Source organism: Physcomitrium patens, chromosome 13, assembly GCF_059467195.1.
Source record: "Physcomitrium patens ecotype Gransden chromosome 13, ASM5946719v1, whole genome shotgun sequence".
Classification (NCBI taxonomy): Eukaryota; Viridiplantae; Streptophyta; class Bryopsida; order Funariales; family Funariaceae; genus Physcomitrium; species Physcomitrium patens.
This window is the reverse complement of record NC_143422.1, coordinates 13,024,747-13,096,835: the sequence shown is the minus strand read 5'-3', so window position 1 is coordinate 13,096,835 and position 72,089 is coordinate 13,024,747. Positions and strand designations below refer to the sequence as shown.

General features: G+C 33.8%; 4 protein-coding genes across 7 annotated transcripts; 2 read left to right on the top strand and 2 right to left on the bottom strand.

Annotated features, from left to right (window-relative positions):
• Positions 1-39,769: 39,769 nt before the first annotated feature.
• Positions 39,770-42,633, top strand: LOC112290102 (uncharacterized). Of its 3 annotated transcripts, none has more exons than XM_024536044.3 (7): positions 39,770-39,985; positions 40,162-40,193; positions 40,574-40,671; positions 40,867-40,949; positions 41,104-41,181; positions 41,483-41,665; positions 42,035-42,633. In XM_024536044.3, exons 1-7 carry the CDS (start codon positions 39,917-39,919, stop codon positions 42,365-42,367), a joined length of 876 nt encoding a protein of 291 aa, XP_024391812.1. In that variant the 5' UTR covers positions 39,770-39,916; the 3' UTR covers positions 42,368-42,633. The 3 variants fall into 3 exon arrangements, with proteins under 3 accessions (XP_024391812.1, XP_024391813.1, XP_090111513.1); XM_024536045.3 differs by having other exon boundaries at positions 39,819-39,985; positions 40,574-40,768; XM_090255387.1 differs by lacking the exons at positions 39,770-39,985; positions 40,162-40,193 and having other exon boundaries at positions 40,300-40,768.
• Positions 42,634-46,438: 3,805 nt separating this feature from the next.
• LOC112290126 (uncharacterized) lies at positions 46,439-50,406 on the bottom strand. Of its 2 annotated transcripts, none has more exons than XM_024536113.3 (8): positions 50,128-50,406; positions 49,608-49,966; positions 49,255-49,314; positions 48,875-49,042; positions 48,572-48,671; positions 47,676-48,334; positions 47,160-47,219; positions 46,439-47,035 (listed from the first exon to the last, which is right to left on the bottom strand). In XM_024536113.3, exons 2-8 carry the CDS (start codon positions 49,809-49,811, stop codon positions 46,979-46,981), a joined length of 1,308 nt encoding a protein of 435 aa, XP_024391881.1. In that variant the 5' UTR covers positions 49,812-49,966; positions 50,128-50,406; the 3' UTR covers positions 46,439-46,978. The 2 variants fall into 2 exon arrangements, with proteins under 2 accessions (XP_024391881.1, XP_090111514.1); XM_090255388.1 differs by having other exon boundaries at positions 50,203-50,360.
• A 1,612-nt stretch (positions 50,407-52,018) lies between these two features.
• Positions 52,019-57,347, bottom strand: LOC112290754 (protein transport protein Sec61 subunit gamma-1). Its single transcript, XM_024537405.3, has 3 exons — positions 52,979-57,347; positions 52,426-52,556; positions 52,019-52,187 (listed from the first exon to the last, which is right to left on the bottom strand). The coding sequence occupies exons 1-2, from the start codon at positions 53,070-53,072 to the stop codon at positions 52,441-52,443; spliced, it is 210 nt and encodes a 69-aa protein (XP_024393173.1). The 5' UTR covers positions 53,073-57,347; the 3' UTR covers positions 52,019-52,187; positions 52,426-52,440.
• Positions 54,884-55,884, top strand: LOC112290753 (uncharacterized). The gene is made up of 2 exons (XM_024537404.3): positions 54,884-55,017; positions 55,233-55,884. The coding sequence occupies exons 1-2, from the start codon at positions 54,972-54,974 to the stop codon at positions 55,592-55,594; spliced, it is 408 nt and encodes a 135-aa protein (XP_024393172.1). The 5' UTR covers positions 54,884-54,971; the 3' UTR covers positions 55,595-55,884.
• Positions 57,348-72,089: the final 14,742 nt, after the last annotated feature.

The window sequence follows — 72,089 nt, the reverse complement described above, 5'->3', positions numbered from 1 at the left end:
GCCATGATAATCCTAAAATAATTGGATTAGATGGAGATTTTATTACATTAAATATTACTATGCTGTTATGATCTTTAATTGCTATATCTAAGGAAATAGTTTCATGGATAATATTTCCAAAAGACAACAAATGACCATCTATGACTTCTACATGTACGGATTTAACTTTCTTCACTAAAGATATTTTTTGATTTTTGGCAAAATCTTCGTCTATAAAATATGTTGAGGCTCCTGAATCTAACAAAGCAAAGACTTTGTGATTATTAGGTCCTAAATATACTTCTATTATAAAACAAGGTGAGGGATCTGAGGAGAGAATAGGACCTTTACTAGGTGTTACACATGATTCCAGTCGCATGGTCCCTATTCTAGCTGAAAAACTCGTTTTTCGATATACTATCTTCTTTGGTAATTATGCTCTTCATTTTGTAATTGTGTTGTTTTTTTGGATAATATTGAGCAATGTGCTTAGCTTCTTTACAATATAAACACAATCCTTCTTTGCAACGTTGAGTCTTTTCTTGCTTTGTGAGAGGTTTAAAACGTATCATATCAATTTGCATTGGTTCTAGCTTTGACAAATACATTTTAGAAAACTTGGGAGTTGCTACCATTACTTGACTTGTTCATTTCCAATTAAATCTTTATTCTTGATGCCTTTCAAATAAATGATTGTCGCATGCAATGGCTTGAGTAATAAATTATTTCAAAGATTCTACTTTTGACATTGTTAATAACAAATCTTTGACACTATCCTTCAATCCATATCAAAATTGGTTGATAAGTGCTTTGTCGTTTCAGTCCACATCCCAAGCAAGATTTTGGAATTCGGCAGCATATATAGTGGCTAATCGTGATCCTTACCATAAGGATAGAAATTTGGTCTCTACTACTTATTCTCGATCACTTTCTTCGAATGTGGTCGTAAATACTTCTAGAAATAAATTCAAATCATAAAAGAGTCGTGAATCTATTTCCATTAAAGGTGTAAACCAAAAGAGAGCACTTCCTGATACTAGTGCGCTTATAAATCCGACTTGGCTAAATCCATGAGGATATTGGAAAAGATGCAACCTTAGATAGAGCCTGACTTGTAGTAAAAATCCTCGAAATTTTGATCTTGTTCCATCAAACTTCTCAGGCATACTAATCCTTGTCCTTGTCATACTTGTAGAAGCAAAACTCCCTGGATTTGATTGTGACGTTGATCTACTTGCTTCTTTCAATTATACAACTTCTTCTCGCAGAATTTGAACTTCTTCCATAGGTGTAGGCATAGTACTTCCATGATTCACATTGAAAATATGAGAGATTTCCACTCTTAGAGTGTTGACAATCTCATGAAGATCTGCTTTAGTTGCAAATCTATTCTCACTTCCATTGAAAGTAGCATCCATAATCTTTCCTTCCATAGACAACTCAAAAAAATTCAAAAGTTAAATTGGAGGAGGATAATCCGCAACCTCTAAAAACAAATCCCACAAAGAGAAGTAATCCACTCTCTTTAAAGAAAAGATCAATATTAGAAAACAAGATTTTTTGTTTAAAGGTGGATAGTCCACAACTTTCAAAATATAATAATAAAAGTGGAGTAATCTACTCACTTCTAAAACAAGGCAAAAATAATATGTTAGCACTCTTGTCAAACTTTCAAGGACACGAATCTCGAAGAAAGAGAATTTTTAATACACTCTTCTATCACTGAAGAGAACTAGAAAGTCACTCAAAAGGTGATGTAATATTAATTAGAATAGCTATTGCCAAAAACAAGAAGACTATATTCCAATACTTAATGAATGACATATTTTGCAAGTATCTCCATGATTTTGTTGTAATCTATTTAGATGATATTTTGATCTTTTCAAAGAATCCAAAAGACTACAAAAAACATGTCTATCTTGTGTTGTAAAAGCTATGAAGTATTGGACTATATACAAAACTGGAGAAGTTTGTATTTCATGCACCTCAAATTGAATTTGCTGGATATATTATTTCTAAGAAAGGTCTTTTTATGGATCCAAAAAAAATACAAAGAATCATCGATTGATCAAAGTCAAAAATTGTACTTGATGTCCAATGTTTTCTTATATTTATAAACTTCTAAAGGATTTTTGTTAAGAATTACTCCAAGATTGCTGTTCCACTTATATGATTGACATGCAAGGAAAAACTATATTTGGACTCTGAAGTAGAGGAAGCTTTTCAAAGCTTAAGAGATGCTTTTATAATAGCTCTAACTTTTATACATCTAGATTTTATCAAGCCCTATTTTATAGAGAATGATGCCTTAGACTTTGCATTGAGAGCAATTTTATCACAATATGGAGAAGATTGCAAACTTCATCTAATTACATTCCATTCTAAAAAATTCTCAATGGTAAAAATTAATTATAAAATCTATGATAAAGAACTATTTTCTATTATAGATTCTTTCTAAGAATAGTACCATTTTTTTGAAGGCTCTTCTCACCAGGTGATTATATATATAGATCACAAGAATCTTGAATATTTCATGTCAATGCAAGTATTGAACTATCACCAAATACATTGAAGTATATCTTTATTACGATTTGATATTTACATCACATATCAATCCAAGAGCCAACAAGGATTATTAGATGTATTATCAAGATATTTCTACCTTGAATCAAAAGAAGGTGATGCAGCATATGATCAATAATAGACAACCTTCTTAAAATCTAAGTAATTTTATCTTCGAGGAATCAATGTATCAATGCTTGTGGATTTATCATTTCTTGATCAGATTTGTAAAGCCTCAAATATGGATCTTCTTGTTCTTAATATCAAGCATCTTGCCAACAACCTTCTTGAAGAGTCTTCTAAATTCAAGTATGAAGACAACCTCTTATTCTTTGAAGGACGTTTGTTTATTTTTAAAGGACCAATTTGCCTATGTATTCTTCAAATATGCCATGACTTCCCTACAACTAGACATTTTGGATTCAAGAAGACCTTGGAACTTTTGTCTACAGACTTTTGGTGGCTTAAAATATGAAAGGATGTTAAAGAATTCGTATTATCATGTAATACTTGTTCAAGGTCAAAGAACCCTTGACATTGACCATATGGACTTCTTCAATATCTTCCTATTCTAAGACAACCATGGTCATCTATCTCCATAGATTTCATTATAGATCTTCTACCATCAAGCTCATTTGACACTATCTTTATAGTTAATGAATTGATCAAGATGGCACATTTTATATTTTGCAAAAAGTCAATTACTAGTGAAGAAATGGCAAGACTCTTTATTAACAATGTCTATCATTACCATCGATTGCCAAACGACATTGTATTGGATTATGGACCACAATTTGTATCAAGGTTTTGGAAGACACTTTTAAAGATTCTTAAGATTAACATCAACCTTTTCTCTACCTTCCACCCTCAAATTGATGGCCAAATAGAGTAAAGCAATCAAATCTTTGAGCAATATTTGAAGTGTACCATCAACAATCAATAAAACAATTGGACTTCTTACTTGTCCTTCGCAGAGTTTGTATATAACAACACAATTCATGCATCTACGTAACAAATACCATTCTATTCAAACTACGGTCATTATCCAAAGTTGGATATGATAGAGCCTTCAAAATTGGCAAATCCAAGAGTAGAAGAGTTTGCTACAAAGATGGCCAAACTTCAAGCAACCATGAAGACTCACCTAGAAAGAACTCAATAATATTATAAGCTACAGACAGATGAATTAAAGAAGGAACATCCTCCATTCCAAGTTGGTGACAAAATATGGCTTCTTTGGCACAATATAAAAACTAACATGCCATGTGATAAGTTGGACTACCAAAGGCTGGGACCATTTGTGATTCAAAAACAAATTAATTATATAACTTATTGCTTGGAGTTACCTTCATCTATAAAGGTTCATCCAATCTTTTATATTTCACTTTTAAAAAGGTATAAAAAATCGAACATACCAAGTCAAAGATAACCACTACCTCTTATGGTTGAAATCAATGATCATATTGAATTTGAGGTAGAAGAGGTATTAGATTCAAAGATAAAACAAGGAAGATTCAAATATCTAGTTCACTGGCATAGATGTGATATCAACGATCACATATGGGAACCAGCTAGCAATCTTATGAATGCACAAACAAAGGTTCAAAGGTTCCATTAATGACATCAATCTAGACCAAAAGTGACAAAATGTAGAACAATAGTTTGGTAAGATGGCTTTATCATGAAGATTCTCAATTCTTGGCCTCATAAAGAAAGGGAGGGAGCAACCTTTGAAAAAGCAGTCTTTGTCAAATGTTTAAAATAGTATAAGTCAGTAGTTTGAGTTCACAATCATAGCTTATTTATATTCTTTTGGTCTTATTTATTTTATATGATATGAATAGTCAAGAGATAGATGCCTTATCGGTTATACTATCTCAACCAAGTAGTTCATAGAAACAATTCTAAGATAAAGAGCTACTTGAACCATGAAGATGTCAGAGGAAATCTAATAATAGGTCACTAATAATTATATTTGAGATAGAACTTACCTATGAAAGATATCTAGAAGGAGTGTTTACAGGATAATTCTATAATAAAGATACCAAAGTTCATGCTTGTTCACAAATAGAAGGCTTAGCATACTATGAATGGCTACCACGGCCTATAAACCATTTACCTTACAAAAAACAATTAGAATATATAGTGGATATCATGCAATAGATCTTCAATTTCTTGCATATATACTAGCTTACTCTAATATTGCTTCTCGGAGACCTCTAAGCTAGAAGAAGAAGTGATGTCACGGACATACAACTAAAGAATGTCCTCGAAGGTTCCAAAAGGTTCTACAAGATTTTAGAAGGTTCTAAAAAGTACCAATAGATTCTAAGAAGGAACTTGAAGATTTTAGGAGATTCCAAAAGGTTTTAAAAGATTCCAATAGATTTTAAGAAAGTTCAAGGAAATCATAGGAGGTTCTAGAAGATTCTAAGAGGCTTTAGATGATTTAGGAAGTTGCAGAAGAAGAATCTTAGGCTTATTTTGTTCTCAAGCCTCATGAAAACTTCTCAAGAAGTTTCTTAGGACCTAGTATATATAGGACTCGAGGCTAAGGGGATCCTTAGTCTCAACAACTCACTTCTTATGGTCTAGTCAAAATCTTCTTGCCTTGTATCTAGTTATTGTTTTAATGTTGAATTAATTCCATTGCTTGGTTTTGAATCCTTGTCTTTTATGTAGTTCCTAATACATCCTCTTTAAGAATTTTATTATAGATTAGAATATCATCAATAAAGATAATTACATACTTATCCAAAAAGTTTTAAAATAATATGTTCATATGATCCATGAAAGAGGTTGGAGTATTAATAAAGCAAAAAGATAAAAATAAGTCATTCAAAATATCCATAGCACATATAAAATGCCATCTTTTATATATCTTTATTTGCAATGTATATTTATAAATAGCGACTACAAAGGTCTAATTTACTAAAGATGGTTGCACCTTAAAATTGGTCAAAAAGAACATCCATATGTGAAAGTGGGTATATATTCTTGAAAATTTACTTAATAAAGCCTTAATAATTCATACAAAATTAAAGTCTACCATCTTTTTTGGATGTAAAAATTATAGATGCTCCCTATAGTAATGTGCTTTTTTGAATAAGACTATTTTCTAATAGTTCTTCTAATATCTTTTGTAGCTCTTAAAACTTATTTGATACTAGGTAATAAATTGGTCAAGTTGTGAGTTTGACTTTAGACAATAATTCTATTTGAAAGAAGGTACCACGATCAAGTGACACACTACTAGATAAGTGAGTTGGAAAAATATTCTAATATTCACGTATAAATAGCTCTCCTCATTTTATTCCTTTGGTTGTCTTTCTCACTATTGAGGCAAGATTTGAAACCACCATATATATTGATTACTAATGTTGTATTTACTTCTTCATAAAGGTCATCTCTACAAATAAGCTTTTGGTAGCAGATCATTTTATTACCTCACTTGATATGGAGGTACAAATAATCACCTTATGTCTATTGTATTTAAAAGAGAGTGTCCTTGCTAACCAATCAATTTGCTTATTTTTCATGTCTAGCGATGGTATACTAAAAATAACATTATATTTGAGCTTTGCTACCTTAAACTTCAATCTTAAGACATAAGTATCATTCATCTTCAAGATTTTTTCTTTATATATTTTACTTAATATATTCTCTCAATCATCACCTAGGTATATACTTCTTCCTTTGATCACCTTGGTTTTAATCTCAAATTAGTCGATAAGTTCAATTAAGATATAATTTTTTATAGAATTATAATTTATAAGTACTTGACATGGTTGTCATCTTAGTTAATCCACTGTCGTGTTGTAGTTTGGCTACTATGTTAAAATAATGTGATTATGTGTTTAATGTACAATTTACTTAGTAACATGGTGAGAGCCATGTTACTAGATTTTAGTTGGTTGTAGAGTAGTTAAATTACTACTTTAAGAAGAGGTTGTTTAAAAGGATTACTATTAGAATTTATATAACTTTATTTTCTTTTGATAGTGACTTTGAAGTTGATCTTATTAGTAGTAATTTTTAAATATTTAGAATCACCTTTATTAGAAATTGGTGACGCTTAAAGTCTTATTTTATTTCTTTTATTTGGTATTTAAGGCATATATTATATATATCTTATAAGAAAAAGGGTTAGAAAAGAGTCTTGATAGCAAAAAAAGATAAGTTAAGACATCTATATGGATGAATAGAGATGGATGATAAAAATTTCCATTCCTATTCATCAAAAATCATGACCAATGGGCTTCATAGAGGCTGCCTAAGGCCATATTAGAAATTAGGATTAATTTTTCGGAAGAATTCAAACATTAGAAGCTAGGGTTTGCAAGTTCAAATTTTTGGCTATGGTTTTGGTAAAATTTTTTAGTTATTTGGAGTTCTTATAAACAAGATATAGGTGCTCAAAGTTGAAGTATCAATTTTGTATTTACTGTCACTCTTTTGGATATAATGCACACGTATAGAAAGCAATTGAGGATCAACACCTGAGATTAGAAAGAGCACTTTTTTGGCTATACTTTATACATGTTGCTTAATGAATTCTAAGTTGAAATGAAGGAGATGCTAGAAGTTGAAGTCAATATTTGGAATCTAAAGAGTTGTAAGAGACCCTAATTGCTAGTAGTTGTATTTTGAGCTATATCTTATGCAATTTGAAAAGATTTTGGCTAAGAATTTCTAAGAATGAGTAATTTTATATTATTAAACTTTATACATAAGTTTTTGGACATTTGGATTTTGGATTTTTGAGATATGAAGAAAATAGTACTTAAGTGCTTATGAATTAGGATTTTCGAGTACCTACTAGGTTTTTTAAGATGCTAGACGATCAGTAGTGAATTTATAGTTGAATTTTTGTACAATAAAGCTTAAGGGTGAATTCTATAATATTTTTGAATTTGAAAAAATCTAAATAGTTGGATCAAGAGATATGAATTTTTAAAGTTCAAAAAGAAGAAATCTTTTGTGGGAATATTATGTTTTGAAGGGACTTTATTATAACTTAAGCATTTTATACAAAATAAAGGAGTATTTTGGGAGCCAAAATTTAATATATATTTTGAAGTTGGATATATAGAACTATGCTTGAATTTTTGTATAAAGATGAGATTTTGAGAAGAAATTGTAGATTTTTTTTGAAATTATTAAAAACCTAATCTACTAGCAAATCGTCAGTTATGATTTGGTATAGCCAAGAATATTAGAAAATTTCTAGATATTTTAAAAAGCCTTATGTAAAAACTTTCTTAAATATAAAAGGATTTATTAGTAAAATATCTTTTTGATATTGTAGTATTTCTTTGTCTTCTACTTTTAAGGTTAAATAACTTATTGGAACTTGGCGAATAAGTTAAAACTAAACTCTCTACAGCTAGGTACCCAATGTATTTCCAAATAGAAAACTACACAATATAAACTTTAGATTAGAAGATCTATGATAAAATCCATAGAAATCAAAGATCATGGTTGTTCTAGAATATATAATAGCTAAAGAAGTCCATAAGATCAATGGCAAGGAGTTTTAGATCTTGTATAAATATCACATGATTATACAAAGACTTTGGCTGCCTTCTACATTTGAGGCCTCCAAAAATTTCTTAATAATAGCTCCAAAGTCTTATTGTATTTAAAATATCTGTTATCATGTTGTAGTTTGTTTATCATGTAAAAATATTGTGTTTATATATTTGATATATAATTTATTAGGTAATATGATAAGAGCCATGTTTGTGGACTTTAATTGATTTTAGAATGTAATTAAATTACTACTATAAAAGGAGGTTTTTTAAAAGAACTACTACTAAAATTTATATAATTTTATTTTCTTTTGATAGTGGTTTTTAAGATTAATTTTGGTTGATAATAACTTTTACATATTAAAAGTCACTGTTAATATGGGATCCTTAAAGTCTTATTTTTTTATTTTTTTTAATATTTAGGATATATATTATGTAAATATTATTATAATAAGGATTAGAAAAGGATCATGGTAGCACAAAAAAGAAGAAGTTAGGGCATCTATAAAGATGAATAGAGATGGATGATAAAAATCTCCATTCCTATTGGTCAAAAATCATGTCCAATGGCTTTCAAGGAGGCTATCTAAGGCCTTATTAGGAATTAGGTATATTTTTTTGAAATTATTTGAGCTTTAAAGGCTAAGATTACCAATTTTTAAGTTTTTGGCTATAGTTTTGGTATAAATTTTATATGATTTGGAGTTTATATGAAAGAGATATGGATGCTCAAATTTAAGGTATTGTTTTTGTATCTATTGTCACTCTTTTAGATATAACACACGCATATAGAAAACAATAAAAGATTAGCAACTAGAATAGAAGAAAACACTCTTTTCACTATAATTTTGGCATATTATTTGATGGATTTCAAGTTAAAATAAAGAAGATATTGGAGGTTGAAGCCAACTCTTACAAATCTAAGAGTAGTAAGTAATCCAATTTACTAGTGGTTATATTTTGAGCTATATCTTGAGCAATTTGATGAAATTTTAACTCAAAATTTTCAAGGATGTATATAATCATATTAGTAAAGTTTATATACAAATTTTGTGGCAATTGAATTTTGAATTTTTAAAATATGAAGAAAATAGTGCTCAAGTGCTTTTAAGTTAGGATTTAGAGTATCTACTAGGATTTCTAAGATATCAAAAGATCAGTAGTGATTTTATAATTTTTTTTTATAATAAAACTTAAAAATAATAGCTATATTATATAAAAAAAATTAGAAAAATTGGATGGTCAAATCAAAAGATATGAATTTTTAAAATTTAGGAAAAAAATCCTTTGTAAGAAAAATATGTTTTGAAGGATTTTTTTTAAATTTGGACATTTTATATAAAGTGAAGAGGTTTTGGGAGCCAAGACTTTCTATATAAGTTAAAGGTTGAACAAATCACTTATTGGAGCTTAATCAATAAATTAAAGCTAAACTATCTACAACTAGATATCCCATGTATTCGTAGATTATAAATCATGCTACATGATACCATCTACTTGAAAGTCATGACAAACTTGAAGAAAATGTAATTGTGTCCTGCCTTTAGAATATATAATTATTTTTTGAAATAGAATAGATTGTTTTTTAACTTAAACTTAGAAGTATCATGAGATTTAGAAGAATTATTTTTGATATCATGGACAAGAAGATCAAAAAATATACTTGATTGAATTTTCTTAATAAAGGTTGAATTAACAATGAATATTGATTTTATTGCTCAAAGATGAAAATACTTCAACTTCATGAGAATTGTTCTTTATTAATCAAAAGATGGATTTTTTTTTTATTGCAAGATAAGAACATCTAAAAAGGACATCTGACAAACCTTATTATTTTTTGAGTTGATAAGTAATCTTGAAATCAAATCTCAATAAAAACATGCTCCAACAAGCTTGGTGATAATTCAAAATATGCGTCAATATGAAAAATTTGAGGTTCTTGTGATCTGTAAATAGAGTAGCTAGACTCAAAGTGCCTTCTAAATAATGACATAATTCTTAAAATGAATCAAAAATTGCAAAAAATTCTTTGTTATAGATCTTATAATTAATCTCGATTCTTAAAAAAAAATTTGGAATTAAAAGCTATTAGATGGAGTTTATTATCTACTCCCATTTGTGACAATACTATACCTAAAGCAAAGTTTGATGCATGTGTTTCTATAAAAAAATATCTTAGAGAAGCCAACATGATATGAAATTGGTGCAAAAATAAATTCTTTTTTTAAAGCATCAAATGATGTTTCAATTTCTTTACTCCACTTAAGTTTATCTTTACAAGTCAAACATGTAAATGGAGAAATAACTTCAAAAAATATCTTGATGAAGTTTTGATTGTAATTGATAAAGCCCAAAAAAATTATATATTTCTTATTATTTTTAGAATCTTTCAATCTATGATAATTTGAATCTTCTTTTAATCCATGATTATTCTTTTATTAGAAATGATGTATTCTAAGAAGTCAACTTGAATATTGAAGAATATATACTTTTTTAACTTGACAAATAATCTTGCATCTCTAAGTTTCAGTAACACATGACAAACATAAACTTCATGTTCTTTAATATTCTTAGAATACACTAAAATTTCGTCTAAATAACAAATAATAAAATCATAAAAAAATTCACAAAAGACATCATTTATTAGGTATTCAAAAGCAACTGGTGCATTCATGAGTCCAAAAGATATGAAATTATATTCAAAATATCCATACCTAGTTCAAAATTTAATTTTTTATTCATCTCTTTCTTTAATGTATACCAGATTATATGTTTCTTATAGATCTATTTTTGTATAGATCTTTCCTTGATTGAGTTGATCAAAAAGTCCTAAAATCAAAGGTAGATGATACATATTCTTGATGGTGATCTTATTAAGTCTTTAATAATCTATGCACATGCATTAAGATCTGTCATTTTTCTTTACAAATAAGATAGAAGCTCTAGCTTGAGATTAAGAATGACATATGAAATTCTTCGCCAAATTTTCATCAATGTACTCTTTAAGTGCAGCTAATTCATTTTGTAATACACTATAGATTGGTCCAAATAATGGTTGAATTCTTTCTTAAAGATTGATGGAACAATCATAAGGATGATACTTTGAAAAAATATCTCTATTTTTTTTTCAAAAATGTCTAAAAAAACTTAATATTAGTTAAAACTTAACATCTTTTTACCATTAAAAATAGATATGATATATATAGTAAAAGATGATCTTTCTTTTGTAGCATGCATGAAATCTCTTGCACCTACTTATAAAGATTTGAATGTATTAGATTTATATATTTCTATTTGATTATTAAGATTTTAAATTAAACTATTAAAAAAATTAAATTTACAAGAAATCAAATTTATCTGAAGATTATATTTTTTTAATCAAGATAAACTTAAAATAATTAGATTTGATGGAGATCTTATTACATTAAATATTATTATGTTATTATGATCTTTAATTTCTATTATAAAAAAAGATATGAATCAATTATTTGAAGAATAAATAATTGATTGATATTTATTCTTCAAATAAAAGATTATTTAAAGATATGAAGAATAAATATCAATCAAATCAATTATTTAAAAGATGTGAAGAATAAAGATTGAAAAAGAATAAAGATTGTTAAATCTTTTTTGGCTGTGTAAGGAATTAAAAATGTATTGTATTAATTTATAATGGATTAAGCTTTGATGAATAAGTTTTTGAAACCTTGGAAACTACCATCATTATTTGACTTGTTCTTTTTTAATCTTTATTCTTTTTTGTATTTTTAATTCAATTATTTATTCTTTATTCTTTATTCTTTACATCTTCAATCAATTACTTGAAAGATGTGAAGAATACACATTGAATAAATAAAAATGTCAAGATGTGAAGAATAAAGATTTGATGATCTTTATTCTTCACATCTTTTAAATAATTGATTGTTACATGTAATAGCTTGAGCAATAAATTGTTCCAAAGATTTTATCTTTAGTATTTTCAATAACAAATCTTTGACATTATCCTTCAATTCATATTAAATTTAATTAATAAAGGTTTTTTCATTTTAATCTACGTCGCAAGTGAGATTTTAGAATTCAAAAGTATATATGGTAGCTAATTGTAATCTTTACCATAAAGATAAGAGCTTGGTCTCTATTACTCTTTTTTCATCACTTTTTTTAAATGTGACTGTAAAAATTTCTAAGAATGAATTTAAATCATAAAAGAATTACAAATCTTTTTTCATTAAAAGTGTAAATCAAAAGAGTACTTTTTGATAGAAGTAAACTTATAAATTTGACTTGAATAAATCCATCAGGGTATTGAAAAGAATACAATCTTTGATAGAGCTTGGTTTGTTACAAAAATCCTCAAAATTTTGATCTTATTCTATCAAACTTCTTATGTATATTAATCTTTGTCCATATTATACTTTTAAAAATAAAACTTCTCAAATGTCATGGATATATATAGGTATTCTATTAAATATCTATATGAATAAGTAAAAATAGATAAAAATAAATAAAAATAAATTAATTTCATAATACCTTCTAGAAAAGCTTCCTAGAAGCTTCATAGACATTGCTTTGACTTTATATGTATTTGTAATTGATTGATAGGTTAGAAACTTGATCAACAAGTTAACCACATGTTGGAAGCTTGAAGAATAAGTTAATTATGTGGTACACATATAAAAAACCTTGCCTTGCAAATTAAGATATGTATCTTGCAAAGTGAACATGCTTTGGAGGTCCTATAGGTGTCATGGATATACATTGGAAGATTCTTCGAATATTCTTCTAGAATATTCTCTAAAGATTCTCTAAAGATTCCTTTAGAAGGTTCTAGAAGATTCTTAGAATATTCCCTAAAGATTCACTTAGAAGGTTCTAGAATATTCTGATAGATTCTAGGAAGTTGCTTGAGAAGTTTCCTAATTAGTAGAAGTTGTTGGAGAAGCGTCCTAGTTAGCGGAAGTAGCTCGAGAAGCTTCCTATTCAGTAGTATATATAGGAGTCGAGGCTGAAGGGTTCTTCAGTCTCGACAACACATCTCTTGGAGTTCTAGCTCATCTTTCTGGTGTTGTTCTTGTACTCATCTGTTTAATCTAGTTCTGCCACTTCTTCTTGAACTTCTTGTTAGATTTCAAGTCTGTATTTTGTGTTCGTGACAGTTTGTCGAGACTACATTTTCACTAGTATCAGAGCTAGTTCCTTCTTGTTAGAGAGTGGATTACCCCTCTTCTTGAAGGTGTGCTAGTGTTTTAGAGGTTGCGGATTACCCTCCTCTAAACTGATATCTCTTCTTTCTCAATATTGGAGCCTTATTCTTCTTGGAGAGAGTGGATTATCCCTCATCTTGGAGTCTTAAGGCGTTTTAGAGGTTGCGGAGTACTCTCCTCTGAACCAATATTGTCCTCTTGTCAAAACTCTTTTTTCTTCTTTCTGAAGGTTAGCCGAAGGTTAAGACGTTAAAATGGCTGAAAGTTTGGAATCCAAACTAGACGCCATCATAAATGCTCTTGCCTCGTTGTCACATAGGACAACAAAGATCGAAGGAGTCATGGTAGGACTCCATAACAATGGAGCATCTGGGATAGCGCCATCTAAAGCATATCAGCCTCAAACTTCTGCGCCAGAAGAAGCAGTTCTACCTCCATTTCAACAAGATCGAGTAGTCCTACAACGAAAGGAGCCTTGAGTTAGTCTTCCGGATAAGTTTGATGGAACTCGTTCCAAGTTTCGAGGTTTTGTCAACCAAATTAGGTTGATAACAATTTTACAGCCCGAACGTTATGCGACGAAGGAAGCGCGTGTTGGGCTTGTTGGAACCTTGCTTACAGCACAAGCTCTGTCTTGGTTTACTCCCTTGTTCGAGAAGCGATCGCCAATCCTGAGCAACTTTGAAACGTTCTTGGAGGCGTTTGCAGAAGCATTTGGCGAGCATGATAAAGTTCGATGGGCTACAACAAAGATCCGATCGCTACGACAAGGAACACGCTCTGCATCAGTCTATGCCTCGGATTTCAGACAATTGGCAAGTGACATTAATTGGGGTGAAGAGGCGTTGGTGAGTCAGTTTTATTGGGGCTTGAAGGATGATGTGAAGGACTTGCTGTTATCTCTTCCTGATCCTCAAACGCTCAACGAAGCTATTAGCCAAGCTGTAAAGTGTGACAACCGCCTATTCCAGCGTCGCCAAGACCAACGTCCAAGACACCAAATGATTCGTTACGACGTGACTATGTCTGTAAATAGCTTAAACTCACATTCGCAGGCAACAGACATGCAAATCGACACGGCGCGTGTCCGATCTCTTACTCCAACAGAGAAGAAACGGCGTATGGAGGAAGGATTATGTTTGTACTGTGGAGAAGAAGGTCACAAGGTTGGAAATTGCCCAAAGAAGCAAAATTGGCACCCTGTCAAGACTAGAAGTGCGATGATTCCGGAAAACGACGACGCCCAGCCACAGTACGAACCGTGCGGCTGGACAATCTAATATCACGACAACAATCAGGTTCCTCCTTCTCTGTCCAACCTGCCCGTTGTTTTACAATTCCTTTGTTTTTAGGCCCTCAAAAACAAAAAACTTTAGCTTTATTGGATTCGGGGGCATCTACTTGTTTTTTAGATGAAGAGTTTGCTAAACGCCACAAGATCCGTTTAGTACAGAAGTCCAAACCTGTTCACGTAGAGGTGATAGATGGACGACCCTTATTGTCAGGCAACGTTACCCACGAATCAGAACCTATAGAAGTGGTGTTTAAGGACCATAGTAGTCACGTTATTTTTAATATTATTAGAACCCCATCAAGCCCTGTTATCCTTGGTCTTTCTTGGTTAGAAGATCATAATCCGTCCATTGATTGGAGGCTATGAAGGATAACATTTCCTGAAAAAAATAATAATAAACCTGTTGGTAGAACCTACATGAAGAAATCCATGTTTATTGGAGCGAGAGCGTTCCTAAGATCGTCCAAGGAAGGCGCACCATTTGTCATTTATGCAGCTCCAACTAGCGGCGAGAATATCTCAACATCGAATATACCAGAGCAATATAGGGATTTTGAAGACGTGTTTCAGAAGAAGAACACCGATATACTGCCGGAACATCGACCATATGATTGCGCCATAGACTTAGAGGAAGGAGCGCAACCACCTTTTGGTCCAATATACAACCTATCGCAGACAGAGTTGGCAGAATTGCGGAAGTACATCGATGAGAATCTAGCCAAGAATTTTATTCGACATTCAAAGTCGCCAGCTGGAGCACCAATCCTATTCGTGAAGAAAAAGGATGGCTCATTGCGGATGTGCATGGACTACCGAGGACTCAACAAGGTGACCAAGAAAAATCGCTATCCCTTACCTTTGATCTCCGGCCTCTTAGATCAACTTGGACGTGCAAGGATTTTTACAAAGATTGATTTAAGAGGAGCCTACAACCTTGTGCGAATCAAAGAAGGAGATGAATGGAAGACAGCCTTTCGTACAAGGTATGGCCATTTTGAGTACAATGTCATGCCTTTTGGTCTTACCAATGCTCCAGCGGTCTTTCAGCATATGATGAACAACATCTTTCGGGAGTACCTCGATGACTTTGTTGTCATCTATCTGGATGATATTTTGATATTTTCCAAGAATGAAGAAGAACATGAGAAGCACGTTTGTTTGGTTCTTGAAAAACTACGCGAACGAGGACTCTACGCCAAGTTGGAGAAGTGTCAATTTCACCAGAATGAGATGGAATTTTTGGGCTTCATTGCGACTACAGAGGGCTTGAAGATGGATCCAAAAAAGGTAGAAGCAATTATATCTTGGGAAGTTTCGAAGACGGTTAGAGATGTTTAGTGTTTTCTTGGATTTGCTAACTTCTATCGGATCTTCATCAAGAATTATTCTCAAGTTGCTGCACCACTCACGCATCTAACAAGCAAAGACAAGCTCGAATGGAGATCACAAGTAGCAAAAGCATTTGAAGATCTCAAGACGGCATTCACTATGGCTCCAATCTTGGTACACCCTGACTTTGCAAAGGCTTTCTATTTAGAGGCCGATGCTTCAGATTTTGCTTTGGGAGCTGTGCTTTCACAGATGGGCATAGACAAGAAACTTCACCCAGTTGCGTTCTATTCACGAAAGTTCTCTACTGCTGAGATCAACTACGAGATCCACGACAAAGAGTTGCTTGCTATAGTGGATGCCTTCCAAGAGTGGCGTCACTTCCTCGAAGGAGCTGCACATCCAGTGACTGTTTATACGGACCACAAGAATTTGGAGTACTTCATGACAGCTCGAATTTTGAATCGTCGTCAAGCTCGATGGAATATGTCTCTATCACGATTTGACTTTATTATCACCTACCGCCTTGGAAAACAGCAAGGATTATCTGACGCATTATCGAGGAGATCGTATCTTGCGCCAAAGGTTGGAGAAGCAGCGTTTGATCAACAATGTACAACATTGTTGAAACCAGAAAAATTCAGGATTTTTGCTACTGTTGCAACTATCGATGACGGCTTCCTTAGCGAGGTACGTACTACAACCATTGAGGATTCTATAGCTCTTGACATCAAACAACGTGTTGATAATGACAAGTTTAAGGTGGAGGGAGATCTTCTGTATTTTGAGGAGCGGTTGTATATCCCGAAAGGACCAACTCGACTCCGAGTATTTCAATCTCGCCACGACTTTCCAACTGCGGGATATTTTGGATTCAACAAGACTTTGGAGCTCATTTCACGAGATTTTTGGTGGCCCCAAATGTGGAAGGATGTGAAGGAATTTGTCCTTTCTTGTGATGTTTGTTCAAGATCCAAGATCCCTCGACATCGTCCGTATGGACTTCTCCAGCCATTGCCTATTTCGCACCGACCATGGTCTTCAGTTTCTATGGACTTCATTACGGACCTACCGCCATCGAATTCATTTGACAGCATCTTTGTTGTGGTGGATCGATTTACAAAGATGGCGCATTTCGTGCCTTGCAAGAAAACATCGTCAAGTGAAGACACCGCAAGACTCTTTCTTGATAACATATATCGTTATCATGGCCTACTAGATGATATCGTGTCGGATCGAGGTACTCAGTTTGTATCCAAGTTTCGGAGGTCCCTCTTTGAGATATTGAAGGTGGATATTAAGCTCTCTTCGGCTTTTCATCCTCAAACTGACGGTCAAACGGAGCGGGTGAATTAAGTTTTGGAGCAATATTTACGATGCAGCATCAACTATCAACAAGATGATTGGACTGCATATCTACCGCTTGCTGAGTTCGCATACAACAACACTCTTCATGCGTCAACTCAACAAACACCATTCTTCTCCAACTACGGATACCACCCCAAGCTCGATTTATTGAGTTCTTCAGCAAATAACAACCCAGCAGCTGAAGGATTTGTGAAGCAACTATCGGAGCTTCAAGCGACGTTGAAGCTTCAATTGCAATCTGCCCAAGAGAGTTACAAGGCATCTGCAAATAAATATCGAAATGAGGCGCCTAATTTTAAAGTTGGAAGTAAAGTATGGCTTCTTCGACAGAATATCAAGACCAAGCGGCCATGTGACAAATTGGACTATCGGAGATTAGGGCCATTTGTTATCGGGAAGCAGATCAATCCGGTGACATATCGTCTGGAGTTACCAGCTACTATGAAGGTACATCCAGTCTTTCACGTGTCTTTGTTGGAACCTTATCGAGAGTCAGCTTTTCTCCAAAGAGTACAAAGTCCGCCACCAAGTATCGAAATTGAAAACCATGAGGAATACGAGGTGGAAAAGGTACTAGATTCACGGCGTAATAGGAGAAAATTGGAGTATTTAGTGCATTGGAGTGGATGCGACATCAATGAGCGAACGTGGGAGCGTGCCGAAAATCTTGCCAATGCACCAAAAAAGGTACAAGAATTTTATCAACGATATCCTCATAAACCTAAGCCGATTCAACGATAGCTTCTTGCTGAAGCTTGCTCATCAAGGAGTATAAAAAGGGGGGAGGGCACTTCCAAAACCCATAGTTCGATAGTGTAGAACTTTGTTAGCAACTATAGTTTGCTCTCATCATTTTAGCCTTTGGACATGGATAGTCAAGATACTACACTTGTTATGTCATCTCAAGCGACTAGCTCACGAAGACGACCGCGAGATGAAGAACCGCCTGCACCACGACGACGTCGGAGGATACCGAGCAACAGATCGCTAGTAATTGTATTTGAGGTCGAGCCTGCCTACGACGGTCAGCCAGAAGGTGTGTTTGGAGGACAGTTTCACAATGAAGACACAGAAGTCCACGCTTGGTCAGAGGTTGAAGGTGTTGATCACTACCGTTGGCTCCAAGGGCCGATGAATCATTTGCCTCGCGAACAACAATTGGAATTCATAGCGAATGTGATGCGACAGATTTTCATTTTCTTGCGTTGGTATTGACTGATAACAACATTGCTTCTTGGAGACCTCGAAGTTAGAAGAGGAGGTGATGTCATGGACATACATTGGAAGATTCTTCGAATATTCTTCTAGAATATTCTCTAAAGATTCTCTAAAGATTCCTTTAGAAGGTTCTAGAAGATTCTTAGAATATTCCCTAAAGATTCGCTTAGAAGGTTCTAGAATATTCTAATAGATTCTAGGAAGTTGTTCGAGAAGTTTCCTAATTAGTAGAAGTTGTTGGAGAAGCGTCTTAGTTAGCGGAAGTAGCTCGAGAAGCTTCCTATTCAGTAGTATATATAGGAGTCGAGGCTGAAGGGTTCTTCAATCTCGACAACACATCTCTTGGAGTTCTAGCTCATCTTTCTGGTGTTGTTCTTGTACTCATCTGTTTAATCTAATTCTGCCACTTCTTCTTGAACTTCTTGTTAGATTTCAAGTCTGTATTTTGTGTCCATGACAATAGGATATTGCCACGTAGCTCTTAGTTAAGAGTATATATGAAGGCAAGAGTGAAGCCTTCCTTAATCTTTTTAATGTCTTTTTAGTCTTTAGTCTTATTGCAAGACTTTTTAGTCTTTTTGTCTTTAACAAGAGCCATTTTAGTTCAATAATATATCATCTTTAAATGACTTTTTAGTTCTTTTTAGTATCTCAAGACTATATTAAGAATTTCTTTCATAAAGATTCATATCCTTAATACTAGATTTAGTTGTAAAGTCAATTTATTTGCTTCTTTCAACTACATTATTTCTTTATACATAATTTAAACTTTTTCTATGGATGTAGGAATAGTATCTCTATAATTTATATTAAGAATACGTGAGATTTTTATTCTTAAAGTATTGACAAGCTCATAAAGATTTATAATAGTAGCAAATCTATTCTCACTTCTACTGAGAATAGCATCCATAATCTTTTTTTTCATAGATAACTTAAATAAATTCAAAAGTTAAATTAGAAGAAGATAATCCACAACTTCTAATATCAAATAAAAATTTCCACAAAAAGGGATAATTTACTCTCTTTAAAGAAAAAATTACTATTAAAAAATAAGATTGTTTGTTTAAAGGTGGATACTTTACAATTTTTAAAATACAATAATAAAATTATAATAATATATTTACTTTTATAATAAGATAAAAACTATAAATTACTATTCTTATCAAATTAAAGACATAAATCTCAAAAAAGAAATCTTTAATATATTCTTATGTTGCTTAAAAGAATTAAAAAATCACTTAAAGATGATATAGTATTATACTAGAATAGCTATTGCCAAAAATTAAAAAAACTAGAAAGTCTTGAAACAAGTCTAAAGACTAAAAATGCATTGACAAGAGTAAAGAAGACTTCACTTTTGTCTCCATATATATTTTTAATTAGAAACTACATGGCAATATCCTATAAGACCTCTAAAATGTATTGACTTTGTGAGATACGTATCTTAATTTGCAAGGTATTTTTTTTATATATTTGCTATATAGTTAACTTATTCCACAAGCTTTCAATACATGATTAACTTATTGATCAAGTTTTTAGTCTACTAATCAACTACAAACACATGTAAAGTCATAATAATGTTTATGAAGTTTTTAAGAAGCTTTTCTAAAAAATATTATGAAATAAATCTACTTTTACTTACTTCTACTTATTCCTATAGATAAATATTAGAATAAATATGTATATTCATGATAATAGATAATAGACTTGTTTAAAAACTTTTAAAATAATATCAATTATAATTATAATATTTGTCAATCCAAAAAGTATGACATTATATTCCAAATTTCTATACCTTATTCAAAATGTTGTTTTCTATTCATTTTTTTTTAATCCTTATCAAATTATATGTTTCACAAAGATCTATTTTAATGTAAATCTTGACTTGATTAAATTATTACAAAAACCTTAATATTAACAACAATGAATAATGATTCTTTATCATTATTTTATTGAGGCCATAATAATCAACTCACATTTATAAAGATCTATCTTTTTTTTTTATAAAAAATATTAATGTACCTACTAAAAAATTGAAATACCACATAAAAAAAATTGTAAATTTTTTGTCAATTTAATCCTTCAATGCCAAAAATTCTCTATGATAGGTTACAGATTCAACTAAATGGTAATTGAACCCTTTCTTAAAAATCAATGGCACAATCGTATTATTATTGCTCCAACAATAGATAAGTATTTTTTTATTAAAGAAATTTTAAAACTACTTACACTACTCTAAGTTAGCTATTAATAAATAATTCTATTAAACAAAGCATTCAATATATTCACAATAACATTTAATTTAGACTCAAGAAACTTAACCATATTAACATCTTCACTTTCAATCATCTTAGAAAAATAAAACAATATCTTAATAATATCAATATAAAAGACGATAATCTACAACTTTTAAATTGATTAAATGTCTTTAAGAAGAAAGATAATCCACTCTCTATCAAAAAGGATCAAACTCTAACATTAATAAGAAAAAAGTCTTGACAAATTATCATAGATACACTATATATAAAAAAGTATTTACAAATTATCGTAAAAAAATTCAATAAAAAAACTAACAAAAACTTAATTAAACAAAACTCCAATATAAGATTAATACCAAAAAAGGTGAATTAGAGCTCCAAAAAATGTATTATTTGGATTTAGAATCCTCTTAGCTTCAACTCCAATATATACTATGTATTAAAAAATTTCAAGAAATTCTCATGTAGCTTGAAGATGAAGCAATTGTAAGAAGTTTTTCAAACAATTTCGTTAATCTTTTTAGAATTTTCTAAAATCTACTAAAATATTTTAGAAATCTTTCTAAAATTCTTTAATTAAAATATTATAAGAATCTTTTAAGATTTCATACTTAAGTATTATAAATTTTTTCTAAAATCTTCGAAAATCTTATAAAATATTCTAAAAATATTTTCAAAATCTTCTTATAAGATGTCCATATCATTGTGTCAAACAATACCAACATATTACAAGCAAAAATAATAAAAATTCTAATTTATTTAACTATGTATAATTTATTTATACCATATGAATAAAACACTTATTTTTATATCATGATTTCTAATGCCAACACAATCTTCTTATATTTAAACACACAACCTCACAAACATATTCATCATGGTCAACATTTCACACTACAAGTCTTAATCACTTAATCAATAACCATACTAGTTGTTCGTTAGAATTACTCATCAAATAATTACATACCAAGATTTATAGATAGATGTGTTGCAACTTCTTTCCACCTCTTAGCATTCAATATCTTCACAATAAATGCAACCTAACACAATGCAAATTAGTTCACTCACAATTCTTGATGCAAATCATTACTACTACACATCTCAAATTTTTCCATCAAACCATTCACTTTTTTACGATGAAGCATCAAATTTCAATAATTGTATATAGTTGCCTCATTTTCAAAACTTTTTCTATTCCACAAATTCCTAAACCTTCAAAAGCTACTTCTCACAAACTACAACCAAGATGTATGCTATATATATCTTCTCTTTCAATTTCTAAAATCATAAGCCTCTAAAATAACCATCAATTGGATACTAATATCCCAATATCTAGATCCATTTCTCAAACGTGCAAAAAAACAACTCATGTGGAAACAATCCAAAACGTACAACTTAGTTGCAAACCACATTCCAATTGAGATTCAATGCAATTTCGTGCTCATGCTTACTAAACTACCCCAAAGCCATCACCAAACTGCTTTCCTGCAACAGCATCTCATTCAACTCTAATCATGTGCAAAACCACAGAGATCAGAAATCTGCCACGGGAAAGGCAATCTTCTTCGAAACCCACAACATGAACACCATCGTCCACTCAGCCCCCCACGACCACCACGAACACACCAAACCACACAAGCAAATCTCAGACGCCCTCCATCGCATGCAATCGTGACTGAGCAGCAACCACAACGACAAAACCCCTGCACACCCAAGTAGACCGACTTCTCCAAAGCCCACCAACTGATCGTGTGAACCAGCACATCGACCCTCACAGAAAACCCTCACCGACACAGGCACTCGGGCAAAGCTGTTCTTCATACGCACCGTCCAGGTAGAGCTGTTATCTCCGTATCGCTTCAGATCCCGTCAGGGCCTTGACGCTGGAATCCTCCAACACTTGCACTCACGCTGCAGTCCGCTCAACCCACCACACCCACAGCTTAACAAAGTACTCCTCCACTCTGATCCGAACAGCTCTCCACAACAGCCTCTTCTGAGCAACGAAACGTCCTCAAGCGACTGTCGTGGTGGCACTACTCCCACGAGACTCAGCACGAAATCGCAGCACGAGAAGAACAGGTAGCGTAGAAGCAACAGAGCACACAAGTTGTGGTGAGGGCAAGCAAAGCAACTTGCCGAGCTTGTCGATGCTCGGAATCCGGCCCCGTCGTGGATAGAATCGGTACCGATTGGTGGCCAGCCTTCATCTGAGCCAGTGTTAAAATACGGCGGTAGGATGATATTCTGCAGCTGTGAGTTGCGTGTGGGTACAGAGTACCAGAAAAGACGAGCCATTGTTTAGCTGCAGTGTCATCCCAAGGTAGCTCGGAAAACGACAACAAAGCTGGCAGAGGTTTTTAAATCGGGAGGCCGGAGGCAGCAAGCATGATGCTCGTGTCAAATTCGAAGCATGAGTTCATGTTGGCTCTGAACGATTCGGTTTGTACACGATGTGTTCTTGTATATTTTGAAAGTCTATCTGAAAATATATTTACAGCAAACATTCAGATATGTATACAGACACATTTCTTACAAATTCTGCGCTAATTTCAATTGACAATGTAAATTCCTCAAAGTTTGGAGAGAGACTGTCAGCATGTTACCAAAAAAATCAAAACAAATTTGCTTTCAAACCCTACTCTACATAAAAGTCATGAAAGGTTTTAAATGTTGTTAGTTAAGAGTTACAATATAAAATATGTATGATTGGTGTGAGAAGGAAAATTTAAATTAGAAGTTGGAAATCTTATATATTCTCTACCAAATATATTTTGTAAATGGTGTCTAGAGCTGTGTATATCAAGGTCTTGATATTGTAGGGAGATAGATTTTTATATGAGCATTTTAAAATAAACTCAATGGCAATTATTAGAATAAATTTAATTTGATTTAGATTTCAATATGTTTTTAATTTCATAATTTTTATTTTATATTATTATAATTATATTTATCAATTCATTGTGGAAAATCTTATCATTTAGAGTTTCTTTTTTGTACAATATATTTGTAGCAAGTCATCTTTTATATGTTTTATTATACTTTTTGTGTTATAGAATGAGTTCATGATCTTTTTGTATAAATTATATATATGATTTGCTAATGATTATGATTTTATAAAAGTATTTGTAATAAATGTAATTTTTTATGTTTTGACTTGTGTAAAAATTAATTTATTTATGTAATAAATAAGAATTTTATTTTTTATAGTAATTAAAATTTAATATTAATTAGTATTTTTTATATTTTTATATTATTTTTTTTATATTTTAAGTTATAAATATTTAAGATTTATTTTGAAAGTATTATATTGTCAAGGATAAGAACTTAATGAATACAAATAGATAAGTAAGACTTTCTTCGAAGAAAGATGGTAAAATAGAAATAATTAAATATATATATTAAAAAAAAGTTAAAATGGCTAATGCCAAAAGATAAAAAAATTAAAGATCTTTGAAACTACACTAAAAGCAAGAAAGAAGTTGAAAAGAGTGAAAAAAGCTTCACTCTTGCCTTCATATATATATATATATATATATATATATATATTATCTAACTAAAAGCTATGTGGAGTTGTTCTATAGGACCTCCAATACATATTTAATTTGCATGACATGTGTTTTAACTTACAAGACGAGTTTTCTATATGTGTGCTATATCATTAGCTTGTATCATAATCTACCAATATATACAACATGTGGCTAATTTGTTAGCCAAATATTCAACCTATCAATCTCCTATAAGCATGTATAAAGATAAAACCATATCTATAAAGCTATTAGAAAGCTTTTCTTTAAGATATTATAAAATTAACATATTTTTACCTACTTCTACTTATTCAAATTATCTAAATAATTAATAGAATAAATAAATAAATATATATATATATATATATATATATATATATAGATGTATATATATATATATAGATGTATATATAGTCATGTTTTTTTATTCAATCTTAAACAGCTTATTTTTTTCCCAACTTGAAGTAATAATCTTTTTTTAGATCATATTTTTAGTGCTAACATAGCACAAAGAGATAGCAATGACATGTTGTCATAGATATACATAATTACTTACATAAAAAGTGTTAAATAAAAAATAAATAAAGATAGATTTTATAATATTTAAAAAAAAAATCTCCTAATAAGCTTTATAGAAGCATCTTTGACTTTAGATGTATTTGTAATTAATTAATAGATTGAAAACTTGGCCAACAAGTTGGTTGTTTGTTGCACATATTGGTAGCTTTTTGTACAAGTTGGCAATATAGCACACATATAAGAAACTTGTCTTGCAAATTAAACATGTGTCTTATAGGTTGGACATGTGTTGGAGATTCTATAAAATGTCACTATTTAATTCTTAGTTAGATAGTATAGATTTGCTAAGATTGCTTCTAATTGGGAGTCTACTTGCATATCTTTCTATTGGGGCTCCAAATCTGACGTCTTCAAGGAAGAGGATATATTTTTTTTTATTCTTCAAATAGACAAAATTATTCAAAACTAAACTTAATATAATCTCGTAATTTTTTTAAAAAAATTAAACCAATATGCTATTCAAGATCATAAAAACCTCACTAATTCTAAAAATCAAATATCCAAGATTTTAATTCAATCAAAATTCAATATCCTTCAATCTAACTATTTGATTGATTTTAAATTTTAAAAAAATATTCAAAAAAAATATATTTACAAATCCACGAAATTTCACATGTTTATTTATTGTAATATTTTTTAAAAAATTAAATATATAAACCTCTTTTATTCTTCAAAATTCAAAATCACTAAAAACATCTACGATTTTGAAAAGTTTTCAAAAACTCACAATTTATCCAAACAATCTTAAATCCAATGCTAACAAAACCTCCTTAAAGTATCTTCTATAGACTTACTCTTTGATCAACAAAAAAATTATAGAGTTACCATAGGTACGAGATTTTGTATTTTAAGATCTTATTTTGACCTTGATTTATAATAAATTATGTCTTGATATCAATTAATAGTTTTTTTTTACAAAAATGCAACATTGATATTAAATATTTTTGACATTATATTTTTCAATTAGGATCTTCTATAATAGAATCTATATTTTTTTCTTTTATCATTTAGTTGTATTAAAATACAATAATATTTTGATACACAACTATATAAAATTGTTTTGAGACTTATCTCCTTTTGCTTTTGATCCAAAATAATGCCAATATTTGATATGTTTTCTTCATATTTAAAATCTCTATCTTGTAGAAAATTTTGAAGCATTTTCTTCTTTAAAATTTCAATCTTGTATAAATTTTAAAAAACATGGAGCTTTATAATACACTCAAAGACTAACAATTTTCTACCAAAAAACTTAATTTTGTGAATAAGAATTTATAAAATTAGATCTTTTATTACTTTTTATATTTACTTAATATAGACTAAAATAAAAATATTTACCATCAAAAGGTTTTATTTCCAAATTAATTTTACTACACATCATATCAAAACTAAACACATTGACTTTCATAGCATCCATCTTTAAAAAATCTTATTTTATTACATTCTTTTTTATAATCTCAAATGCCATATATAGAATAAAGTCTATATTTTTTTATATACATATTTGTAAAGTATTCTTTACTTCAACCTTTGAAATACTAAAATCAAGAAATTTCATATATACATATGCCTTATTAAGTATTTTTAAAATATCTATTGGATCTTTAATAACATTGTTAGACTTTAGATTATAATGTATTATCTTCATATCATGTATATAGAGCATTTCACTTATAATTTATAGCATAATATTTAATGCAATAGCTTTTGAAAGTAGACTTTGTTTTTCTAATGTTTTAGATAAGGTCATCTTTTCTTATTCCATAACAAAAAAATATGTATATTATTTATTTATTTATTTATTTTAAAAAATACTACAAAAAAATAATTAATAATATTTGGATGACTTAATCTTCCTAAAATTCCATCTTCTTTTAAAGTAAATTTTTAAAACTCCTTAGAGAAATAAAAAATATGAATCATCCTTTTTGCATTCTCTAAATTTAATAACTATATCAAATCACTACTACTTGTCATTTTCCTTGTTAATCCAATAGAATAGGTGGTCTTCCATGTTCAGAATAAAGATACTCATTAGAAGAAATGATAATATTAAATGTACCTCCTTGAGCCTTTTGAACACCTCTTAATTGACTTATAAGATAATAAGAAAGTTTAACATCTTTACTTGTGCATTTTTATTGCAATATAATATTATTAAGCTTCTCATAAACATGACAATAATTCTTGATCAACTTCATCAATGGATGTTCAAAAAAAATGTAGTATTCATTTTAGTCTTAATAATCTTGTTACTTTGGTCAAAATAATAACATTAAGAGATGCTACAAATAGTGTCAAAATAACACTCCAAGTCTATAAGAAGTTTTTCTAAAAGCTTCTTTATTATTAATTTGAATCATTGCAAATTAAATTCAATCTTCTTTGCAAGATTCTTCAATCAAGACTCCTAGTTTACTTATTATTTGGAACAAAACTTTTTTTTCCATCAAATACATTTGTATAAGTACTACCAATAATTCTTTGAATTGGAATAATAATTTTAAGACTTTTTAAAAAGTTTTTCACTAAATTTTTGCATTATCTTTTGTTCAACATCTCTTGTTTTAATGATGTTGTAGCCTTTATTATAGTCTTTTCTGATGACTACAAAAAAATCCATCTTATAATACTATAACAAACTTTTTTTTGAAGTAAAGATTATATTAATGTAAAGTTTGAAAATAAGTAAGAACATATAATAATTCGTATAATATCTAAAAAAATTGTTTAAGCTACTACCTAACTTTAATCTTATCTTAAATTTAAACAAAATTTATTAAAAATATATCTAAAAAATATTATTAAAACAATAATACTATAAATTGATAGTAAAATACTAATAATCCATATTTTTATTAAAAAATATATATAATATAATAAAAATATAAGAATAAGAAGTATAATGACTTTTAATCAATAATATAGTATACTGTGTATAATTTTTGTTAACATCAAACTCAAAATATATGATCACAAGGCATAAAAAAGAAAAAAAAGAAAGCTTTAAAGAACTATTCTAATGTAAATATCATAAGAAATTCCGTTATCTATAATAGAACTATTAAATGAAGCTTTTAAAAACTACATGCTCATTTACATAATATAAAATATTTCAAGTTAGTAAAATTATATACCTATTGTTTAAAAAATAAATAATTATTAAGCATCAAAATTGAACAATTATAAGTTTATTAAAATTATAAGGTACAATTCTTATACAAATTAAGATACATTAAAATTATCTTATTTTAAATTATCTAATAGTCTTAATTGATATATCCAAGTCTTAGGTATATAATGCAAAATAAAAAATATTACATTAAATTAATGATTTGAAAATCTAATTCTATAATACAAGGATAATTATTTGATAAAGACTAAAAAATCCACCATTATTATTGTATTTTCTTACAACAACTATATAAAACAAATAAACTCTTCTTCAAATAATCTATATATCTTTTATAATTAAGTAGTTCTAATTACATAGAAAAAAGCTCAAAAAAATATAAAATCAAAAAGAATTAATATATATATATATATATATATATATATATACACTCTAAGATATATTATCTATTTTCTTTATTTTACTTAATAGATTATATTATACTTCAATAAATTATAATTAAATTACTTTAATCTTAAATATATAATTTAATAAATTCCTTATTTTTAATATAAATCAATTTTTTTATTTTTAAATATCTAAAATTAATTTGAATGATTTAATATTATATAATACTTAAATAATAAAGATATCATATTCACCATTAAAAAAACTATGCTTTATAATGGAGATACTAAAAGAACATTTAATACAAATAATAATAAAATAATATAATTTAAATTAAAAAATAAAAAAAATAAAAAATAAAAAAGATATAATTAGAAAAAAATTGAATCAATAACTTATTATAATATCTAAATCTAACTTCAATAAGAAAAAATAAAATTCTTTAAAAGTTTTTAAATCTAAAAATTAAAAAACTAAAATTTATTATCTCAACCAATATTAATGTAATATCAACATATTTCATTGACATATATATTTACTCCAATAATTACCTAGATAATATAAGTAGATAGAAGTATATAAAAATAAGAAATTTAATAATATCTTATGAAAAAACTTCTTAGAGGCTATATAGATGCAGTTTACTTTTATATGTGTATAAAAGTCATTGGTAGGTTGAAAACTTGATCAAAACCATAGCTATATGTTATAGATGTTAGCAACTTATTGCATAAGTTAGATATGTGGCGTACATATAGGAAGCTTGTCTTACAAATTAGATACATGTTCTATAAGTTGGACATGTGTTGGAGGTCCTATAGAACGTCACCACATAGCTCTTAGTTAAATAGTATATATAGATACAAAAATGAGACCTTCTTCACTTTTATTAATTTTTTTTTTATTTCTAGTTTAGTTTTAAGAATCTTTACTTTCTTAGTCTTTGGCAATAGCTATTCTAACTTTTTCTTGAATTTGTATATTTACTTATTTCAAATTTGTCATCTTTTTTTAAAAAATGTATCACTTTTTTATTTATATTCTTTAAATTCTTATCCTTGACAACACATTTATATTTTTCTTGAAATAACATTCTAAACAATTTAATATTTCTATGTCAAAAATAAATACAACTACCATATATTTTAATATATATAATTTGCATAAAGATTATATTATTTTTATTAAATTATTATTTAAATTATTTAATATATATATATATATATATATATATATATATGATAATCTTATTTCTTATGTCAACAATCTATATACATAAATATTATCACTTATTTTAATTAATATTTTATTTTCTACGTTTAATTACTCCATTCCACAACCTACAATTTATAGTTTAACTATTATACAAAAAATACATATATTCAATTCCATCAACTTCACTTTATTTATGTCAAGGACAAGAACTCGATGAAAAAACAGTTCAGACAAGTAAGCCTTCACTCAAAGAAAAGTAATAAAATATGAATAATAAGTATGTATATTGAAAAGAGAAACTAGAATGGCTATTGCCAAAAGACAAGAAAACTAGAGACCCTTGAAACTAGACTAGAAGCAAGAAAGGAGTTGACAAGAGTGAAGAAGCCTTCACTCTTGTCTCTATATATACTATCTAACTAGGGGCTACGTGGCGACGTTCTATAGGACCTCCAATATGTGTTGACTTTGTAGGACATATGCCTTGACTTACAAGGCAAGTTTTTCTACGTGTGGGCCACATAGTTAGCTTGATCTTCAAGCTAACAACATGTGTGGCACATGGCCAACTTGTTGACCACGTTTCTAATCCAAAAAGTCAATTAAAGACACCTATGAAGTCAAAGCAGCGTCTAGGAAGTTTCTAGGAAGCTTCTATATTAAATATTATAGAATTAACTTACTTTTATCTACTTTTACTTACTTCTACCTATTTCTATATGTAATTATTAGCTTACATGATTATGGCCGTGACATTACCCCCCCTTCTAGAGACGAGTTCCACGAGGAGCGGTCATCATATGTTGAGGAAATCTATGATGCGACGAATTGTATTCGCCACATAATCTGATCTCTGTTCTCTTCGAAGATGATTCATAGGCCTCTCAACCATCGGTAGTGTCCCATACCAGGGCGGGAAGACCACCCAGTTATTTGATCATTGTTGAGGCCTTCGTAACTTCCTTCGAATAGAATATTTGGAACACCATCTGGAGTTGTTCCTACCTCTAGCAAAATCACCAAACATCGGGAGTCTCTTCCCAAATCGTGATACCACACGCGTTGTATCTCACCATCTATTCGAGGAAGAACATGTCGTTCTTGAAGATGTTCATCTCGATTGCGTCGTCTTGAAGGTTGTGACAATGTCAAGGACAAAGACTCGATGAGGAAAAATATACACCAAAAGGCTATCTCGATATAATAAGTCAAAATATAAACAAGTAGGTATATTAAAAGGAAACTGGAATGGCTATTGCCACAAGACAAGAAACTAAAGACTCTTGAACCTGGACTAGAAGCAAGAAAGAAGTTGACAAGAGTGAAGAAGCCTTCACTCTTGTCTCTATATATACTATCTAACTAGGGGCTACGTGGCGACGTTCTATAGGACCTCCAATATGTGTTGACTTTGTAGGACACATGCCTTGACTTACAAGGCAAGTTTTTCTACGTGTGGGCCACATAGTTAGCTTGATCTTCAAGCTAACAACATGTGTGGCACATGGCCAACTTGTTGACCACGTTTCTAATCCAAAAAGTCAATTAAAGACACCTATGAAGTCAAAGCAGCGTCTAGGAAGTTTCTAAGAAGCTTCTATATTAAATATTATACAATTAACTTACTTTTATCTACTTTTACTTACTTCTACCTATTTCTATATGTAATTATTAGCTTACATGATTATGGCCGTGACATTATCCCCCCTTCTAGAGACGAGTTCCACGAGGAGCGGTCATCATATGTTGAGGAAATCTATGATGCAACGAATTGTATTCGCCACATACTCTGATCTCTGTTCTCTTCGAAGATGATTGATAGGGCCTCTCAACCATCGGTAGTGTCCCATACCAGGGCGGGAAGACCACCCAGTTATTTGATCATTATTGAGGCCTTCATAACTTCCTTCAAATAGAATATTCGGAACACCATCAGGAGTTGTTCCTACCTCTAGCAAAATCACCAAACATCGGGAGTCCCTTCCCAAATCGTGATACCAAACGCGTTGTATCTCACCATCTGTTCGAGGAAGAACATGTCGTTCTTGAAGATCTTCATCTCGATTGCGTCGTCTTGAAGGTTGTGACAATCGTAATGTCTCGTCCGACAGGTCAGCAAACGAAGGTTCTTGAGTTGAATCTGCTGGTTGTTGGCTCTCCATCTAATTAGCGTCACAAATGCAAAGAAGTTACAAACAAGGATAGGAAATTGAATGTTATCTTGCCTCAATCTTGTCTCTTTTATAAGAGAGATTTTCATCTTGGTTTTGATGGATGTCGTTGATGAAAAACTTTGACTTTAGTTGATGCTTTTGCTAGATTCTTGGATGGCTCCCATGTCCGTTCACTAATATCATATCCGCGCCAATGAACAAGATATTCCAGCTTATTTCGGCGCCGCCTTGAGTCTAATATCTCTTCCACCTCAAATTCTTCATTATTATCTACTTCTATAGGAGGCGGTGGCATTTGTCTTCTTCCTTGTATATCCACTGTCTTATATGGTTCAAGAAGAGATACTTGGAATACAGGATGGATCTTCATTGACTCTGGTAGATGTAACCGATATGCAACTGGGTTGATCTGTTCAGAAACAGAAAAGGGGCCAAGCCTATGATAGTCCAACTTGTCACAAGGTCGAGTAGTCTTGATATTGCGATGAAGTAGCCATACCTTATCACCGACATTGATCTGTGGTTGCTCCTTACGATATAGATCTGCGTTTATCTTTTGTCGTTCTTGAGCTTCCTTCAATTGTGTCTTCATTATTGCATGTAACTCTGACAACCGATTTGCCATATCTTCTGCTGCAGGATTATCAACTTTTGAAAAATCAAAAGTATCAAGTCGTGGATGATAGCCATAATTGGCAAAGAAAGGTGTTTGTTGCGTGGAAGAATGTACCGTATTATTATAAGCAAACTCTGCCAATGGCAGAAGGGTTGTCCAATCAACTTGTTGGTAGTTGATAGTACACCTTAAATATTGCTCCAAGACTTGATTTACGCGCTTTGTTTGTCCATCAGTTTGAGGATGAAAAGCCGAAGATAGTTTTATGTCCACTTTTAAAATCTTGAAAAGGGTCTTCCAAAATCTTGACACAAATTGAGTTCCCATATCCGATATGATATCTTTAGGTAATCCATGATAGCGATAGATATTATCAATGAAAAGCTTAGCTGTTTCTTCACCTGTGATAGATTTTGTACATGGCACAAAATGTGCCATCTTGGTGAAACGATCTACTATCACAAATATAGAATCATAAGATCTTAAGCTTGGAAGATCTGTGATGAAATCCATAGAAATAGAAGACCATGGTTGTTCTGGTATAGGTAATGGCTGAAGAAGTCCGTAAGGTCGATGACGAGGAATTTTTGATCTTGAATAAATATCACATGATTGTACAAAGTCTTTGACTGACTTCCACATTTGTGGCCACCAAAAATCTCTTGATATGAGTTCCAAAGTCTTATTATATCTAAAGTGCCCTGCTGCTGGAAAGTCATGACATGCTTGAAGAACACGTAAACGTGCTTCTCTTTCTGGAACATATAGGCGTCCTTCAAAATATAATAGATTATTCTTGAACTCAAACTTAGAAGGATCATGAGACTTGGAAGAATTATTCTCGATATCATAAACAAGAGGGTCTGAGGACATACTAGACTGGATTTGCTTGAAAAAAGTTGAATCAACAGTCAATGTTGATTTCATTGCTCGGAGATGAAATTGCTCCGGTTTCAAGAGGATCGTTCTTTGTTGCTCAAAAGCTGCATCTCCTTCTTTTGGTGCAAAATAAGAACGTCTAGATAGGGCATCGGATAAACCTTGTTGTTTTCCTGGCCGATAAGTGATAATGAATTCGAATCTTGACAAAGACATACTCCAATGAGCTTGACGACGATTCAACACGCGTGCTGACATGAAATACTCGAGGTTCTTGTGATCTGTATACACAGTGACTGGACTAGAAGCGCCTTCTAGATAATGACGCCATTCTTGAAAGGAATCCACGATCGCAAGAAGTTCTTTATCGTGGATCTCATAATTGATCTCGACTGCTGAGAATTTTCTTGAATGAAAAGCTATCGGATGGAGTTTGTCATCTGTTCCCATTTGTGATAAAACTGCACCCAAGGCAAAATCTGATGCATCTGTTTCCATAAAAAATGCCTTGGAAAAGTCAACACGATATAAGACTGGTGCAGAGACAAACGATGTCTTCAAGGCTTCAAATACTGCTTCCGCTTCTTGATTCCATTGAAATTTATCTTTACTAGTCAAGCGTGTAAGTGGAGCTGCAACTCGTGAAAAATCTTTGATGAAGATCCGATAGTAATTGGCAAATCCAAAGAAACATTGGACATCTCTTACTGTCCTTAGAATCTTCCAATCCACGATTGTTTGGACTTTCTTAGAATCCATCATGAGACCATCATTTGAAATGATGTATCCTAAAAAGTCAACTTGAGTAGTGTGAAATACACACTTTTCCATCTTGGCGTACAATCCTGCATCTCTAAGTTTTTGTAATACTTGACGAACATGTATTTCATGTTTTTCGACGTTTTTAGAATAGATCAGGATATCGTCTAGATAGCAGACGACAAAATTGTCTAAGAATTCATGAAATACATCATTCATGAGATGTTGAAAAGCAGCTGGTGCATTCGTGAGTCCAAAGGGCATGACATTATATTCGAAATGTCCATACCTGGTTCGAAACGTAGTCTTCCATTCATCTCCTTCTTTGATCCGTACTAGATTATATGCTCATCTTAGATCTATTTTTGTATAGATCTTAGCTTGATTCAACTGGTCAAGAAGTCTTGATATCAAAGGTAATGGATACCTGTTCTTGATTGTGATCTTGTTGAGTCCTCGATAATCAACACACATTCGTAAAGATCCATCTTTTTTCTTTACGAATAGAATTGGAGCTCCTGCTGGAGATTTTGAATGGCGTATGAAATTCTTCGCTAAATTCTCATCAATATATGTCTTGAGTTCAACCATCTCATCTTGCGATAAACTGTAAATTGGTCCAAATGGTGGCTGAGTTCTTTCCTTGAGGTCGATTGAACAATCATATGGACGATGCTCAGGAAGAATATCTGCATTTTTTTTCTCAAAAACGTCTTGATACTCCTGATATTGACTTGGAATGCCACTTGAAGTCTTTACGTTTTTAGAAATAGGTGCAGCATAAATAGCAAAAGTTGATCCTTCTTTTGCTGCGTGTATAAATGCTTTTGCACCTATCAGTATGGGTTTTACTATACTAGACTTATAATTTTTTACTTAGTTGGTAGAACTATTAATAACACTCTGGAAAAAATCAAGTTTACGCGAATTCCAATCTATTCGAGGATTATATTTTTCAAGCCAGGATAAACCTAAAATAACTGGATTGGACGGGGATTTAATTATGTTAAAAGCTATGTAGCTATCATGACCGCCTATTGTTACTTTTATAGGATGAGTTTCATGAGTGACATCTCCAGAAGACAAGGGACGACCATCTATGACTTCTACATGTACTGATTTAGGTTTCTGTACAAAGGGTATTTTACGACTTTTAACAAATTGTTCATCTAAAAAACATGCTGAGGCTCCCGAATCTAATAAAGCAGAGGCTTTGTAATTCTTAGGTCCTAAATATAAGTCTATTATAAAATAAGGAGAGGGTTCTGAGGAGAGGATAGGACCTTCATTAGGAATTGTACAAGGTTCCAGCTGCACGGTCCCTATTGTAGCTGGACGAATCCGTTTTCTGACATGTTGTCTTCTTTGACCGTCCTACCCCTCATTTTATAGTTGTGTCGTTTCTTTGGACAATGTTGAGCAGTGTGCTTAGGTTCTCCGCAATATAAACATAATCCTTCTTGACGACGACGAATCTTTTCTTGCTCAGTTAGGGGTTTAAAACGTACCGCGTTAATTTGCATGTCTTCTACTTCCGAATGTACGTTTGGCAAAGATGTTGATGTTGCCATCGAGTTATAATGTTGAGGTTCCCATGAATGATTCTCGGATCGAAATTCGAAAAGTCGATTATCACATTTTACTTCAAAATCGATTGCTTGACTCAAAGTTTGAGGATCAGGTAAGTTGAGCATCAATTTCTTTACTTCGTATTGCAATCCATAAAGAAATTGACTGATGAGTGCAGCATCATCCCACTTGATGTCAATTGCAAGTTGTCAAAATTGTGAAGCATACACTGTTACTGAGCGATTTTTTTGTCATAGAATTCGGATCTTATTTGTTGCAATACAAGTTGCATCGTGTTCTCCATACATAGATCGAAACTCCGCCAAAAAAGCTTCCAAATTATCCAATATTGGATTTCGTTGTTCAAGAAAAGACGAAAACCACGATAATGCAGAACCAGAAAGTAGAGTGCCAATAAACCTGACTTGTGATCCTGGAGTTGGATAGCTTTGTGGTTGAAGTTCAATTGCCAATTGTACTTGATTGATGAACCCTCGAAACTTTGATCTCGTACCATCAAATTTCTCGGATAATGCAATTTTTGGTTCTCTAGTGCTTACAGGGTGTTGTACAATTAGAGAAGGAACGTGGTTTGTTGTAGATGTTGAAGCAGCTCCGATCATCTCTATATCTCCACTTTCTGCTATTCTTGTTCTTTCATGTGTTGGTGAATTGAGTTGATGCATCGCAAGCATTAACTCCATCATTTGCTCTTGCATTTGTACCATTGCACTCTTCATTTCAACAAGCTCTGCCATAATGACACTAAGAAGAAAAATTTGTTTGATACTGCTCAAGACAAAAAAAAAAAAAAAAAAAAAAAAAAAAAAAAAAAAAAAAAAAAGACTTGATAACAAAGAAGATACTAAGAACAATATCAGTTTAGAAGTGGGTAATCCGCAAACTTCTAATATGCATATGTCTTGTCAAGAGAAAGGGGTAATCCACTCTTACTCAAGAAAAACAAAGCTCTGATATTGTAAGTGTACTCTTGTCAATCTGTCAAGGACAAGAACTCGATGAAAAAACAGTTCAGACAAGTAAGCCTTCACTCAAAGAAAAGTAACAAAATATGAATAATAAGTATGTATATTGAAAAGAGAAACTAGAATGGCTATTGCCAAAAGACAAGAAAACTAGAGACCCTTGAAACTAGACTAGAAGCAAGAAAGGAGTTGACAAGAGTGAAGAAGCCTTCACTCTTGTCTCTATATATACTATCTAACTAGGGGCTACGTGGCGATGTTCTATAGGACCTCCAATATGTGTTGACTTTGTAGGACACATGCCTTGACTTACAAGGCAAGTTTTTCTACGTGTGGGCCACATAGTTAGCTTGATCTTCAAGCTAACAACATGTGTGGCACATGGCCAACTTGTTGACCACGTTTCTAATCCAAAAAGTCAATTAAAGACACCTATGAAGTCAAAGCAGCGTCTAAGAAGTTTCTAGGAAGCTTCTATATTAAATATTATAGAATTAACTTACTTTTATCTACTTTTACTTACTTCTACCTATTTCTATATGTAATTATTAGCTTACATGATTATGGCCGTGACAATTTACTATGATTCAATATGTTTCATATTTTTAAGCATATTAAAATGATTCAATACGATGCATATTTTTAAGCAATCATTGCTTCAATTTAATTATAATAATATACTCTAACATAAAAAAAGAGTCATTTATAATAAGTGAGGTTTTTTCACATAAACATCATATAAACATTGGACCATAGCTAAAGTATTAGTATCAATATTAGACCAAGTTATTAATAAACCAAATTTTCCATGTAATCTTATTGTAATCTCAACCAACAAGTCAACTCTGTCTAAAGGAAGTTATCTTCAAAGACTTGTATTAACATTGCAATCCATTCAATCCATGACACTCTTAACAAACTACTCTCACAACTAAGCAAATTTAGATAACTTTCTATTAACTAAATAAAGTAAGAAATACAAATAAATCTTGATCAACCACCTTAGCAATGATGCTACTTGCACTAAAAAGATGAATGTGCAAAAATAAGTGTAGCATCTATTCAATACCTCAGCAAAGCATGTAAACTTGCAATACAAGCCAAGCTACAAACTTTTACCAAAAAATGTATGCATATCAAGTTGTTATTAATCTAAACCATCTATGTATTCTTGTTGTAATTTCAAGCAACAAATCAACTTTGTCTTGAAGATATTATTTTCAAATGCTTGCAATCATACTATAATCCATCCAATCCACTACATTCTCAATAGACAACTCTCTAATGTAAGCCAGTAATAGATAATTGGATTATTTTAAAGGAAGTAAGTGAGGCAAGGCAATCTTTATCAATTACTCTATCAACAACTCTACTTGCACAAAGAGAGCAATGTCATAGCCTATGGGCATGTAAGAGAGAAGACATGGAGCAACATTCTAAATTTCATATAAAATAGTGTCAAGTATGGTTGATTAATAAAGTAAAAGAATAGGAAAGCTTACTATCAATATTAATTTTTATTGCCAAAAAATCAGCATATTCTATTATGTATACAAAGAAACTGCTTTAATGATTTAAAGCACTTTGGTCTCCAAGAGGAATTTTGATAATATTTATTTTTTGGATGAACAATTGGGATTTCTACACAGTTAACATACCAACTACACTTTTGTTTGAATTCATGAAGCAACCATCCAATCATTTTTGAAGGAATGATGAAGCTCAGAAGATAAGCTTTTGCTTCTGCTTTGGTAGCTTTTGAATGTTTTGCTATTGTGGTAATTGTTGGACCATCTTGATGAGGGTGATCATGTTCATGCTTCTTAGAATAATTTTGAACCAGCACTTCAACCATGGGTGTACCAAATTCTTAGAGAATTTGGTTTATCACACCTCCAGTGTGATGCAAAAGTTTTCCTTCAACATCTTACATATAGCACCATGAAATAACATACTGAGATCTGGAGGAATTTGGACCAACTCTTTTAAAGGACTCTAATTCAGTTTGAAACTGTTGACTCATTCTCTCACTCATAGCAGCTTGTTCAATACCTACAAGGATATACAAGTGATCCTGTGCACAAGCAATTCAGAATAATACAGCTTACAACTAGTCCAAAAATTGCTACAACTGGTTAATTCTTTGGAAGAACAGGGGTTCCAAGTCTAGTTTTTTCTGTAAGAAATTGAATGCTTTGTTAGAGAATATATAATCACAAGTGTCCACCATTTCTTCTGTAGGCTGGAAAGACTTTGCTGCTTGGTTGGGTATGTCCATTACAAATTCATTGATGCCACTCATCATTTTGTGATAATACAATAACCTTGATAGCCTCTCTCCCAACTTTCTGTAGAGGTCAAAAATTGCAGATAAGTATGATACTTCTATTATGAATTATAGTAGTATACTATTGTATTTGTTATATTTTGGCAATCTTTATTTAATATGTATTCACTCAAATTGCCTAAATAGTCATATATATATATATATATATATATTTATAGAAAGAGAGATATTGATAATCAAATGTTTACAAATACAAGCTTATAAAATATATTGGGTTAATTACATTAACACGATCTATATATGAGGATGCTGCCTTAACAATTAACCTTACAATTTTATTCTTAACATTGTATGCTAGTTATTGTTAATTTCAATTTCATTTATGTATCAAATTTAATTTTTAAACAAAATTTGATTCTTCAAAGCTTTGCAATAACTCTCAGTAGTTTTACCTTTTCTCCTTGCTCCATTATATCCATCAACTCAGGAACCTCGTCTGTAAACTTATTTTCAGATAAAACACAGCTACACACTTTGATTCTTTTAAAAATCTGTAGTTGGCACACAATCTATATTTATTTCAACTTTTCTTGTTCCAATAGACCAAAATACTTACTGGGTACCTTTTCCTACATATTTCATCCAATCACCGAAATAAAATAAAATCAAAAACAATACACAAAGCCACTACGTACGTGGATCATTCAATTTGAGTTCCCGCCACCGAAATACCGTGCCCCCGCTGGAGATTCTCAATGGACACGTTGAGCAGCGTTTCTAGGCGGCCCCTCTAAGTGACTCAGCGACCACAGCCGGGAAGGAACACGTTCAATTCAAGGGAACGCCTGGTTCGCATGTCGGCAGCGACAGAGTGAAGAAACCCTGGCGTCAGTCTAGCGTCGTGACCCAGCTCTCTCTCACGTCGTCGTGTTCCTCAGTCTCTAATGTGGGTGGGCGTGTGCATGAGACAGTGAGCGAGCGAGCGCATCGGAAGACAAGACAAGACAAGACAAGAGAGGAGAGGAGAATTACGACTCCAGAAGTATTCTGCGCCGTTACGGCATGGGGACGCAAGCCTCTAGTGCCGATGGGATTGTGGCTGAGGATCCCAAGATGGCCTACACCCAGAAAGTGAGCTCAGTTTTTCCTGTGTTTCGAATTTGGGTGTTAGGGTTTTGTTGGTTTTTTGCTCGATCTGTGGAATCTTCCTTATGTGGGAGCCTTCCTTCATTTTTTGGTGGTGTTCTGGGCACTCTGGGATTTGATTGGGCGTCTCATGTGTGATTTGTTTGTTTCCTTACTACAAGGTTCTGGAGGAGAAGGAGCAGATGCTGAGAAAGTGAGTTGTCTCTGGATGTTAGTGTGTGTAATCATGCTTTCGATTTTTCCGGTTGTCATCACGAACTTAGAGCCATTGGCTAGAATGTAATGTGTGGATCGTCAGTTTATCGGTGCCATTGTGTCGACAAATTCGATATGGATGGACGTCTAGGTTACGTGACTTGGCTTGCAGTTCAGAACGGCTCGGCTGGGAATAGGAGTAGATTTGTTTTGGTTTAATGTAACGTGACGAGTCGGTTACGAAGTCGAGTTTCGAGTACTCACCAGCCGGGGTCTGTTTGGACAAAGTGGTTAAGAGTTGCATAATCTCGTATAATTTTCTGAATATCTGCCTGTAAGTTGCCTGCATGGGTGGTGTTTTATGAATGATGTTGTCAGGTATATCCAAGACAATTACTCAAAAATCCAGAACGTGGAAAAAGAGCTAGCTTCATTGGCATTGGAAGTGAAGCTCACAGCGGGACCCAAGAAAGCAGGCACTCCCCTGAACCCTCCAGCTCGCATTTAGCGCAGCAAGTTGGCAAATGAGCGAATGTGTGACGACTCTTCGAATCACGCGTATTTGCTTTCAAGGTGTTCAACTAGACTGTTATTTTAGAGTGCTTCACATACGCTGTTCTTTCTCCGTGCGCGTAGTTTTGACACCGTGTCTTTGGCATGCACGATGAAAGCTCTGGAGCATCTTCGGAAATTAATCGAAGCATCCACCGAAAAGATCAAGGCTGCCAGAGCTAAGGAAGAGCAAGCAAGGAAGGTACTTTGTGCTCAAATTGCTTCTTGATCAGCACGTTGCAACCTGCGCCGCAACTTTGCAACTGAGCAACTTTCCGCGGCATTATGCTCTTTGTCCAACCGTCTGCTGACGACTTTTGCAATTCAAGGGATGAGATTTTTAGTGCATGTTGCAGGTGTGGGAAGCTGCTATGAAGGCAGTTGAGGTAGAAGAGCTGAACAAGCAGAGGCTGTGTAACGATCTCAAGTGTTTGGTATAGTCACCTTCCATGGGAACTCTCGGACAATTGGGGGTTGAATGCAGGGTGTTGGCTTTCCGAAAAATTGTTCGCTCAACACCAACGATCATGTTATAGAACAAATGGTCACTGGAGCATCGCTCCAGTTGTCTATATTGTAGAGTGGAGCTTCATTACCTCGTTGTATGAAGGACAAGGGGGTTGAGGGATGTTATTTTTGTTGGCATAAAGTGTTCAGGAATATTGTTGGTTCTGTATACTGGAGGTGACGGAAATTGGATTGCACAGACCGACTCGAAGCATCATGTTTATGCAGGTACAACAAAGTGCCGAAGCTCAGTACTCCCGTCTGGAGGAGCTGACTAGCAGGCTAGAAGCTCTGAATCCTGCTTTGCAGGGTGGGGCGTCCCAGGTTCTCACAGCAGGGCTTAGATCAATGCCCGCCCATGACAGTGCTGCACAGCAACAGAGCTGCAAGAACACTTCAGGCAGTGTCGATGTAAGGGCGCCTCATCATCAATCACCTTTCCTCTGCGACCGCTGTTAATTTTATTAGGATTAACGCAGTCTGCAGAGATGACGGACCAATGCACATGTTTATAGAGCTCCTTACTAACTACTCCTTACAATACCCATGTTATCCTGTTGTCTTACACGCTGGCTGCTTTTTCATTTGCAAAGAAAGTCGACGTAGTCACGGAAAATTGCGTCGTTCTTTGATTTTGTCATCGTTCTTCGCCACTGCCCGTGCATGGTCGTGGCTCAGTTTAGCAATTTTTGCGGCTGGACCGACCAAATGTTGATTGCGCGAATCATTCTGTTGGGATACATTGTGTTCATAAAGAAGCATCTTTGTCATCAAATGCAGGGAGGAAACTCCGCAGTTGTGGATGGCGACAACCTCCCAAAGGAAGCAACAACCACTGCGTCCATCAATCTACAGAAGTCAGGAACAGGCGCACCTGGCTCTTCCATAGCAACCTCGCCTGACCCAGGAGGCCATGTAACTGCTGGGGCGGACAAGGCGAATCATCAAGTGCAAGCACGGCCTGCAGGTCGAGGTCTACATGTGGGAGTTCCCAGAGGGCGAGGGCGGGGTGTTGGCAGACCCAAGGGCCCTTTGCAGTTAGGGAGATCTAAATCGGATGAGAACGGAGGGTGGACAGGAGCTGGATTTGAGGTTGATGATGGTCCATCTTGATCTGGTACCAAGGCTCGCGTTCCGTGGCATCGTGATCAGTTTCTGAGAGCTTCGCGCGCTTTGTGGATACGGTTGAAATCGGAACACGAGTGGAAAGACATGTTAGGAAATTGTAGTTGTGGTAGGGTTTCACTTAGATTCGGCCGAATAGCCCTGTCCAGTATGTTAGAGGTTAGCACATGGAGAAACTATTCTTTGGGAGCATCATCTCCTTGGGACGAAATTGTCCAAATGAAAGGGTTTGGCAGGTCCGCGTGGCTGTGAAATATTGTCCTGCTCATGTCCAGTTTGTATCTTTGTTGGTGAAGCTGCTTCTCTCATGATTGTGTGTGACTGCAAAGCGAATTGCATGTCCAAGGTTCCATGCTCTGGTCATTGTGACTGAACGAAGCACACATTGCATGGAATTGAGGGCAATGGAATTGGTATCCAGGCTCTGAACCGCCGCACTTAAACATGGAAGAATAGGACATGAGAAGCGTGAAGAACGCCATGTTTCACACGAATGTGGAGCCCGACGTCCCGTCTTTATTGACAAAACGATGTGTAGATTGCTATGAGCTTTTTTCTGTAGGCTATGTGTGCCCAGCATTCGCTGGATTGAAACGAGGCTGTACAGACGACGGTACAAGTGGTAGGGGTGCGACTTGAACATTGGAGTTCTCTGGGGTGCTGAAAAGACCAACCATATCCTGGGAGCGGGGAGCAGAAGCTGTAGGACATGGTGGTGGAGAGGATATTGGAGAACCCTCTGGAGCGTAGCTTGACGCTGGAGAAGCCTCGGAGTAGAGTAGAACCCTGGCTGCATCAGTGTGCTCAGACAGAGCCACTCAGAGCAAGAGAGCACCCAACACTCCGCACATTCGCATGGTGATTGCCATCCTTGTTGCAGGTGTTCCGTCCAGCGAGTGAAGGTCCAGAGTTTAGAGTTGCTCCAACCAGTCAAAAGTTTACATCCAAACGTGTGGGCAATGCTGGAGGGCTGAGAGACTCGTATAGCTTCCTGGGGAGGTGGTGCTAATGATGCGCTCCTGCAATCTCAAAAGAACGAGGCTATCCAGTGGTCCAAGATTGAACTGTTCCCGATTGCGCAATACGGTTCCAGGTTGAGCTGATGACGAAGAGAAATCGCTACCGTGAGCTCTATGGTATCACCGTTGAACACCATCGCTGCATTCCTATTTGTACCACCAGAGGAAGTGAGTGAGCGTACCGACGGAGACTCTTGTGGAGGAAGATGTCCGAGGGCATGGATTCCTTTCACTTGGTCGTGGGGGTTTGACAATCACGGCGTCTCCGTTTTCCAGGACGAAGTACAAAGATTCCTGCCCGGACCCCAGCTGCTTCGCTCGATTTGGCAATGGCTGTTACACGCATGGAAATGCGTCAGCGGCACTCGAAGCGTGTTGCCTGCAACACTTCACCACAGATGTGGATGCAGTCGGAAGGATTCATGGAGTCTCTGCGATTCATGCGCTAGAGTGCCGAAGTTCCGATCCCGACCCATTTCCTTGGACTGCTGGTGCAGCACATGACAAATAGTAGAGATGATTCCTTTCAATACTTTTCTTCATCATTTGTCACCTTAGTCAAACAAACAAACGTAAGTTGGTTTTAGCATTGGCTTTCTCTCTCATTCGTTGCTTCACTCTCTGCAAAACTTCTATTTATTTATTCTTCTACTCCCAGTGGCCCCTTAATTTGTCAAAATTTTGACTTTTAGGCAATTTTGGTTTTCATATTGGTGACAAACAAATCCAATGGTGTGGTGAAGGAGAATCTCTTCGTATAACATTGACTTAATGGCTACAACTTCATTGTTTTTGAAATCCAATGTCTAATCATTTTACTTGTTTATTAAAGTTGCTCGTTAATTCTTTGACTTATAAATCTATTTTAATTTATTTTATATTACTAATTTTTTATTAGTTCATCATTTTGACATTAATCTTAAGTTATATAAAAAAATTCTATATAATTATTAATCCAAGGTTAGTCTAAGATTTTCTTCTTAAATTTGGCAAAAAATGTTCATTCAAACATCAATCAATTCTCTATCTATTCTTTTTATTTATCAAGCTTCAACCATTTTGTTTGAAGTGAAGTTAGAATGTACATTTTTCTATCCAAAGATGAGAATGTTTTGTCACATCTTTCAATAAAAAAATAAATGTAATCATTCATATGTTCATCATTTTACTTCTATTACTTGTAATTAATGTAATTAAGTGCCATCTATCAACCAATTTGATTGATATCAAACCATAATATGCATATTTATATCCAAAAATAAGTAATTATTCTTAGTTCATTCTCAAATCACCTCAATTCAAAATCCTTGTTTTTGTACATGTTTGCCAAAAGACTCTTCATTCAAATTTGAGAAATATCACATCACTAGTATTATTAAACTATTAATTATGATATATATATATATATATATATATATATATTTATTTGTATGTCCACATCATCTTTTTTTTAGCTTATTGTATCTCTAATGTTATCCAAGGATTAATTATGGTACACCATTATTTGTATCTCTACTTTATCATCTTTGAATCCATTATATTTTAATTATTTCAATCATCTATTATATCCAATCATTATTATAATAGAAAAATGTACAAGTTTTTTTCTTCCTATTATAAGTTTTATTTTATAAAATTAATTATTTATAATTATTATTTTATATATCATTTTTATAAAAATATTAAATAAAAATAGATAAATATAAAAAATAAAGTATCTAGTTTTTACATTTATCCACATATGACCTAAATTTTTTAATAGAGATTATAATTCTTTTCAACAAAGTATTTTTCCATCAAACAAATGTAAATTTTTTAATAATTTTAATTAATCTAATCTACTTGGATATACTAAAAAACAACATGTGATGTCATTGTTTACTCAATGGTTGGTAAAAATTGGCTTCGAATAAGTTTTGTCAAATGCACAAAAAAAATTGTAAATGATTTATCTAGATTTGGATAATCTTTTATTGCAACAAAAATAAGGTAAACAAATTATCATTACTTTGATGTGTATGTTTATGTATATATATATATTTATATTTACATAATTTTTTTTGCAAAGGATCTTTGATACAAAATTGTATATACTACTAAAATGAGAAAAAAACAAAAAATATAAACAAGAGAGACAAATTGAAAAATTACACTAAAAACAACTTTAAGATAAGAAAGGAACTTTGAGAAATCAAAAAGTGATATTTAAGAGACAAAGTAGTGTTCCAAAACACCCTTACTTTGTTCTTTACCAATAACATTTGTAACTATAATTATCTGAAAATCAACCCAAAGTAATTGAAATAAAAATACACATAATGTTACCAATCAATCACTAATGATATTCTACATTTGTTAATATTCAAATATATTCTTGCCCTTTACCATGAACTTACATATACAGAAATTCAAATATTAACATAAACAAATATAAATAAGATTATTTCAACCATTGTAGGCAATTTACAAATAATTTTCGAAACTTATATATTTAGAGATGTTTATACTTATTTTCTGTTTTCTCTTGTAGTGATTCAATGTACAACTTTTAATTCAAGTCTGACGTAACGTGCAAAGGACGTAACATACACTAACATGCAGATTCCATACAAGGGGCCAACCAATTGTCAAGTGATGGCTAAATTCCAAGCGTCAAATGTGTTCCTTCCCATAATGTGGGCACTGCACACCCTCTGTGTGGAACTTTCTTCATGATCAGAAACTGTTGTACAAGTAACCGTGCATGAGAACACGTTAAAAGCTTGCCAACACAATTACTCCAGTGACAGCACTGAGATCATACACATGATAGAAAAGTCCATCTGCACGAAAAATTAAGAGTTGAAACACCCTAATTCTCAAAAACTGAATTGTAAATCAAGAGTCATACAAATGCTCTACATAAGTTCTGTGACTAACTCTAACAAGAGTTCACATACCAGAGAGAATCTCTCAACTCAGACTTCCATGATGTCAGACATTGACAAGAAACTGGCTTGTTCTCAGCACAAGACCTGTGATAACGAATCATGACTCTAACTAATATTAACACCGGTTTGAACTTGTAATTTCAATCTTCGCTCAAGCGCAATACTGCGGCAGCACCAAAGGGCACCGCAAGATATTCAAGATAATGTCTGGCCATGTCCACTTCAGGAAAAAGTAAAACAGCAATTAATCTCACACCAAAACCTATCAATCACGCCCTCGATAATAGCAATGCTCCTCAACAACCCCTCTGCAATTAATCAAGCAATGAAACTTTAACCTACAAGCAAACCCTGCACAGAAAACTAAGAACTGCCTTGTCCCAGAAGGAACGACAATCAGAATTAAGAAAGGAAGTGAGGGATGACTAGTGTTTCTATCTGAAGGGAAGCTTAACCGAAAGTTCATACTTGCCATCTTCTCCGATCAAGTTCTTAAAATAGAGAAGAAAATGATGACTATAGTAAAGTAAGTTCAGAGGATCTAAGTGACATGCTCCAGATAGACCTTTTAAGCATTCTACGATTTGAGTTCCTATTGTATATAGTAGCTCGGAACGTTCTTAGAGCAGATGCCTGAAGCAGGTGACACGTTAGCCCTTCCGCTGTTTGAATTTTGAAACAGGTCGACTTGGAGGAACCTCTGGTGCCTGCAAACAGCAAACGTGATAGTGTCACGAATACATGGCAACACACTTGACAAGTGATTAACATCAAGCTCACGACTTGATGTGTGATAATGGTGCTGTTTGTGCTATGAAGTGAAAAACTTACTAGAGGTGTTACAGAAGAGAGGTGTTCGGTGTTTCGCTCCATAACGCTTCCTGTGAAAGCCTGGCAGAGAAAGATAAAAGAGTTTCACTTGCATGTTGGAAACGCAATCAAGTGAACGAGTGGCAACATGAGCAATGATTCCAGTAATCTCATGGTTAGAAGCCACATTGGCTCGTCCAGAAAAGATGCACCACAGCCAGACGTTTACAGATCTTGTATCTCGTATACCACACAGGTCAGAAGCAGATTATATAATTGTATGTTGGGTGCAGAAACTAATGCAGGTTAACATTCATTAACCAAAGATTAAATAGAATGATTAGTGTTTGCAACCCAGAGCTGCTTCTAGATCCACAACATAACAGAAGAACATACTAGCCAGCATCAGGTGTATTAAGTGCATTACTGCAGAATTTGCAGAGAAAATTTTGTACAACTAGCCAAATACTAGGTTACTTATATAAGGTGCATAAGTTTCTTTTCGTGTGCCACTTTTAGGTATAAGAATGATCGTACCCGTAGTTGTGCGGGAGATGGCTTTATCTGTACAGGCGGAAGCTGTTCAGAGGAAGGAGACGCTGCGATACTTTCGCCCTTGGAAATCTCATCCCGATTCCATTCATTAGCTTTTGTTGCAGGATAACCCAGACTATGAATTCCTTGTTCTCTGGCTTGAACCTGGCTGCCATCTTGGCTCGAGATGATAGTGCTCTGAAATTGTACCTTTCTCTTCTGAATTTGTTCACCAGCTTTTAGAGCAGGATATCCATCACTTTGAGTTCCTTGTTCCGGGACTTGGCTGCGCGGTTGGTCTTGGATGATACTGCTATGGAATTCCTCCCGCCCATCAATCTCCGACAAGTGCACTGAACTTCTATTCAGGAGTGTGTTCGCTGCTGTTCTGTTACTTAAATCTACCTGCTCACTTTCTTCATCGTCATCATCATATTCGTCTTCCTCTTCATCTTCATCTTCATCGGTTTCATCTGAATCACCAAGGAGAGAATTCCGAAACGATGCTCGCAAGTTGGTCTCCATCATCTCTTCATCGTCGTCATCATCGCCACCAACATCATCGTCATCATCCTCTCCAGCGGCTGCTTCAGCTAACTCTAACTCAGCTAGTCGAGCCATAATCCGCGAATGTTCAGGATCACTGTCCGTTTCCTTGTCATCTGCAAATGATCATGCAAAAAACATGACTTCATGAGCTTCACCTGACTCGATCCACACCATAATGGACCATGTATCAGGTAACAGAAAACATCCTCACATAGACCAGCATAGGAACTGAAAAAACCTTCATGATCTAGTAGCTTAGATTTCTTACAAAACCATCACTCAAACTCGACGTAAGCCGTGCTTTCTGAAATAAAACATGTAACATCAATCGAAAATGTGAGCGTTAGAACCTTTTGTAGCGATGCTTTCCACGTTATTGATATCAGATCTCTTCCCAGCAGGCTGCATTGTGGATTCCATATATGGCTCCCTAATTTCCACAAGTCCACTCTGCGTCCAAAGAGAAATTCATCAAAGACTGCACATAACCTAGTTTAGAACTACAACATCGTTTGCTGATACATGTCAGTACATTCATGTTAAACTTCAGCGCTAGATGGATGCATAGAGAAGACATAGACTATACGATTCACCAAAGCTGTAAGATACTAAACAAACATGCAGCGAAAGAGCTGGAGATCGAGACCACGTACAGCAGCTTCAGCAGCAGTGTCCTTAGCAAAGGAAGCTTCGGCTTCAAGGTCTTTGATTTGATTATTAAGGGCATCAATTTTAGCCTTGATAAATTCGCTACGTCGCATCAAGATTTCGGCTGCTTGCTTGGCAGATCTCTCAGCATAGTAACCCTCGCCAAGCAGGACCTGAGCTATGACCACCATCCCACCATGCCCACTCATTTTACGTTTAAAATTGAGAAGCAGACAATGGCATACAAGCGAATAAATCTGTAATGCAACTTACACTTCAATCCCTAAAAACAATCTTAAACTACTTCACGGTTATCTGATAATCAGCCACCACCTAAGGCAATTGGAGAAGGTAATAAATGAAGTAATAGCACCCGTTCCCATACCAGGAATTCATTCGTATGAATAAGACGCCCCGGCATGTATGCAGCCTTTCCGAATGGCACCTGAGCAACAACAACATTTTAGCCGATCTGATGGTATCAAGTTTGGTTATCTATATTAACACTAGTAATTTAATGCCGAAGTCAACAGACTCTTTGTTCAGTAAAATTTTAATTCCATTACATTAAAGCATTAAAGAAAAACAAATGTATGCATAAATTAAAAGCAAAATAAAAGCATTAGCAACCGCAGCATGATCATATAGAATTAATTTGTTAAAAATATACTGGTCAAGAACTACCTAAGCGGAGAAGAATTCCAAATTGGACTTTCGAAGTTTTAAAGCGACAATTACCATTATGTTGTAAGAAACGAGATCTGGAAGCTCCAGTAGAAGCTTGCGCAAGGACCGATTCTCATCGGCAAAACCTTGAAGAGTTTTGAGCTGCTTGATTTGTGTCTCTATGGCTTCTTCTACTTTCTTCGCCACTTTTCTAGCATCTTCCACCGAAATGGACTCCGAGAGAGGAGTAACGGTTCCTCTCACCGTGTCTCCCATCTCAATAGACAAAAGCTAACACAGGCTCTATACGTCCCTCACCGGACGGTCGTTTCGTGACTCCGTCGGTAAAGTCGGTTTTCTCTCAGTTGCAGCCACCTAGAGCCACAAAGATGTCCCCTTGATTTCTGGCATCAAATGCATCCAACAAATTCCTGAAAGAAGAAAGAAAATCCATTTCAGTCCAACTCCTCTCCAGCACTCACACTTCCTACCCGATAAACCTGAACTATTTACAAATTCGTAAATCATCCATAAATCACCGATTGCCCACATCAAAACCCGCGCAAAAACCCTTCATCCCACATTCACGTACCCAAAATCTACAAGCCATTCAATCAGAACCAAACTTAGGAATTGAACCCCCTCAATGTGATGAAGTGGAACGAACACAAAAGGTTTTCGGCAACGGGTGGGTTAAACAAAACGCTGCAACGCGCGGGTTCCGAACACCCAATTCGAACCAATTCGCACGGTGGCAATCCAACTCCGCGACAAAGACCTCGATTTTGAGAGTCAGGTTTAGGGTTTAAGCAGGAACACGGCCTGTGTGGGAAATACAAAAGGAGAGGCATTTGTTTCGAAAACATGTGCAATCAATTTTGATGCAGAATTTCCCATTACCGACGTGTCTTCTGAGAAAAATTGCTTCTCATTTTAATCGAACTGAGTAAATGACCATTCTACCTTGTTGACGATTTCACGAGCTTTGCAAAAATACTGAACCCACGTGACGATTTTGCAAGCTTGTGGTAAACCAAATGAATGAAGTTGGGTGTTTTGCTTCTTTCTCTATGTGTTTGTATATATGTATATATATATATATATATATATATATATATCAACTAGTCTAAAAATATTACTACAAATTGGAAGCAACTGAGAGTGTGAACTCGTGCAGAATCCTATAATATGATAAGAGTAAAATATCAAATATATATATATATATATATATATATATATCAAAATATATCAAAATATCAAATATACATCAATATACCAATATATATATTTTTTCAATTACTTTTTATTAAAATTAGAATTACCTTATATATAATTTAAATTATAAAAAAATATATATTGAAATATCAAAAAATAAAAAAATATGTCAAACAAATGGTAAGTTGTGGTGGCAATAGCAAATTTTTTGGTGACATTTGATAAATAGAAAATTATGGTGACATTAACAAACAAAAATAAATAAATAAATAAAAATAGTGATGCTATTAGCAACACCCTACACATACATAGACATGCTTACCATCAATTCATGAATATCACTACATTCACAATCATCTACAAGTTGACATTCATCCACAACACATCCAATACAAACTCACCAAGTGTTATGGCAACCAATGTTAGCTCAAGACGAGCACTAAATATTTTGATACTATTGTGGGAGGGCTAAAAAGCAAATTATAATGCATGGCACGTATAATCTACTTAATGGGTAAATTTTATTTGATGAAATTAATATCTGTAAGCAGCCCGCGTTTCTTGCAGACGATCGTCTCTGAAAAGAAATTCTTGGTGAACCTCGGACAGTTAATACAGTGGGTAAGTGGTTTTGTTCAATCAACAAGTCTAGATGCGCCTTTTTATGTGCTATTTACATATTTTTATCACTAAAGGAATTTGGATCCTACGACTTGAAAATGTGTACGAGCAAACTTAGGCACTGATTGATTTCAAGTCGACCTTATCATTCAGCAAAACTTGCAAATTTACAATCCAAGATCCACCTAGACTCGAAATGCTATACAAATGACTGACGACTTTTGAAGCGAAGAAACAACGGGTAAAAAAGTACCAGACTGTTGACGATGATAGTGCTCTGGGCCCTGATCATAAACTAATAAACGAGAATTTGGAGTGACTGATAAATCTATAATTTGACGTCTTAGCAAGTCCGACATGTTGCAGTGGATGCAGTTAATTATATTTCGCAGTGCAATCATGGACAAATAGCTACTTGGACAAGTTGATTCAGTCGGTTACATTTAAATTTGCTTGACCTATACTCTTTGATACTTCAGGTGAATGCAGTTAGTATCAGTCGACATGCAACACCCACTACTGAATACGTACTCAACGCTCCATAATCTACAATCTCGTAGGCATTCAAATGTTGATTGCATGCTGAACTCATCTACATATCAATGACATATAACCTTGCTACGTCTGACATCGGACCGAAAAGGCTCTCAGATTTACAGGAGGTTTGATTAAATTTAAAGAATGAAGCAAGAGAACATACTAAAAAATTCTAAACCATTCAACAATTTTCTAAAAATAATCTTTGTCGGCACAGTCGATAAATTTCAAAAACTGATGAGCATTGGGTTTATTGTCCAAACGTGTCCACCGTTACACCTGCACACAAAACATAGACAGAGGGAACTTGAGTGATTATGCATGCGCCACGACACCGAGAAGTACAAATTCAAATCAGAAGCTTCAAGCAACACCTAATTCTATGTAAAGTACAGAGCTCTAAATAATGTACTGGCTCCGTGATGGCTGGCATCACAGTTCCAGAGAATCAGAACACACAGAAATAAGTCCAGAGATAGAAGGTGTAAAAGAAGAAGGAATACAGCAGAGAACTCACGCAGGAAGTATAACACTATACAGTTCCGACGATGATATTGTTAATAGGGATGAAGATGAGCTTTACGAAAAAGCCGATGAAGCCCATTACTAAAAACCCTAGCCCGGTCCTTAGAGCAACCTTTGAGAATTCTGAATTGGCAAAACAGAGCACATGAATCAAGTCGCTGGACATTGCATCCAAACTTAGTAGAATGTTACGTGAAAGGACATACAGCAGAAGATAAAAAGAACTCCCTTCTTGGTATCCACGCTTTTGAGGCCCAACGTATATAGTAAACGGCTGGTTTCAGGTAAGTTATCAAAGACAATAATGAACAAGGCAGGGAGTATTGACTAGGAAGAACAAGCTAAGAGCAATAATTTTACATAGCACTTCCAATCGATCTCATTCCTCTCCTCGAACACACTTCAAAGGATGTGGCAACACATTATCGTACACAGACAGACACAATCCTAGAGCCGCATGCACAATCCTTCAAGACTTCCCAGGAGAAGAACATTTGCATCAACACACAAACTAGGAAAGAAAAATCGAAGGCGCCCGAACGAACCTTTCCGATCCGGCTTATGGCATCTTTTCACCAACCGAATGCTATCCTTTGCGAAGTCTTTTACAGGCCTCACAACAGTGTCTACTGCCTCCATCGAGTCCGCAGATAACAACAGAACACAGAAAAAAACAAAACACCCAAAATATCAAACTAAAAGTCTGAAACGATCGTCTGCGAAAGATTCAGCTGCAGATTGAGCTCAGATCTCACTTCTTCAGATAAGGCGATTGTTTCTATAGACCCACCAGATCTCCAAAACAGAGACAGAGACCTTGTCGAGGAAGACAGACGAAAGCAAACAAAGCAAGCCCAAAACCCAACGTCAGCTTCAGAAATAGCCTCAGATACAAACGTGACTACATTGCCGCCTTCGGTGATAGGGTTGGAAGTCCTGCATCAGTATGTCACGTCACTGAGCTCATGTAATTGGAGTATTGGACAGGCAACCTTGATTGGTTTTGTTGAACTATATCAAATTCAAGTAAAACCTTCCACAGTGTTAACAAACAACTACATATTAAAAAGATATCAGGAAAAAGATTGATTCTAAGTATTGATTTGCATTTCATAACATGCATGTCAGATATTAAGTTGAAGTACATTTTGTGCTTTTATTCCTTTTGCAAACAGTTTGACAAGAATAAAGTGGTCATGCAACACAAACCATTGTAAGCATGTGTAACCTTTTGCAATATTGTGTGCTTAGTTCGTAAAATGATACTTCAACAAAACCATTTTGTAAGACACATTCAAGATAGTCATGTTAGATGTGGTCTCCAATTCAGTAATAACCTGGATGCACTTCCAGCACAATCAATTTCGCTAGCAATAGGTTTAATGACAAATACTTGTGTGCCAATAAAAATCAAACAAAGACTCACTTTGCCGCATACCACTTGGTAATCACAAAATAGTTTCTGGGCTGAGGCTACGAGCACACCCTAACTTGCTGCAAGCACACCTAAGGTTGTTATGTGCACACCCAAAACACGTGGAGGGTAGTGATTAGTTGGGTGTTCTAATGTGGATCCATGTGAACCCACAAGTGCGAGGGTGAGGGGGGCAGCGGGACCACCGGAGCCCCTCTCCGGTGGTCCCGCTTACCGGTCAGCCTCCGGAGGCGCTGCCCCAGGAAAAAAAATTGAATTCACCGGAGTCCATGCACAGAAGTGAAGAGGCGTTAAGCATTCCAGGCGGTTTTCCACGTCTCTGAAATGCAGTAGTAGCTTCAACAATTCCGAGACAACAAGCACAGAAGTGTCTCGTTCCAGGTCGCGGATCCTCTCCATTGATGCTGTTGTAGGGGCAAATTTCAGTAAAATTGTTGCGTCCTGACATCGGTTTTGTCGCAACACATCAGTTGGATCAGTCGACGACGATCATGAATCTGCTTTTTGCTCTGCTGATAATTGGCGTGTGATCTTCCAATGCTCACATGGTGTACCTGAGAACCGGAAGAGTAGATGCCCGATTTTGCATGGGATTGTAGACATCTCCTTATGAAATGTTGCTCAGGCATGGGCTGCGGTAATATCCCAGGCGCGAGACTACGAAGTGGAGAGCCGTCCATGTCCTGAGGAAAGTGTGAGATATCCGGGTGTTTTCATGGAAAAGGGATGCTCTTGCACTGCCTTGGGTGGTCATTGCCACTTGGATTCTGCAAGGATCGTAGACTCTTCACTTTGATGCTATACGCCGAAAGAGTTAGACTGTCCCATTCCGAGGACCCACACGCTTACTTTGAGTGGCCGAGATCATTCGCTTCCCGGAAAGTGAAATTAATAAAGGTAACCTGACAGCTCTTATGTCTGGCCATGGTGTGCAGTAGGCTATGCTTGTGGGGGAGCTCTGGCCAGGAGCTTTTGGTTTTTTGGATGCCTAGACGGGGGGTTATATTGCAAGCGCTCAGTCTCTGAGAACGACGTTCGTCGTTGGAGAAGGTGGTTGTAATGGCTGCAGCCTACTTGCCTTCGCCTTGTTCTCTCTGCTCGACATGAGGCGCGAATCACAGGATTTCCGCCGTGGCGTCGCTGTGCGAGGTGGCTTTCATTGCAATGCTGCATTCTTTCCGTGCATCTCGACTAGTGACACTGTAATTGACGTTTGCTGAAAATGTAGTAGCATCCGCTTGTGGGTTTCACTGGATTCCTCTTTTCAGGATGCTTTTGTTTGAAATCAGGCATTGAACCTCCACAGTACGCGTTGTAGAGGCGAAATAGTTTACAAGCTAATGAAGGTCCTGAATCTGTTGCAGGTGCAGAGGTACGATGGGAGATCGACTCAACATTGTCGTTGAAGAAATTGGGCTGTTTTCCGAGATATTCTCGGACCCATTTTTCTTTCAAGAAAGCAGCACGATGGCAGCGAACAGGGACTGTTTGCGCACGATTCGACTTCCGTGGGAACAACACTGAGCAGGCGAGAGAAGAAGATGCTTCCATCCTTATGAAAATGACAACTCTTGTCGATGAGCTCTTGAAGCTGGAAGATGATTTGTGCATGGACTCCGGTGGATGCAATTTTTTTTCCTGGGGCAGCGCCCACGGGAGGGGGGGCTCCGGTGGTCCCGCTGCCCCCTCACCCTCGCACTTGTGGGGACACAGGGATCCACATTAGAACACCCAATTAATCACTACCCTCCACAGGTTTTGGGTGTACACATAACAACATTAGGTGTGCTTGTAGCAAGTTAGCCTCAGCCTAATTTCTGACTTGCCTATGTAGATATACATGTTAAAATACCTGTTGATAATGTCCCATCATTACTAAATGAACGGTATGTAAATATATATACATACATGTAAAGACCAATACGAAGAACCACAAAAATCAAGTTATTAATATACAAGATTATGATAACAAAAGTATAAATTTCCACAGAAATCAACATGACATCTCCACACTTTCGTACAACTGTAACAAAGCCGACTAATATTCTATCTAACAGTAATCACACTAACTTGCAAAACTCAAAATGTTTGACGACAGTCGGAAAATTCTCTCCGCAGTTTGATAATTGTTCCAAAGATGTTATTAACTAGATCTCATATCTACCAACATAAATCCATTTCTGTGAAAACAATGCTAACCTACTCCACATCCAAAGTGTTGATTTCATTGAATTAAAAGCAAAGAGCTCATTTGAACAAACTGTGAAGCAACACACTCCCAACAATTCCGATACCACCCTTCCTAAAATAAGTTGCCAACCCATGCTAAAACCCAAGTCTCAAATTATACTCTCCAACCGTCCAGACTGATCGAATCCAATTAAACTTACTCAACACGTGTAAACATGTACAAATCACCCAATAATCACAGAATCTGATTACAACACAATTCAACTTCTGCACAACCATCACGCCGCGTACCACATATTCAGAGTGGAGGTTACAATCCTGGCAGTGCCACCAAGACCGGCAACCCAACATCCATTGCCCGACTTCTTCTGCCTCTATCAGAATATGAATCCCATACTGAAGCTTGGCACAGATGTTGGAGAGGATGGTGCCAGGATGCTGCCTTTCCACAACCACCACAGTTGGTCCATGCAAAGAGAACTCATCTCGGATGTTGATTCAATCTTCTTCCCAATGAACGACAATGTACATGCTCCGCTGTGGAGCCAATCGATGCTTTACTTCGACGTGGCAACCCACAACCAATGCTTCACTTCATCTACATCTACACCTACCACTACTGGAACTGCTCATGAATCTGCGAGTGTTCCAAACAATGTGTCGCTACAAAAAATGTTTCACGCGCTCAGCCAGAAGATCCACATGACTGAGCTCAGAAACCTTCTCCCGACATGGGTCCCGGTGCATCAGCTGGGGATTGGAATGGGGAGCCAGAGCTGGGACCGTACGCCGGAGAAGCCACCACCGGAGCAGACATGGGCGACCCCTCTGGAGCGGACGCGGGGGCGTTGCTGGGTGCCAAGCTTGGAGCGTACTCGGGAACGCCATCGTACACCGCAGCGGGAGCTTGAGATGGGGCGTAGCCTCGCATGTAGGGAGCCGGCGCAGGAATGCTTTGAGCGTCCACTTGCGCGCCCATGACCGCACAAAGCACCACCACTGCCGCCAACGCCGCTACCAGGTGCTGGAATTGCTTGGCCATTTTGGAGGAGGGTCTACGGTTTCACGACCACTGCTGGACTCACACCCCTGTGGACTCGTGTGATCGGCGACGGTTTTCACGTCCTCGCTGCACGCTCCGATCTCCTTGAGCGGCACACCTCCACAAGAATCCTGGCCTCCGAAATTCGATCTAGAAATCCTGCGATCCCCGATGAGTCCGAAGTGTCCGAAATACTGCACTGCTCTCCTGGTTCCTGATGCGTGTACTTGCCGATGAAGTGACTTGGGAGCTGGAGGTTGTGGAAGACGGAGGAGGGCTCTTGTATTTATAGGAGCAGGGCCATCGTACCGGACGTGGACATGGGAGACTTTGTTGCGCGTGCGTCGTCCTCGAACCTGGTGACGGCATGGTCATGCCATTTTCAACGCACGCGGTAAGGTCGGAACTTTGGCACTGTAGCGCATGAATATCAAGGACTCGGTAAACCCCTCCGGCTGGACCCACGGGTCCGTGAGGAAGTGTTGCAGGCAACAGCGTTCGAGTGCGGTCGCCGCACTCATACGCCTTTGACAGCAAGCAGCAAAGGCTAAATGGATTGAAGCCGCTGGAGTCCGGGCAAGGGGCTTGGTCCTCCTTCGCGGAAGACGGGGAGGGCCGTGTTCGGCGAAGCTCGAAGTCAGAAGGGTCCATGCCGCAACGTGTTGTCATCCTCAGATCCAACATTCGTCGGTACGCTTGCTCACTGCCTCTGCTGGCGGCCCAAATGGGAAAGCTGCCATGGTGTTTCAACGAGAAACCATTGGGCTCACGGTGCCGATTTCTCTTCGTCGTCAGCTGAACTTGGAACCAACCTGCACGATTGCGCACAGTTCGATCTTGGACCACTGGATGGCCTCGTTGTTTCAGACTGCATGAGCATCGTTTCGAACCGCCTCCGCAGGAGTAGCATTCTTTATCATCTATCAAGAATGAATTGAGGTAGTCAACACTGCATTTTTAATTGGACCGAGGAATGGAAGTACACAAGGAGGTGCACAACTGATGGGCAATGTACAAAACAGCAAGCAAAGTGTGCCAACTCAATCGTGTGGTATAAGGATTGAATTAAGCCCTTGGTGTGTGGTTTTCCAACATTGACGCTTTTCTACAGGAGAGACAGTTTCTAAGGAGTAATAAAGTTCGTAATTTGTATTACTGTATTGAATATGTAAAATATATTATTCTTCTACTTTATGTATGTAGATAACTTGTTATTAAGAAGTGACAATTTCAAAAACATAGACAATATCATACCAAATTTGTTGGGCACTTATGAGATTGTGAGTGGTTTTTTCCCCTTCACATTTAAGTTCAATTTGATTCAATTGTAATTTAGATTAAAATCCAATATTAACCAATGTGGGCACTTAAACCATGAATATAAAAATATAAATAAAAATATAAATAAAAAATGATATAATAATCACAATTAATCCAATCAAACACAACAAGTCAAGTATATAATTTTCATTATTTCTTAAATGTTATAGTCTAATAAGTTAATTGCATTCCAAGTTTTACTTGATTATGCTTAAACTTTGAAACTTATGAATAAAAATAAAATAAAATAAAATAAATTTAGTTAGAATTAATTACTAAAAGTTGAGTGAATAGTTAAAAAATAACCACAATAGTAAAATCGAAGGTAAAAAGTAAAATTTATAAATTACAATTAAAAGTAAAAGATGAAAATAAAAAAATAAAGTTAATTTTTATTTTCTTATATCTTTTAAAGATACAGATAGATGAAAAGATGAAACTTTACTATTAATTATTGGAATAAGGAAAAAAATCTTAAAAATTATAAAATAATATTAATTTATGATAATAAGATAAGTGAGAACTAATATAGTATTTCAGATGCTAAAAGAATGTGATTAGAGGATGATTAGAGAGGAAAACAATAACATAGCTTGAGTATGTCAAATTGTAGGCAACCACCCTTGTTTGTCAAAAATTCACCAAAAATTCTTTGAAACTCCAATGCATGTGAAATTTGGTGTTATCAAGGTTAACCCTAGCATACTTCTGTCTGTTTAAATCTTGTGGCAATCTAACCCAAAATGCTTGAGATATGGTTTTTTCTAAGTAGAGCCACTTAGGCTGCCTTGGTAGCAGACTTCTACTTAAAAATTCACTAAAAGTTGGTTAGTAATTCAAAGTTAACATCTCTAATTTTTACTAGAACTATACTTAGCAAGATTTTATTAAAAAAAAAATTCAATCACAAAACATTAGTAGGTATTTAATTACATTTTTCCAAAATGAATTGTTCTAACTGTTGAGGCAGTAGATCCATCTTCACTTTAAAAATCGTCAATAATTTGTTATAACTTTGAAGATAGTGAATCAAATTTTCTAATAAAGAGACTTAAAATTTCATTTATAATAGCAAATCACATTAATCTTGAGTTTGAGATCACTAAGTTAAAAATATTTGAAGTTGACGCTCCTATGCTACTAAGGGCAATAGACCCCATTCTACTTGGAAATTCAATAAATAGCTGTTCAAGCTTCAAATTGCTTGTGGCTTGCGTCGTTGAAAAGCTAATAATTAGAAAAGTATAAATACCAAATATTGCTTAAAGTATAAAATATTGATTGATTGAAGAAGAAAATTTGAAAGTAGTGATTGTTTAGATGGGAGAAAATTCCTTCAATTAAAAGACTACAAACAATTTGGCAAGGCTTTGCCTTAGAAAAAGGAAAAATACAAGAGGGAGCTTGGCCATCCAATTCCTCTTAACCATGCGGGAAGAGGTCCAAAGGTGGCGGCCATATCTTCACCATGCAAATCAAAAAATCCCTAACCAAGATCAAGGGTCTACAATCAATTAAACCTAAATCCGATTTTAAGGCTAGAAATGCCTATAACTCAAAAGTTAATATCTTTTGGGTAAAATTAATACCTCCAATGTTTCTAAAACACATTTTTTATCCCACAGTTGACTATTCATAAGCCTAAATTTAAGTTCTAAATCATAAAAACGAATTAATTTGCTAATTTAATTGTAAGTTTTAATTATAATTCTAATTTTACTCAGTCTACTTGGAGATCAATAAGGGTTTTTGCCATCAAAGTCATCATGATTACCATTCTTTAATTTTAACTCTCTTAAATATGAACTTTTAGCAAATCCAAGATCCAATTGCAATTTGATCTTGAATTAATACACTTATGATTTTTTTTTTTTTTTTTTTTTTTTCCTCCAATTTTTGACTTTATATAGTGATCAAAATCACTATGGGAGAAAATTCTTCTAAAACAATTAGCTCACCTCTATCTTCTAAAAATCATCATAAATTTAACAATTAGACTTTATATTTTTAATCCATTTAAATTGTTGCATAAAATTTTAGCTTACAAAAATCTTAAAATTTAAATAGGAAGATAGAGCAATTAGACTTAAGGAATTTTCTAAGCATAGTCAAATTAGGAATTAGCCTTGGAAGTTGGAAACTAAGATTTTGGATTAATTCAAGATATAATTTCTATGAATTAAAAGAGAAATTCTACTAAATTCTAATGTTAATACTAAAAAAGAATTTAAACCAGATCAAGAAGAATAAATCATAGATCTCCTAAAATTACTATTTTTAGAATTTTAAATAATCATTCAATCTAATAATTAGAATTATCTACTTAATTAATAACCTAAAAATATAAATAAAGCCATAATTAATAAAAAAAACTAATTTGAATTCATAAATTAATCATTCTAGCATAAAAATTTATAAAAAATATGTTAAAAATCACAAAAGTGATTATAACTAACCATTAAAGCTATTGATTGTGCTCATAGAGATATCAAATCTAAGTAAGGAAAAAATATATCTTGGCAGAAAGTTCAAACTTACAAATAAAACCGTCTAGTTGCACCTAGAAAGATAAATAAAAAAAACTATTTATGAGATTTAATAAGAAAATATGTAATCTATCATTGGTACTAATGAATACATGAATAAAACCATAGCTAGATATGAAATCTCTTACAATAGGCATAATATTGCTCAATAATAGAGAACTTAATGTCACAAATATATATATATATTTACTTAGATATGAAGTGTTAGGTTGAAGGTAAATATAGATAGATTTAATATCATTTTGTGGCAAAGTTTCTTAGAAGCAACACAAATATGTATTTGATTTTAAATAGATTTGTAGTTGATTGATAGGTTAAAAATTTAGCCAATAAGTTAACCACGTACTGCATGTGTTATTAACTTATAGAACAAATTCACTATGTAGCGTACACATACAAAACTTGTCTTGTAAGTTAGATATGTGTCTAATAAGTTAAACACATGTTGGAGGTTCTATAGAACATTGCCATGTAGCTTTTAGTTAGATAGTATATACAAAGACAAGAATGAAGCCTATTTCACTTTTGTCAATGTTTTTTTAGTCTTTATTCTTATTTTAAGACTTTCTAGTCTTCTTGTCTTTCACAATAACTATTATAATATCTTTGAGTGATTTTTTTAATCTTTTTGAGTAATAGAAGAGTGTATTGATCTTTTGAATCTTTAAAATTCATATCCTTGATACTTTGCCAAAAGTGACAATTCATTGTTTTTGTTTTGTTTTAAAAATGAATAGATTATTTCATTTCTAATATTTTATTTTTAAAATTATAAACTATCTATCTTTAAATTAATATTTTAATTTTCTAATTTTGATTTTTTTTCTTTTAAGAGAGTTGATTATCATTCTTTATAGAAATTTTATTTGTTATTAGAGATTATAGATTACTTTTTATTAAGTTGAGTTATAGATTTGTTTGAATTTTTTATAGAAGAAAAAAATATAAAAGCTACTTTTGATAAAAGTGAAAATAGATTTGTAACTATTACAAATCTCTACAAGCTTTTTAATATTCAAGGTGGAAATCTTATATATCTCTAATGTTAATCATGGAAGTGATATTTTGATGCTTAAGGAAGAGGTGAATAATGATATTTAAAGTTTATTCTAAGAAGTTGTGTAATTGAGAGAAGTAAGTACGATAAGTTTGCAAATGAATTTGAAAAGCTTTGCTACTACAAATATAAGGGATACAAGAAAAAATATATTAGAGAAGTTTGATAAAATTTGATTAAAGTTTTGAAGATTTCTATAACAAATAAAACTTCATGTAAGGTTGCATCCTTCTTAATATTCTTATGAATTTATTCAAGATAGATTCAAAAGAATATTTTTATATTCAAAGTGCTCTCTTTTGATTTGAATTTGTGATGAAAAAAATTATATTTTTTCTATAATCTAAATTCATTCTTCAAATTATTTACAGCCACTTTTGAAAAAAGTGATAAAGAAAGGATAGTATGAGCATAATTAAAAGCTCCAATGGTTAGTTATAATTCTTTTTTTAATTTTTAACATATTTTTATTAATTTCAATGCTAATATAATTAATTAATGGATCCAAATTAGTTTTTCAGTTAATTATGACTTTGATCATATCTTTAGGTTATTAATTAGATGGATAATTCTAATTAGTAGATTAATTGACTATTTTAAAAATCAAGAGAAAAAAATAGCAAATTTAGAAGGTCTATGATTTTCTTTTCTTAAATTACTTTAAATCTTTTTCTAAGTGATAAAACTACAATTTTAGTAGAATTTCTCTTCTAATTCTTAGGAATTATATTTTAAATTTATCTACAATCTTAATTTTCAATCCAAAAGCTAATTTCTAATTTGACTATGGTTAAAAAGTCCCTTAAACCTAATTACTCTATCTTCTTAATTAATTTTGAGATTTTTAAGTTTAAATTTTATTTTATAATTTAATTGGATTAAAAATATAAAGTCTAATTATTAAATTAATGATGATCTTAAAAGATGGAGAAAAGCTAAATTTTTGGTGGAGTTTCCTCTCATAGTGATTTTAATCACTTCTTGAAGTTGAAAAAAAAAAATTGGAAAAAATCACAAATTCAAGGCCAATTTATAATTAGGTTTTGGATTTGCCAATAGTTCATGCTTAAGGAAGTTTAAATTGAAGAATGGTGATTATGAAGGCTTTGATGGCAAGAACCCTTGCTGATTTCCAAATAGGCTAATTAGAATTAGAATTGTACTTCAAATTTACAACTAAATTAGCAAATTAATTATTTCTTATAATTTAGAACTCAAATTTGGGCCTGTGAATAGTTGATCTCAAGATAAAAATATGTTTTAGAGACATTGGTGGTGTTAGTTTCACCAAAAAGGTGTTAGTTTTTGAGTTCTAGGCATTTCCAACCTTGAGATCGGGGTTGGGCTAAGAGTTATTGAGGACCCTTGATCTTCATTAGGGATTTTTTAATTTTGATGGTGGAGATGTGTCTGCTATGTTTGGGCCTCTTCCCACTTGGTTAAGAGGGCTTGGGGGACTGAACTCCCTCTCTCTCTCCATCTTCTTGTGGCGAAGCCATGGCAAAATGTTCCCCCATCTTGTGAATGCAAATCTTCTTCTTTAAACTTCTATGGCCTTGGTTATAACTCGCTTAGTCTATCTCTTTTTATTTTCATTTTGTGAAACTTTGTAAGCAGATTCCACTCATTCTTGGCTTTGTAACGGCACAAGGCACGCCTGATTTGAAATTGTGAAGAATTTTTGGCGAGTTTTCAAGATAGCAGGGGTCTACTGCCTTGGCAGTGTAGGAGTATTGATTTAAACAATCTATAACGTGGTAACCTCTAACTCAACTTTGATGCAAATTTTTGAAATGAATGCATTCTAAAGCTTAGTTTATTACAAAATTTCAATCACTAATTCCCAATCTAAATAAAATTTTAAATGAATTTTTAAATTCAAAGGGATCTGCTACCTCGGCAGTGTTGAACAACCAGCTTTGAAAAATTGTATCTTAGTACTTACTTACATTTTTGTGCCAAATGTTTTTGGAAAAGAAAATCTATTAAGTTTAATTTTAGTAAAAAATTATATTTTTTAATTTTAAACTATTAACTGATTTTTAGTAAATTTTTAAGTAGAAAGGGGTCTGTTGCCTAGACAGCTCACATTGCCTTGCTTTGAAAACACATATCTCGGATGTCAAACCTTGGATCATCATGAAATTTTGTAGATAGGAGAAACTCTAAGTCAAATTCAACCATAAAAAATTTCAATTGCATAGGAGCTGTGTAGGAATGTTAGAAGATTTTTGAACAATAAGGGATCTGCTGCCCTCAACTTGACATACTCCAAGTAAGTTTTCCTTCCCTAATCATTTTCTAATCACATCCTTTAGCACCTAAATTGCTATATTGTCACTCATTTGTCTTATTATCATTAATCAATATTATTTAATAATTTCTAAGAACTTTTATCTCACTTTGGAAATTAATCTTAAATTCTTATCTTTCCATCTATTTTTATCTCTTAAGGATAAAAAAAAAATAAAAAAAATCTGATCTTTTAATTTTTTCTTGTTTCTTTCAACCTTAACCTTTTAACTTTTACTTTTAACCTTCAACTTTTACTTCTATTACTTTTAAATTTTCATTTAACTTTTAATTATTAATTTTAATTTTAATTTTAATTTTTTTCTTTTTATTTTTAATTTTGTAATCTTCCAACTTTCATCTTTTATCTTAAAAAATCTTAACATCATGTTAGTGCTGAAATTAAATATTTAAGGATATTTATTACTGAATTTCTAATTTTAGATGAAGTTTTGTCATAAAAACTTCATCCATAGATAACTTCCTATATAGAACTCCGATTTACATGATTAATACCACCTTGAAAAGTCCTAGACTAGCACTCTAGCATGATATTCATTATTTTTATTTTATTTTATTCTAATTCATAATTTTCAGAATTTAAGTTTGATGGAATAAGTCTTGGAAGGTACTTAACTAAATGAACTACAAATGCTAAAAATTAAATCATAAAAATACGTAACTAACTTGTTGTGTTGTTGGATTAATCTTGATTATTACCTCATTTTGATTTTCCTATCTTATAGATGATTTGCATCTCCACATTAATTAATATTGGACTCTAATCTAAGTTATAAATCTAATTAAATCAAATTTAAGTGAGGAGAGAAAAATCCACTCACATGTAGCAAAGACAAAACTTATATCTTTATAATAAGAATCTCGTTCAACCATCATATATGCTTGTTGAATTCTAAAAACTTGCTTGTAATCTTGATTGGAATGACAAATTCTTTATCAATCAATTTTGACATGAGTTAGCATATAACAATTAATGGTTATAATAGCTTAGTAATATTTAATGTGATTAGATTTTCTTCCAATTTAGTTATTTAGGATTATTATAATTAGAAAAGTTTAATCTTCAAATAGATTAGATTTTTTGTAACTTTAATTTTTTTTTATTTTAACCTGAGATTTGTTAATTGATTAGAAATCCCAAAGTCCAATATAACCAAACTATTATTGGTAGGTGTAAGAAATTTTATGTATGCTGTAAAAAAAAATATTATCTATATATATATATATATATATATGTCACATCTATTTTTAATGAAAATTAAACTACAACCACAATTCTAAGTCAATATTAAAATTATCAAAAAAATTAAGAAAAAAGAATACAAATATCTTTTTAAAGCATCATCCTTATGTTTATTCAATTAATCTTTAAGAAAGAACTCAACTACTACTTTGACCAATCTATAACTTATTGCTAAATGAGTTGATTGTACTTAAAGAATACATTAATAAAAACTAAGCTAAGAACTTCATATGCTATTTAAAATTTCTAGCATTTGTTCCTATTTTATTTGTAAAAAAAAAAGATGGATCATTGAAGATGTATATGGGCTATTAAAGATTCAATAAGATGACCATAAAAAATAACTAAATTTAATTTTTATTTTTAAGACTTTTTGATTAATTATATTAAGAAAATATTTATATAAAAATAGAATTATGAAGCATATATAACCTAATATGCATTAAAAATAGAAATAAATAAAAAATTATATTTTAAATTAAGTGTGGATACTTTATATATAATATCATATCTTTTGGATTCACAAATATACTAGTTGCTTTTCAACATCTAATGAATGATATTTTTTGAAAGTTTCTTAATGATTCTACTATCTATTCTCTAGACAATATTCTAATCTATTCTAAGAATATTAAAAAATATGAACTTTATATATATTGTATATAGTAAAAACTTAGAGGCACAGGATTATGTACCAAGATGGAAAAGTATATATTTCATATTATTCAAGTTGACTTTTTGAGATACATCATTTCAAATTATGGTCTTATAGTAGATTCAAAGATGGTCTAGATTATCATAGATTAAAGGTTTAAAAAATAACAAGAGATATTTAATATTTTTTGAGATTTTCCAATTATTATTGAATCTTTATTAATATTTTTTTTGATGTTGCAGCTCTTCTTACATGTCTTACATGTAAAAAAAAACTTAAATAGACGAAAGAAGTTGAAGCATCTTTTAAAGTTATTAAAGACAAATTTTATTTTATCACCTATTTTGTATTTTGTGAAATTTTTTAAGGTATTTTTTTAAAAAAAAATACATTATACTTTGCTTTAAAAGCAATGTTGTCATAAATAGAAATAAAGAATAAACTCTATTTAAAAGATTTCCATTGTAAATTTATTTCAATAGTTGAGATCAACTATGAGATTTACAAGAAAGAGCTTCTTGCAATTGTAGATTTATTTTAAGAATGGCATCATCTAGAAGGTACTTTTATTAAGAAAAAAAGTACTTAGAAGACACAACACTTAGCATCAGCAAGGTTGCATACAAAGAGTATGGAGTAAGATATCTCTCACTTCTAACATCCATTACTTATAGGTGGTAGTTGCTGCCCTAAAAGACATCGTCCACTCTTTGACTTTTATACATATGGCCCTAGGATCCTTTTGGCATGTCACGAGTCCCAAGAGTATCCTATGTCTAATACTAATTACTCTTACGTCTTACATACATGCTCTTAGGATCCTTTGGCATCTCACGAACTATGAAGGTATCCTATGACATACACTAATGACTCATAATTAGTCTTCGGATATTCCCTTATTAATACTTTATCCTTTTGACTTTGACTCTTGGTCCATGACTTCATCCTATATCCATTGGATGCCCTTACCATATACCAAGAGTCAAACCTTTGACTACTAGCAACTTACCTAAGATAATATCCTATACAAGGTAACATTTTCTATTTTTATTTTAACACTCCCACTTTGCTATTGGTCAAATGCCTTTTAAGCCTAATACCTTTGTCAACATGTGGTGTCTATCCTTTACTAATGCCTTTGTCAACAAATCAGCAAGCATGTCCTCTTTTGTACAATACTTCATATCAATCACTCCCATTTCAATCTTCTCTCTTATAAAGTGATGTTGAATGTCAATGTGCTTGGCCCTTGAATGATGCTTTGGATTCTTTGCAAATGCAAGACATCCTTGATTGTCACATGTCATTGGAGTTGCTTCCATTTGCACATCTCCAATGTCCTCTAAAAGTTATCTTAACCATATTACCTCCATTGCACCATGGCTTGCTGCCATATACTCCGCCTCCATTGTTGACCTTCCAATTGTTGGTTGTCTCTTGTAATTCCATGAAATTGCTCCCACTCCAACAAAAAATACATATCCCATTGTTGACCTTCTATCATTTACATCTCTAGCCGAATCCGCATCACAATAACCATGTAAACTAATATTATCACCTCCAAGGCATAATTTGAAGTTCAAAGTGCCTTTTAAGTACCTCATGATCCTTTTGATGGTTGTCCAATGGATTGGTCCAGCCTTTGACATGTGTTGACTGACAACACTCACCGCATATGCAAGATCCACCCTTGTGCCAACCATTGCATACATAAGTGAACCTACTGCTGCCTTGTATGGAACACCTTGCATTTGACCTTCAACTTCAGCAAACTCTTCATCCGTGAGCTTTATCAACTTCAAGTTTGCCTCCAATGGTGTTCCAATAGGCTTACACTCCTCCATATTGAATCGTTTCAATACTTCTTCAATGTACTTGCTTTGACTCATTGTAATGGTCTTCTTAGCACGATCTTTTACAAACTCCACTCCTACACAATAGTGAAGCTCTCCCAAATCACTCATTTCATACTCCTTTTCTAACTTTGCCTTCAACCAATCCATCATCTTCAATGTATTGGTTAAGATGATCAAATCATCAACATAGAGGATGACAATCAATATGAACTCATTTGATTGCATTACATATAAGGAATGATCAGCTTCACTCCTTACAAATCCTTCACTCACAAAGAATGTATCAATGCGTTGGTACCATGCCCATGGTGATTGCTTTAGCCCATACAAGGATTTCTTCAACTTACAAATAAGGTGTTGTTTGCCTTCTTCAACAAATCCTTGAGGTTGATCCATGTAGATGTCTTCTTTCAAACTTCCGTTCAAGAAAGCCATCTTCACATCCATTTGATGCATCTCCAAATCCATTGCTGCCCCAATTGCCACAATGGTTCTAATAGTGGCGAATATGGCCACGGGAGCAAATGTCTCATTGAAATCTACACCAACAACTTGTGAGTAGCCTTTGGCAACCAATCTAGACTTTTATCTCACAATATTACCCATTGCATCTCTTTTGGTTCTAAATACCCACTTACAACCAATTGAAGATCGATTTGGTGGAAGTTGAATGAATTTCCATGTTCCATTGTCCATGAGTGATTTGTATTCTTCTTCCATAGCATTCTCCCACTTCAATGCATCCGTGGACTTCATTGCATCACATAAACTCAACGAATCAATAAGAAGTGCAACATTGGCATGTTCTTCACTTACTTGAGGAAAGATGTGGTCCTTCCACCATTCACCACGTGGTTTTCTTTCTCTCAAAAGATATCTCCTTTCATTTGAAGAAGACCCTTCTTCTTGCATTCCATCCTTTTTTTCCTTCAATGCTTGTCTTTTCTCACTCAAAGGTTGATATTCTTCATCATCATCATCATCACCTTCAATATCTTCATTGTCTTCATTGTTGGTTCTACTAATTGAAGGCACACTATCATTTACCTTCTTTGGCTCTTGATCTTGACTTCTATTTCTTCCATCCTCATTGTTATCATCATCTTCTTCTTCTTCTTTCTTTGCTGAACTTGAAGATGTGTCCACAAACACACCTTTACTCCCACTTGGACACTCTTCTAAGTGCTCAAAAGCACTCTTATGCTCCAAAAATTCTACATCATGTCTTTTGATGATCTTCTTGGTTTTTAAACACATTAGCCTATATGCTTTGGTACCTTCACAATATCCAACAAATACACATTTTGTACCTTTTGCATCAAGTTTGGACCTCATACAATCTAGTACCTTTGCATAAGCAATGCATCCAAAAATTCTCATGTGTGAAACACAAGGTTTCTTCCCACTCCAAGCTTCTTGTGGAGTCATTGATGTAAGTGCACTTGTAGGGTACCTATTCCTTGTGTATACTGCATTTACCACAGCTTCCGTCCAATATTCATGCCGAAGGTTTTGTATATGAAGCATACTCCTTGCCATCTCCACAATGATATGATTTGCTCTTTCACCAACTCCATTTTGTTGTGGAGTGTAAGGAGTAGAGGTTTGTCTTGCAATACCTTGAATCTTCATGAAGTCATCAAAATGCTTTGACATGTATTCACTTCCATTGTCCGTTCTCAACACTTTGATCTTGCACTTATATTGTTTCTCTACAAGAGCCTTAAACTCCTTAAACTTTGAGAAACATTCACTCTTAGCTTTAATGATGTAAATCCACACCTTTCTTGAGAAATCATCAATGAATGTAACAAAGTATCTTGCTCCTCCAATTGATGGTGTCTTCATTGGTCCACAAACATCTGAGTGCATAATCTCCAACAATTTTGTTGCACGTGTTGCAACTCCACTTGGAAATGAAGGCCTTTATTGTTTGCCTTGTATACATCTTTCACAAGCAAGTGTCATGGCATTGTGGCTGAATTGACTAAGATCCAAGCCACTTACCATGGATTAGAGCTCCTTCATGCATTTGGCATTCAAATGACTAAGTCGTTGATGCCAAATTCCAAACTTGTCTTGATCTTAAGGAAAATCAGCAAATACCGCTACTTCAACTCCATTCACCTTTTTGTAATTGATGAAGTAGAGATTTCCATCTCTAAGGCCTTTGGCAACATGTTGGCCATCCAATGTCTTGACAAAACATCCATTCATGTCAAATTGAACCTTACAACCATGTGATACAAGTTTGCTCATCGAAAGGAGGTTCTTCTTCATTTTTGGTACATGTAGGACTTCTTTTAATCTGATCTTCTTCATTTGATCCTTCACAATAATCTCCACTACAATGGAGCCAATTCCAATAGCTTGTACCATGCCATTGTCTTCCAATCACACTTTTGTTGCTGGAATTTCTTCATAAGTGTCAAATGAATACTTGTATGGTGTCATGTGCTTAGTAGCATCTGAATCTATAATCCACTTTGACATCGTAGCCATGGAAGCTCCTTCCTTTGCCATGAAAGCATACTCATCTCCACCAAAACTATCACTAGCATTATTTGCATTCTCCCTATCTCCTTTCTTGGCCTTGTAGCAATTTATAGCAAAATGACCTGGTTTACCACAAATATAGCAATTCCTCATATTCCTTTTTGAATTATCACATTAGTGAGAATAGCTACCTTTGCCTTGTCTTGAAAATAGAGCCAAATCATCACTTACAAGCTCCTTTTCTTTCCTCTTGGTCACTTCATGGGCAAGTCTTGATGTGACATAGTTCATGGTAAGCTCCTTCATGTTGATGGACTCCAATGCCACAATGAGATAGTTGTAGGATTCAGGAAGGCTCATGAGCAATGTCAATACAATGTCCTTATCATCAACTAGTTTATTAACAACTGCTAGTTGGTTAGCAAGTACTTTTACCTTGTTAACATGAGCCATGAGGTCATCTCCTTCTTCGAACTTTATTATCAAGAACTTCCTCCTTGTTCAAAAGATGTTGGCAAGGTTTCTACTCTCATAGATGTTGCAAAGAGTCTTCCATGCTTCCACTAATCTATTGCAAGCAATAACATGTGAAAAGTTGGCATCATCAAGGTTTGTTGCAATCATCCCAAAAGCCTTCCTTTCACGATGTTTATACTCTTTCTTTACTTTGATATCAGTATTGTCACTTGGAGGGTCTTCACTTTCATCAACAATGTCCCAAAGGTCCAATGAAGCCAACAAAAGCTCCATTTTCTTCTTCCAATGGTAAAAGTTGTCACCCCTAAACTTCTCAATTACTCTCAAGCTTTCACCCTCACTTGAAGCCATGTCTAAGGAAGGGATGTTTGAAAGAAAATCAAGAAAAGAAGATATAGAACTCTCAAAATCAACAAGAAGGTGTTGCTGCTTTAGAAACCCAGAATGCCCTCTTTATAAGTAAACAAGTGATTTCACTCTTGTATCACTCTCAACTTCACATATAAGACTTCTCACAAGTCTTACACTCTATCTGAACCTCTTGTATAAGCTTTTCCACTCTTCAATCACCCCTCTTTTCTCACAAAATACTTCTAACCTCACAAAAAATACTTCTTGTGAAAATAGAACAATCTCTTAAGAAGTTAAGTACATGAAATTCAAAGTTAGAACATCATTGATAAATTTCAGCAAAGAAATATAACATTAGAGTTCTAAAACATCATTATATGGAGTCTAACATCAACAAAGACTATAAATGTACTTAACAATAAATAAGAGCAAAATTACATCAACAACTAGATGCATAAGAAGGATTAGAAGATAACAAACTCAAACTTCAGCAATAACCATAAGATCTACTCCTTACAACAAGAAAGACTTCAAAGTACTTCAAAACTCACAAATAAAGGTGAGTGGGCCCATAACCTATTAAGAAAACAAATACGTAGAAGATACAACACTTAGCATCAGCAAGGTTGCACACAAAGAGAGTATGGAGTAAGATATCTCTCACTTCCAACACCT

Excerpts from the sequence above, each read along its gene's own strand:
- LOC112290102 (XM_024536044.3), top strand. The coding sequence starts at position 39,917 with ATGGGGACGCAAGCCTCTAGTGCCGATGGGATTGTGGCTGAGGATCCC. Across the intron at positions 40,672-40,866 it reads AGCGGGACCCAAGAAAGCAG|CTCTGGAGCATCTTCGGAAA; the intron begins GCACTCCCCTGA and ends GCACGATGAAAG. Across the intron at positions 41,182-41,482 it reads GTAACGATCTCAAGTGTTTG|GTACAACAAAGTGCCGAAGC; the intron begins GTATAGTCACCT and ends ATGTTTATGCAG.
- LOC112290126 (XM_024536113.3), bottom strand. The coding sequence starts at position 49,811 with ATGGGAGACACGGTGAGAGGAACCGTTACTCCTCTCTCGGAGTCCATT. Across the intron at positions 49,043-49,254 it reads TTCATACGAATGAATTCCTG|GTCCTGCTTGGCGAGGGTTA; the intron begins GTATGGGAACGG and ends GTCATAGCTCAG. Across the intron at positions 47,036-47,159 it reads TCTCTTCTGTAACACCTCTA|GCACCAGAGGTTCCTCCAAG; the intron begins GTAAGTTTTTCA and ends TGCTGTTTGCAG.
- LOC112290754 (XM_024537405.3), bottom strand. The coding sequence starts at position 53,072 with ATGGAGGCAGTAGACACTGTTGTGAGGCCTGTAAAAGACTTCGCAAAG. Across the intron at positions 52,557-52,978 it reads CCATAAGCCGGATCGGAAAG|AATTCTCAAAGGTTGCTCTA; the intron begins GTTCGTTCGGGC and ends TTGCCAATTCAG.
- LOC112290753 (XM_024537404.3), top strand. The coding sequence starts at position 54,972 with ATGAGGCGCGAATCACAGGATTTCCGCCGTGGCGTCGCTGTGCGAG. Across the intron at positions 55,018-55,232 it reads CCGTGGCGTCGCTGTGCGAG|GTGCAGAGGTACGATGGGAG; the intron begins GTGGCTTTCATT and ends AATCTGTTGCAG.